Below are 72,089 nucleotides of genomic sequence, written 5' to 3' on the forward strand. Positions count from 1 at the left end.
TGGCCAAAAACAAAACGAATGCCCTCAAATGTCACCCCATGCAAAACACGCCTATCCGGGAGCCCAGGCCAGATTAATCGAATCCCCTCAATGCCGCTGCGCATTCTGTCACAGACGCAATAATGACACAGATACAAAGATGAGTCCTCTATCTATCTCTATGGCTGCGCACCATTGTTCAGAATCTGTGCTGTGAAGACGATGCGTTTTGTCTCCGCTTCTATTCATTACTATAGGTAGGTAATAGCACGTTTAAACTATCTAAAATCGACAGAACATGTCATAACATGATAGATTACAAATCCGTCAAGGGATTGCCAGGTTTCTTATGTTACATTTGTGTCGTGATGAAAACGATTTTACAAGTCATATAGCTTGATATTTTGGGGTTGTCTGACTCAAGGTACACCATTTCGTCAAGGTAATTTAAAAATATTCAATTTATTTGAGATTTGAGTTCGTTTTATGTTATTGGTTTTGTGTATTTAAAAAAAGTATGACGAGCTGGTAAAATGGCGGCGCCCGCTGTCTGCGTTTTAAAGTCCAAATAGAAGACAATGGACCGATCATATATTTATGTAGTTGGTGCAGTATATTAACTAATATACATGGATTCTAACTTGAACCATTATTTATTAATTTAGAATTGTACAATTTTTGCTCCCCGCACATATAAACCACTAACACAAGCTCGTAATTTTGATGACACCTGGTTAGTTTACTGCCTACTGTACATAGTAAAATGGTGCGCACCAAATTGTAGTTCACATTTTGCTGTGGAAAACGGCTGTGAGGATTTTTCTTCAATATTCATCAGATATGAACACAATTACAATCTTTAGAGAATACAAATCTAATTTAATCAATTGCATGTGGAAAAACGTTATCAAGCCAGCAGCAGATGAAACAGAACAAAACAAAGTCTAGCTCACTAATTTTGCCAGCTAGAAAGAAATGGACACACATTTATTGAGAATCGGAGCAAGCTGCCCACCCAGCAAACTGTCTTTAAAAAGACGTTGAAAAGACGACTATGCCCGTTCGGTTTTGGTTGAAAGTGAAGGTTGAAAGTTGAAAATATGTATTTTTCATGTCGTTGAAAAGACGTCCATCTAGGCCCGTTTTGGTTGAAAGTTGAAAATAAGTGTTTTTCAGGTCGTTGTTTTAACGACTTGCAAAGAACATAATTTAAATGTACTTGTAGCTTATACACATGGACGCAGTAACCAAAAAAATGGTCAATCACACTACTCATTACATTACTCCAGTATTTGCACAAAACATTCAGTCAAAGAATGCTATCTAGTACAGTGATAAGACAAAATACAGTTACGTTCAAATGAATATAATTAATTATATCCATCAAAATTATAGATATATTTCGGAAGCTAAACTGTTACACGAGGGAATGGCGCAAGTTGTCTCTTTCACTCCTCCCTAATAGACTATTATAATCACATTCATTGGTAAACTGAACACTGTAGCTTAATATATTTGTCAGTATGCGGAGATCGCAAGTCAAATGTTTTTACTTGAAATGGGGGAATGTTTAGCCGACTGGTTGCTCAGGAGATAAAGGCAATGTCTGATGTATGGAAGACATTTGACTTGCGCTCATAGAAAGAGGAAGGAGCCAGCGCTGCATTCTGCTATCTTTCTTATTGCTTGGTACAGTGTAAACAACACAAAATAAAATTATAGCTGTACCAGAGAGTTGATCTGTACTAATGAAAAAAAATAAAGCCTTTAATAATAATAATAATAATAATAATAAAGGCCATTGTATACTGTAGGCTAATTATTCAAGAGAATGCTTGACTGCATTTAAATGCAGGACTAGTAGGCTGTGGCCAGAAAGCAGAACAAAACCAGCATAATGACATACTAGAGAGTCTAATGAAGAAAAATACATGGTAAAGCATTTATTAGGGCTAAAGCATAGCAAAATAAATAAAAACAAAATTTGATAAAATGTCACATTGAGCAGACCTTTATACATTTTTAGAACTTGCGAGTCAATAGGTTAAAAGGCCATTGAGGTCACATGATCACCTCATTCAAAATGGCCAAGCTCCTAAACCCATTCTTCTCAAAAAGGGACCACACAAATTACCACCATTCAAATGAATAATTGGTTTACAAGACAAAATAAGAATCTAGCCTATTAAAACAGACAGAGCAGGTCATTTTGATTGTGTGACCTTAGTGACCCTTTAAGCAATGGGAGGGTGTAGTAAAGGCCTTTCTTATGCACAACGCAACTCAGCGTGCCTGGATACAGACTGTAACCATGTATTGTGTGGTTACAGTACCACAAAAACCAGAGGACTTTGGTTTTACGGCTATGACACTCACAGCCATGATAAAATTGTCATAACACATGGGCTCATGTATTATTGCTTAAATATACCATGGCTGTTAGCCAATCAGCTTTCAGGGCTCAAACCACCCAGTTATTAATACAAAATATACTACAGAATAATGACATGTTTGTAGGTACCGTTGACAACAGAGTACACAGTTGTGTTTCTTAATCCCTGCTTTGCGTGATGGCCGTTGAAGTTGAACAAGGACATCCGGCCGTTGGTAAAGAGCCTGAAAGTCAAGCACACATAGGATGTTCTTTGTAAATTGAACACTTTCAAACAGCTGAGGAGATTAGGCTCTTGGATTTACTGTCTTTGTTGCAGACAGTTTGTATCACTAACGATACCGTTAAAATTACTTTCTTATTGGATCCATTCTAAAGATATGACATACCTGTCCATGACCTTGTGGGCACAGTCCTTTGTGTCCTTACCACCAATTTTGCTTAACCTTCCAATCTGTGTCAAGAGACTGTTTGAAACCCTGGAAGTTATGCAGTAACCTCTGTCTCAGTAGGACTAATTAAAAAAATAATAATCAATTCTACAGGCATTGCTTGTAAGAGTGGAATTAACTAATTGTATCGCTTTAGGTAGTGTGAAAACTGCTGACTAAATCTAGTGTAAATGAAATGTCAAAATAAATGTCAATTTCACCATCAGATTCTGTGCATCCACACTTTGGAGCTGCTTCTCTTGTTGCTCAAAGTCTTGCTCCGTCTCGATCCTCTTGACATGGAACTCAAAGAGTCTTGGGGCTCTGATCTCCCAACATGTTTCACTTCCTCCAATATCTCCACCAATTTAGTTTGGACACACTTCTGAAATGAGAACATTTTGTTGACACTGTGGAAATATGGGGTTGTCACATGCAAGAGGATTCTGACAGACAAGTTGTTGCAAATAAAAGTGAAATTTTACTTGCAATAATACATGTAGTTCAACATTTCAATAATATTCTATATTCTAATAGATTCAGTGTAACTTTAACACAAGTTTCAATTTTGTAGTACATTTTGAGTTGTTCCACAAAATAGGTACCTTTTGAATTAGTGCATCACTTATACATAAAATATCAAAGAATCAAAAGGCACATTTCGTGGAACAATCCACTTACTGGCATTATTCATGGGAAACAGCTCTGGTCTAGCGGAGGGAATGGGAGGGTGAGAGCTGCGATGCTCTTGGCTCCGTTGGGACTGGCAAATAGAAGTCCTGGATGAATCTGCAGAATTCAAAGCCAACTCAGTGTCAACCCAGAGGTAAACAGCAAAAAGAAATAGTAATTGATTTTTGTAAACCTACACACTACAATACATATTTTAAGGATAGTTTTAATCTTCAGTTATCAAGACTGAACATGATGTGTATAATTTCTGCTCATTGTAAAGAAACTAGCACTGATGAGCAAACACATGTCTGTCGTTTGCATATTGTCTGTGTGTGCTCTTTAGTTACTACATAACTGCTCTCACCTTGTCTGGTAGAGTAACAGGATGGATATGGAAACCGTCTGTGCTCTCTGCTCTGGAGGTGGGACTGACTAGTAGAAGCCCTGGATAATTCTGCAACATTCAAAACCAATGAATAAACCTTCCTTAGTAGTTGACCGGTTAGCTGATTAAGATTTCTGGACTTGTCTGGCAAGCTGTACTCTTGACCCACTGTGTGTGAAGTGAGATGGGGAAGGAGAGCATCTAGAACGGCCAGCTGAATCCTTGGATTGCCCTGAAACACAAATAAAAACCCAATTTGGGTGTGATCAGGACAACTTAAAAGCAAGGATTTGGATAGGAAAATGTACATGTACTGTATATCATGTGTGAATAATGGTCCTGGTAGGCAGTGATGCCTGATACAATAAGGAAAATCGCATCTATGCTACTATGTGAAAGGTTTGACATTTCCCACTGACTCTTCAGTTTCTCTTACCCTGTCTAGGCGTGTCCCCATTAAATTCATCCTGGGCTGGGGTAGAGGGAGAACAAGACCGGCTTTTCTACCTTTTTTGGGACTGCCCAAGTGAACTTCTGGATAGTCCTGCAACAAACATTAAGCACATGACATACAGTAAATCATGCATGCAATGTCATTAGATGCACATCAAAACCCATAATTTATACATAAAATATCAGAGAGAATCAAAAGGCACACATTTTGTGGAACAATCCACTTACTGGCATTATTCATGGGGAAACAGCTCTGTTCTTAATCAGTTGTGGATGTATAATTATAATCTTCACTCTTCATTTTCTGAAAAAAAGTTCATAGAGGTAAATAGTAAACAAACTGTAGTAATGAATACACTGAGAGCAAGTTTGAACTACAGTTTGACAGTCTGCTTAGCTAGTTAATTTTGGTCAATGCATTTTGCACTCATTCTCCTGTCTTATTTGTAACATATTAACGCCCTCTCTCCTGTGAGCTAACGTTCTTAGCTAGCTAGTTAGTTAACCCATACTACAGTTAGTTAGCAAACCAACCAGCTTCACGATAGGTACCCAGAGAGTAACGTTGATGTTGGACTCTAGCTAGTTAATTTAAAAAAAAAATGTCTGTCAAAAAACCATCACTCCACACCGGTTACCAGAAAACATAGCTAACCGTAGTCAGCTAAACCGATACAGTAAGCTAGCTAACAGTACAACTATCAAATATGTTATCCCTGCTTTCCCATCTAGCTAGCAACTAAGTTGGTGTTAACGTTAGCTAGCTAGCATGCAAGTATCCAGGCAGAGTTTCTTATGTTAGCATAGAGAAAATAATAGTTTGCGACATTAACAGAAACTGATAAATAATATAACAACCTTATAAAATTACAAACGTTTTCAGAAATGTTGAGCTTACAATTATCCTCGTGTCGTTGTTACCCGTCTTGAGGAACAAATGTCGGGTGAATGACTTGCTCTTTCTGCTTCTCCCAGTTTTGAGACATGACGGTTATAAATTGTAATAAATTCCATTGTGATATTGTAAACTAATGATTTGAAATTACAGGTAATTTTCAGTCATTCTGTCTATCAGAATATCTAACAAGCTATTTGATTTTATTTTAAATCAATATATTTCATTACATTGTGTATATCAAAAAAGAATCAATCTTATACTATATGCAATATTGTATTCGTGTATCTCATGCATTTCAATGAGTACAAGCTGATCAGGCTGACCTTCGGCTATATTTGGATCAAAACAGACGGACAATTTTGGGCGAAATAAAGTCTATGATGAACGTCGCCACTGATGCCAAGGCAAAGCCAGCGTGAAATTCCCCTTTAACCTGTAGTTGTTGGTTTTATTCAATGCAGGATTCTACATGCAGGAGTTAGTCCGTAGCGGGGTGTGTCTGGTTTTGGGTAGGAAATATGGCGACGCGGAAGTGCTGTTCGAGTCTGATATCTCCCAGTTCAGTAAAGTTGGTAAGAAGGAATGGAAGACGGAGACAACGAAAAATGGAGCAAACAGACCAAAAATTGTAAATGAATATCGGCTTCTTTTGGAGCGCGATTCATCAACAATTATCTATTTTTGGGAGATCATTTGAGGTCAGGAAGATGGCAAAGGAGGCATGCGCAAAGGTTGAGTCAGTCAGAGTGACCAGTAGTGGTTTTGATTTCATGCGTCGCAGAAGGAGAGAGCATTGTGTTTTTCGGAGCAGGGCACCGATAAAATGTGTTATATCTGGAGTTTCGTTGGAAGAGTGTCTGCCTACTCATGTGATGCTGTACGATATGCATTGTCAGCTATTGTGAATAAAAAACTGCAGTTATGAAATTGATAAAATAATGGCCATGTTTCAAGTGTGGTATTTATTAGGATCCCCATTAGCCGCTGCAAAAGTATCAGAATTGTCCTCTTCTCTCATTGACTTCTCAAACCACGGCTTGGTCCGCTTCACAGGCGTTCTCTGAAGTCTCGCGTTGTTACGTCTCTGGGTTTAGAAACTGGTAGTGGGGAGAAGGCAGTCCCGCGCAGGCGCGCATCATTCTTCAGAATAAAGGATACGTCAGAATTGTGCAGTCGAGACGACAATTTCTGTGTTGGTTTCAAATGTATTACTACTTGTATGTAATAGCACGTTCTAATATCGAAAGAACATGTCATAACATGCTAGGTAACAAATACGTGAAAATATTATCACGTTTGATAAAGGTTTTATGTGCTATTTTTATGTCAAACCGCATGAGTGAACGTGATCACTTTTTTACAAGTTACATAGAGACTTTTGGTGAGTCTGAGTGGATGTATATCATTTCATTAAGGATCAATTTATTTTCGATTTCTGGGTTCGTTTTACATGTCGTTTTTGGTTTTGTGTAAAATTCACGAGATGGTAAAATGGCGGTGCCCCCTCGGTCTGCATCAACGTACTTCAGTGCAGGCAGTGAGGGTGCAGCAGAGAGAATTTCATGGTTGCACTACTGTTTTGGAGCTAAACGTAATGATTATCAGTTTTCTACATGTGTACTAATATTCAGAGACATTCAGTTTCTGTCTATCAGTAAATGTTACTATGGTGTGAACGGAAATACTATTGGTTTTTGATTGGAATAATACAGTGAAGACGAGGTTATTCAGGAAAATAGTACAAAGTGCTGCCTAAAACATACTGCAACCTTGTACTAAATGTTTTTTGAGGCATTTATGTTAATTCAGGAGATCTACTATAGATTAAGTTAATTTAGAGTTGTGTAGCCTAATTTCAAGTGTATACTTGGTACTCTGCTCCAGTGAGCTCCTGTCCAAGTCAAGCACAGATCTCATTTTAGTAGATCTGGTAGCTAAGCATTGACAAAACATTAATTAATTCACATTAGACAGTCACCTCAAGTTTCTACTGTTTGAGCTTATGTTCATCGTATAGAATATTATCTCAACAGTATTGTGGAGCTCCTGCACCTAAAAATAAACCATATTTTTAGAAAATAAAGTATTGACAGTTCTGACACTAACTTTTGAGTCTGTTTCTCTTTATTACTACTGGCTGACTCAGATTAAGTCTGAGGCCGATAACATCAACAGTGAGGACAAACCCAGCCTGCCTCTCTCCTTCCACACTGTCCAAACCTACAGTCACTGGCTCCTGATTGTGACAGTGGAGCCCAGTTTGCTCTGCAGGATCCAGAGATGACATCAGTGAAGCTGGAAGACTGCAGTCAAACACTGGAGCTGAATGTCAACATTAAAGATGAAGAAGAGGAGGAGAAGATTGGGACATCTGTTTCTCATGGTAAGAGCAGGTTCTATCTAACTAAGTTTGTGTTTTTCATTCCAACTTCCCACTGTGCATGAAAAGTTACTGTAAAACTGTTTTATTTATTTTATTTAACCTTTATTTAACCAGGTAGGCCAGTTGAGAACAAATTCTCATTTACAACTGCAACCTGGCCAAGATAAAGCAAAGCAGTGTGACAAAAACAACAGAGTTACACATGGAATAAACAAACGTACAGTCAATAACACAATAGAAAAATCTATATGCAGTGTGTGCAAATGTAGTAAGATTAGGGAGGTAAGGCAATAAATAGGCCGTAGTGGCAAAATAATTACAATTTAGCATTAACACTGGAGTGATAGATGTGCAAGTCGAGATACTGGGTTGCAAAAATAAATAACAATATGGGGATGAGGAAGTTGGGTGGGCTATTTACAGATGGGCTGTGTACAGGAGCAGTAAGCTGCTCTGACAGCTGATGCTTAAAGTTAGTGAGGGAGATATGTCTCCAGCTTCAGTGATTTTTGCAATTCGTTCCAGTCATTGGCAGCAGAGAACTGGAAGGACAGGTGGCCAAAGGAGGAGTTGGCTTTGGGGATGACCAGTGAAATATACCTGCTGGAGCGCTTGCTACGGGTGGGTGTTGCTATGGTGACCAGTGAGCTGAGATAACGTGGGGCTTTACCTAGCAAAGACTTATAGATGACCTGGAGCCAGTGGGTTTGGTGACCAATATGAAGCGAGGGTCAGCCAATGAGAGCATACAGGTCGCAGTGGTGGGTAGTATATGGGGCTTTGGTGACAAAACAGATGGCACTGTGATAGACTACATCCAATTTGCAGAGTAGAGTGTTGGAGGCTATTTTGTAAATGACATCGCCGAAGTTGAGGATCGATAGGATAGTCCGTTTTACAAGGGTATGTTCGACAGCATGAGTGAAGGAGGCTTTGTTGCGAAATAGGAAGCCGATTCTAGATTTAATTTTGGTTTGGAGATGCTTAATGTGAGTCTAGAAGAAGTGTTTACAGTCTAACCAGACACTTAGAATATGTGGACAACTACAAATACCTAAGTCAGAACTGTCCAGTTGCACTACTGTTTAAATGCTGAATGTAATGATTATCGGTTTTCTACGTGTGTAATGATATTGACACATTCAGTTTGTCTTTATCTATAAACGTTACTATGGTGTGAACAGGAAATACAATATGTTTTTTGAAGTAAAACAGTGAATACAAGGATATTAACGAAAATAGCACATAGTGATGCCTAAAACAAACTGTAACCTTGTACTAAATGGTTTTTGAGTAATTTATGCATTTTTCTTCTATAGGTTAAATATTAGCTCAAAAGTATCATGGAGCTCCTGCACCTAAATATAAACAGTACCGGCACCTATTTCAGTCCAAGTCAAGCACTGAATTAGATAATTGAACAATAAAAGAAATATAATATATTTTTAGAGAATAAAGTGCCAGAACTGTCAAGACCATAACTTTTGTGTCTGTTTCTCAATGTTACTACAGGACAACTAGAATTAAGTCTGAGGCCGGTAACATCAACAATGAGGACAAACCCAACCTGCCTCTCTCCTTCCACACTGAGTCCAAACCTACAGTCACTGGGTCCTGATTGTGACAGTGGAGCCCAGTTTGCACTGCAGGATCCAGAGATGGCATCAGTGAAGCTGGAAGACTGCAGTCAAACACTGGAGCTGAATGTCAACATTAAAGATGAAGAAGAGGAGGAGAAGATTGGGACAACTGTTTCTCATGGTAAGAGCAGGTTCTATCTAAGTTTGTTGTTCATTCCAACTTCCCACTGTGCGTGAAAAGTTGCAGTAGAACTGTTTCATGATGAACTGTTTCAATGAGAAGGTAGATGTTATTTCATGCTACTGACACTTCCATGGTTTGACACCAGTATTGCCAGCATTTGTTTTATTCACTGGGCTATCTGGAGTGTTCAGAGAGTAGACTAAAGAAGTGAAGTAAAACAGCCAGTGTTTTAAAGTTCTATGAAATGAGTCTGTGTAGTTACTAACCCTTGTGATAGTGAGTGGAGGATGATATGAAATGAGTCTGTGTAGTTACTAACCCTTGTGATAGTGAGTGGAGGATGATATGAAATGAGTCTGTGTAGTTACTAACCCTTGTGATAGTGAGAGGAGGATGATATGAAATGAGTCTGTGTAGTTACTAACCCTTGTGATAGTGAGAGGAGGATGATATGAAATGAGTCTGTGTAGTTACTAACCCTTGTGATAGTGAGAGGAGGATGATATGAAATGAGTCTGTGTAGTTACTAACCCTTGTGATAGTGAGTGGAGGATGATATGAAATGAGTCTGTGTAGTTACTAACCCTTGTGATAGTGAGTGGAGGATGATATGAAATGAGTCTGTGTAGTTACTAACCCTTGTGATAGTGAGAGGATGATGATATGAAATGAGTCTGTGTAGTTACTAACCCTTGTGATAGTGAGTGGAGGATGATATGAAATGAGTCTGTGTAGTTACTAACCCTTGTGATAGTGAGAGGAGGATGATATGAAATGAGTCTGTGTAGTTACTAACCCTTGTGATAGTGAATGGAGGATGATATGAAATGAGTCTGTGTAGTTACTAACCCTTGTGATAGTGAGTGGAGGATGATATGAAATGAGTCTGTGTAGTTACTAACCCTTGTGATAGTGAGAGGAGGATGATATGAAATGAGTCTGTGTAGTTACTAACCCTTGTGATAGTGAGTGGAGGATGATATGAAATGAGTCTGTGTAGTTACTAACCCTTGTGATAGTGAGTGGAGGATGATATGAAATGAGTCTGTGTAGTTACTAACCCTTGTGATAGTGAGAGGAGGATGATATGAACTGAGTCTGTGTAGTTACTAACCCTTGTGATAGTGAATGGAGGATGATATGAAATGAGTCTGTGTAGTTACTAACCCTTGTGATGGTGAGTGGAGGATGATATGAAATGAGTCTGTGTAGTTACTAACCCTTGTGATAGTGAATGGAGGATGATATGAAATGAGTCTGTGTAGTTACTAACCCTTGTGATAGTGAATGGAGGATGATATGAAATGAGTCTGTGTAGTTACTAACCCTTGTGATAGTGAGTGGAGGATGATATAGGTCATAATTTTTTACTTATGAGTTACTTTTAGAATAGTTTTATTCTCCATTTTGTATTGCACAGCCTACTCATATGAATACGTACAGGTAGCCTAGTGGTTAGAGCGTTGAGCCAGTAAACGAAAGGTTGCTGGATCGAATCCCTGAGCTGACAAGGTAAAAATAAACTTGGCAAAGAAAGAGAGGACCTCTTACTGTCAACTGCGTTTATTTTCAGCAAACTTAACGTGTAAATATTTGTATGTAAATAACAAGATTCAACAACTGAGACATAAACTGAACAAGTTCCACAGACATGTGACTAACAGAAATGTAATGTGTCCCTGAACAGGGGGGGGGGGGGGGGGGGGGGGTCAAAATCAAAAGTAACAGTCAGTATCTGGTGTGGCCACCAGCTGCATTAAGTACTGCAGTGCATCTCCTCATGGACTGCACCATATTTGCCAGTTCTTGCTGTGAGATGTTACCCCACTCTTCCACCAATGCACCTGCAAGATCCCAGCCATTTCCTGGGGGACTAGCCCTTACCCTCCATTCCAACACGTCCCTGACGTGCTCAAAGGGATTGAGATCCGGGCTCTTCGCTGGCCATGGCAAAACACGGACATTCCTGTCTAGCAGGTGTGATGTTCGGATGTACCGATCCTGTTCAGGTGTTGTTACACGTGGTCTATTCCACAGGCCAAAATCAACATCCTCACCAATTCTATGTAAAGGAGATGTGTCCCGGAGGAGGCAGCAGCAGCTAGCCACTTCTCCAGTGCTTACTGTGTAAATTGGGAGGTGCTGGAACCAAAAGTGAGCCTGAGAGGGTTGACCTGGGGGTCTCTGAGGTACCAGAACACATTAAATAAAATACCTTTTATAATAAAGCATTGCATGCATTATCATGACTTTTGCATACTGGCATAATATAATTGTTTTATTTTATTTAACTAGGCAAGTCAGTTTAAGAACAAATTCTTATTTACAATGACGGCCTATAGGACTCCCAATCGCGACCGGATGTGATACAGACTGGATTCGAACCAGAGACTGTTGTGATGCCTTTTGCACTGAGATGCAGTGCCTTAGACCGCTGTGCCACTCGGGAGCAGTGGAGTTGAGCCGCTTACAGAAGTTACACACATGGAGTACATTTTTTGTAGCCTGGAGTCCAGGAAAAATGTGGCCTTTTACAAACGGATTTCATGCAGTTCTACATCATTTTAGATGACTGGGACTGATGACCAAAATGACAGGCTACTTTGACACTGAGACTCTGAGGTCTCTAATCCATCAATAGCCTCGTCCAGGTATGAGGAGAAACACATTGTACAATATGAGGAGGAAGTTATAGTCCTTAACAAGCTTTCCAGTTTCCCTGACTCACCCAATGATGTGCAGCTCACTCACTGGCCAAAAGCTCATCTTTCTCTTGCTTTACTTTGTAAAACAGTGCTGTTCGCTCAATAAGCCTATTTGGAAGTTGAAAACTTGGTAACATACAGACAGAGTAGTATTTTATTTTCAGCAGGATCCATTTGCTTTACAACCTGTGTTTTCCAGTGACTGTATTAGAAATATTGCTAAAGGCCTGTTTTGGCTGCATGCTGTTCACTGACAGATTTGCAACACGTTCCTGACTGTAGACATGCCTTTTGATTTGGCTAGCCACAATCCACAGCTAGGCTATTTTATTTAAATGATCTATTGATCCTCTGTAGCTAAATACTCCTGGTGTAGTTTTGGGAATTATTTCATTTCTTTCTGAACAGACTGCAGAGTGCTGCAGCACCTCAACACACTTCCCACAGCTATTATTCTATTAGGAAATAAATGAAGTGCAATGCTGGAGAGATGAGTTGCTGGCTCATGTCTATAACAGCACAGAGAGGGAGAGAGATCATAGAAAGTGAATCTCATTTTAGTTCTGTGAGAGATACAGGCATGCTTCTCTCTCACCACAGCAATGGCCACGCCTTGGTCTAAATAGGCTACAATGTTGCACAAACCATAAACCTGGGGCGGCCCAACATTAATACATTCTTAGAATATCAGGCATTTCTTCACATGACGTTTTTTAGGAGGCATGACAATTAGAAAGTAATTAGGATTTTTACATTGCAAACAGTGGATATTATTTTTTATGCCACTAGAGGTACAGTTTACATGCACTTAGGTTGCACTCATTAAAACTTGTTTTTCAACCACTCCACAAATTTCTTGTTAACAAACTATACTTGGCCTCCCGGGTGGAGCAGTGGTCTCTGGTGGCACAGCCAGAGACCACTGGGTTCGAGCCCAGGCTCTGTCGCAGCCAGCCGCGACCGGGAGGTCCATGGGGCGGCGCACAATTGGCCTAGCGTCGTCCGGGTTAGGGAGGGTTTGGCCAGCAGGGATATCCTTGTCTCGTCGCGCACTAGCGACTCCTGTGTCGGGCCGGGCGCAGTGCACGTTGACCAGGTCGCCAGGTGTACGGTGTTTACTCCGACACATTGGTGCGGCTGGCTTCCGGGTTGGATGTGCATTGTGTCAAGAAGCAGTGCGGCTTGGTTGGGTTGTGTTTCGGAGGACGCATGGCTCTCGACCTTCGACCGTACGGGAGTTGCAGCGATGAGACAAGACTGTAACTACTACCAACTGGATACCACGAAATTGGGGAGAAAAAAAGGGTTCAAATAAATAAATAATATTTTTTTTATTTTTTTTACTTTCGTTTTGGCAAGTCGGTTAGGATATCTACTTTGTGCATGACACAAGTAATTTTTCCAGCAATTGTTTATAGACAGATTATTTCACTTATAATTCACTATCATAATTCCAGTGGGTCAGAAGTTTACATACACTAAATTGACTGTGCCTTTAAACAGCTTGGAGAATTCCAGAAAATGATGTCATGGCTTTAGAAGCTTCTGATAGTGTAATTGACATCATTTGAGTCAATTGGAGGTGTAGCTGTGGATGTATTTGAAGGCCTACCTTCAAACTCAGTGCCTCTTTGCTTGACATCATGGGAAAATCAAAAGAAATCAGCCAAGACCTCAGAAAAAAATTGTAGACCTGAAGTCTGGTTCATCCTTGGGAGCAATTTCCAAATGCCTGAAGGTACAACGTTCATCTGTACAAACAATAGTACGCAAGTATAAACACCATGGGACCACGCAGCCGTCATACCGCTCAGGAAGACGACACGTTCTGTCTCCTAGAGATGAACATTCCTCTGGTGCGAAAAGTGCAAATCAATCCCAGAACAACAGCAAAGGACCTTGTGAAGATGCTGGAGGAAACGGGTACAAAAGTATCTACATCCACAGTAAAACGAGTCCTATATCGACATTATCTGAAAGGCCGCTCGGCAAGAGGCGGCCTTTCAAAACCACCATAAAAAAGCCAGACTACGGTTTGCAACTGCACATGGGGACAAAGATCGTACTTTTTGGAGAAATGTCCTCTGGTCTGATGAAACAAAAATAGAACTCTTTTGCCATAATGACCATCGTTATGTTTGGAGGAAAAAGGGGGAGGCTTGCAAGCTGAAGAACATCATCCCAACCATGAAGCACGGGGGTGGGAGCATCATGCTGTAGGAGGGACTGGTGCACATCACAAAATAGATGGTATCATGAGGATGGAAAATTATGTGGATATATTTAAGCAAATAGGTCTTCCAAATGGACAATGACCCCGAGCATATTTCCAAAGTTGTGGCAAAATGGCTTAACCTCTCAAGTGTGCGTGGGACAGTAGCGTCCCACCTGGCCAACATCCGGTGAAATTGCAGAGCGCGAAATTCAAAAATCCTAAATTCAAATCTTTGACATTCTTGAAAATATGTTATACATCAAAATAAAGCTTAACTTCTTGTTAATCCAGCCGCTGTGTCAGATTTGAAAAAGGCTTTACGGCGAAAGCAAACCATGCGATTATCTGAGGACAGCGCCCCGCATACAAAACCATGAAAAAGATATTTCAACCAGGCAGGTGCGCCACAAAAGTCAGAAATAGCGATATAATTAATGCCTTTTGAAGATCATCTTCTGTTGGCACTCCAAAATGTCCCAGAAACATCACAAATTGTCATTTTGTTCGATAATGTCCTTTTATGTCCCAAAAATGGCAATTTATTTGGCGCGTTTGACGAAGAAATACACCGGTTTAAACTCGCACAACATGCCTACAAAGTATTCAATAAGTTACCTGTAAACTTGGTCCAAACATTTCAAACAATGTTCCTAATCCAACCTCGGGTACCCTAAAACGTAAATAATCAATACAATTTAAGACGGAATAAACTGTTTCTAATACCGGATAAAAACAACATGGAGCATGCTCCTGTTCACGCTCACCAAAACAGTAGAGTCCACCTGGAGTGACACTGACAATGAATAGGACTCCTTCTTCATTTCTCAAAAGAAAAACATCATACAATTTCTAAAGACTGTTGACATCTAGTGGAAGCCATAGGAACTGCAACCAGGTTCCTAATAATAAGGCTATCCTATAGAAAACCATTGGAAAATCCTATGACCTCAATTTTGTTTTTCTTTGATGTTTTGTCCTCGGGGTTTCGCCTGACAAATCAGTTCTGTTATACTCACATTATTTTAACAGTTTTAGAAGCTTTAGAGTGTTTTCTATCCACTTATTGTGGGACTAACTTATTGTGGGAAGCTTGTGTAAGGCTACCCAAAATGTTTGACCCAAGTTAAACAATTTAAAGGCAATGCTACCAAATACTAATTGAGTGTATGTAAGCTTCTGACCCACTAGGAATGTGATGAAAGAAATAAAAGCTTAAATAAATTATTCTCTCTGCTATTATTCTGACGTTTCACATTTTTAAAATAAAGTGGTGATCCTAACTGAACTAAGACAGGGAATTTTTACTAGGATTAAATGTCAGAAATTGTGAATAACTGAGTTTAATTGTATTTGGCCAAGGTGTATGTAAAACTTCCAACTTCATCTGTAGTCTACCTGACCCTGGCAAATGGGTTCCAGAACGAAAGACTCCAAAACTGAGAGGTGCTGGAGGATCCGGCTCAAATTAAGCACCGCCCTTCTCATATAATGAGGTAGGGCCATCCCAAGGATCCCTGAATGCATGGACGATTGCACCAAAGATAGGCCACAACCAGTCGTTTCCGATGGGGAACAGATGAGTCATAGCGGGCAGAGCCAAGCACCAGCTACCGAGATCCAATTGCCGCGTTCTAGCACACATCTGCATATTTCTGTTAGCCACCGCCTCCTCTGTGAAGCACTTGTGTGCAATAACTCATTTCGCCTTTACATTCCTTCTGAACAACGCAATTTAAAAAAATACCCTTTCCAAAAGTTAAAGTCTACAAAACTTAGTCCACTCTGTTCATAACAGATTTTAGTTTTGGGAACAGAACTATATTAAGATCAGATGTTTCATTGATTAGAACATTTGCAGAATGTCGGCAAAAATCCATCTCGTTCCATCTTCTCCCACTGCCGGCCAGCGGGCTTCCTCTCACTACCATATTTGGTAGTGAGTGGAAACGCAAAGCGGATGCTTCACATTTATTCTTCTGGTGAAATATCTGTCTCATTGTTCAATCTGTGGCTGCACTGTGGTAGTGGGGGAACAGGAAGTTCCAGGCTGGCACACACTATTCTTCAGAATAAAGATAGCGCAAGAACTGTGATGTTAAGAAGATAACCTTTGTGTCCGTTTCTATTCATTAATACAGGTATGGAATAGCAGGTTTAAACTTCCTAATATCAAAAGAACATGTCATTCCATGCTAGGTAACATCCGTGAAGGTATTATCACGTTTGGTAAAGGGTTGATTTGTTATTTTTGGGTCAAACCAAGTGAAGAACGTGATAACTATTTTATGAGCCACATAGCTAGAGACTTTGGGTTTGTCTGAATGGATGTACATAATTTTCTCAATGTCATTTCATAAATAATCCATTTATTTGAGATTTCTGAGTTCGTTTTGCATGTTTTTGGTTTTGTGTAAAATTCACAAGCTGGGAAAACTGCGGCGCCCACTCTGTCTGCGTCAAAGAGAGACAATTTTATGTAGTAATATTCAGACTCATTCAGTTTCTATCTTTGTCTATAAATGTTAATATGATGTGAACGGGAAATACAATTGGTTTTTGATTGACATAATACAGTGAAGACAAGGTTATTCAGGAAAATGGTACATAGTGCTGCCTAAAACATACTACAACCTTGTACTAAATGGTTTTTGAGTAATTTATTAATTTATGTAAATCCAAGAAATCTACTATAGGTTAAGATTAGTTACGTTGTGTAGCGTGTACTTTGTCTAATTTGAATAAATTCATGTTTTGTTGTCAATGCTTACCTACCTGATCTATTGACATGAGATGGACAGGAGCTTACTGGAGCTGAGAACCGACACCTCAATTTTCTACTGCTTGAGCTCATGTTCTTATAGAATATTACCTCAACAGTATTGTGGTACTCCTGCACCTAAATATAAACAGTACCGCCCCCAAAATGAGTATCGACAACTATTTCAGTCCAAGTCAAGCACTGATTTAGATAATTGAACAAGAAAAAATATAATATATTGTAATAGAGAATAAAGTGCCAGAACTGTCAAGACAATAACTTTTTGTGTCTGTTATTCATTGTTACTACAGGACGACTAGAAGTAAATCTGAGGCCGGTAACATCAATAGTGAGGACAAACCCAACCTGCCTCTCTCCTTCCACACTGAGTATAAACCTACAGTCACTGGGTCCTGATTGTGACAGTGGAGCCCAGTTTACACTGCAGGATCCAGAGATGGCATCAGTGAAGCTGGAAGACTGCAGTCAAACACTGGAGCTGAATGTCAACATTAAAGATGAAGAAGAGGAGGAGAAGATTGGGACATCTGATTCTCATGGTATGAGCAGGTTGTATCTGACGAAGTTTGCTGTTTATTCCAACTTACCACTGTGTATGAACAGTTGCAGTAGAACTGTTTCATGATGAACTGTTTCAATGAGAAGGTAGATGTTATTTTATGCTACTCAGACTTGCATACCAGTATTGCCAGCATTTTGTTTTATTCACTGGGTTATCTGGAGTGATCAGAGAGTAGACTAAAGAAGTGAAGTAGACAAACTGCCAGTGTTTTACAGTTCTATGAAATTACTCTTCTTTTTATAACCTTTTTTTTATCTAGGCAAGTCAGTTAAGAACAAATTATTATTTACATTGACGGCCTACCCCCGGCCAAACCCGGACGATGCTGGGCCAATTGTGTGCCGCCCTATGGGACTCCCAATCATGGCCGGATGTGATACAGCCTGGTTACAAACCCTTGTCATAGTGAGTGGAGGATGATATGGCTCATAATGTTCACGACTTTTACCCACTTTTAGAATAGTTTTATTCCCTTCTGTATTGTACAGCCTACTGATATGAATACGTATGTCACCCGGTACAGCCAGAAGAGGACTGGCCACCCCTTTGAGCCTGGTTCCTCTCTACGTTTCTTCCAAGGTTCCTGCTTGCTAGGGAGTTTTTCGTGGCCACTTTGCTTCTACACCTGCATTGCTTGCTCTTTGGGGGTTGAGGCTGGGTTTCTGTAAAGCACTTTGTGACAACTTCTAATGTAATAATGGCTACATAAAATACATGTGATTGACATGTATATCACACCAACTGTATGTTTCTTCTGATGTTGTTCACACAGGAGACTATGTTGAGACATCCTCTACATCCAGAGTGCAACAGCAGGAAGATCACAGAGCTAAGAGGTCTCACCACTGCCCACATTGTGAGGAGATTTTCCCATTTCTATCAAAGCTAAAAATACACCTCAAAATACACCCAGGAGAGAATCGGTATTCCTATACTGACGGTGGGAAGAATTTCACAACATCCAAGGCTCTGACAGTTCATCAGAGAGTGCACACAAGAGAGAAGACTTACTCCTGCTCTGACTGTGTAAAATGCTTCACAACGTCAACTTGGCTAAAAGTTCATCAGAGAACACACACAGGAGAGAAGCCTTACTCCTGCGCTGATTGTATAAAATGCTTCACAACATCAGCTAAGCTAAAAGTTCATCAGAGAACACACACAGGAGAGAAGCCTTACTTCTGCTCTGCCTGTGGGGCGAGTTTCTCTCTAATGTGCAACTTAAAACGACATGAACGTATACACACAGAGAAGCTTTACTCCTGCTCTGACTGTGCGGCGAGTTTCTCTCTACTGTGCAAATTAAAACGACATGAATGCATACACACAGGAGAGAAGCCTTACTCCTGCTCTGACTGTGGAAAGAGTTTCTCTCGACTGGGCCACTTAAAAACACATGAACAAAAACATACAGGAGAGAAGCCTTACTCCTGCTCTGACTGTGGAAAGAGTTTCTCTCTACTGGGCCACTTAAAAATACACCAACATATACATACTGGAGAGAAGCCTTACTCCTGCTCTGACTGTGGAAAGAGCTTCTCTCGACCGGGCCACTTAAAAACACATGAACAAAAACATACAGGAGAGAAGCCTTACTCCTGCTCTGACTGTGGAAAATGCTTCACAACATCAACTGAGCTAAAAATTCATCAAAGAACACACACAGGAGAGAAGCCGTACTCCTGCTCTGAGTGTGTAAAATGCTTCCCAACATCAACCAGGCTAAAAGTTCATCAGAGAACACACACAGGAGAGAAGCCTTACATCTGCTCTGACTGTGCGGCGAGTTTCTCTCTACTGTGTAACTTAAAACGACATGAAAGTATACACACAGGAGAGAAGCCTTACTCTTGTTCTGACTGTGCGGCGAGTTTCTCTCTACTGTGTAACTTAAAACGACATGAACGTATACACACAGGTGAGAAGCCTTATCACTGCACTGACTGTGAGAAGAGGTTCTACAGATTGGGCCATTTAAAAAGACACCAATGTATACATAAAGGAGAGAAGCCTCATTTCTCTAAGACCAGCTAAGATTAGACACTCCACTTAAGTATCATGTCATTAAATAATTGGCAGTGAAGAAAGTGTAAAACACTATTGTAACCCTATAGTTTCTCACTGTGAGAGAACTGTGCCGAGGAAAGGGAGCGTTATAGCATGTTAGCCTCTCTTTACTTTACTGATCAGTGTGCACCTTGTCAGTTTTGTTAATCTCAATAACTTTACATTAGAAACTAACTTAGGGTTGAATATCCTCTGTGAGACGTCTCACAATGGAGTCTGATGGTTGACTGGGTGGTACTGCTTCCCTCTGCAGTTTTCTGTGGGAATGAGCTGGTAAACACAACATACTCTGAGTGTACAAAACATTAAGGACACCATGACATAGACTGACCAGGTGAATCCAGGTGAAAAGCTATGATCCTTAATGATGTATTTGTGGTGTATTTATTATGGATCCCCATTTGCTTTCATCAAAAAACAAGAAACTGCGGTTGCAGTGGGCTAAGGAATGAAAAGACTGGACACTGGAAAATTGGAAATATATTGCCTGGTCTGATGAATCCTGGTTCCTGCTGTTTCACGCTGATGGGAGGACTAGGGTATGGAGGAAACCACGAGTACATGCATCCAGTGGTGGGAAAATTACCTGTCATATTTAAGTAAAAGTAATGATACCTTAATAGAATTACTCATGTGAAAGTCGCACATTAAAATACTACTTGAGTAAAAGTATTTGGTTGTAAATATACTTAAGTATCAAAAGTAAAAGTATGAATAATTTAAAATTCTTTAAATTAAGCAGACCAGATTGCACAATTGTCTTTTTTAAATTTTATATTACGGATACCCAGGGGCACATTCCAACACATAATTTACAAACGGAGCATTTGTGTTTAGTGAGTCCGCCAGATCAGAGGCAGTAGGGATGACCAGGGATGTTATCTTGAGAAGTGTGTGAATTGGACCACTTTCTGTCACGCTAATCATAAAAAATGTACGGAGTACTTTTGGGTGTCAGGGAAAATGTATGAAGTAAAAAATATTTTCTTTTCTTTAGGAATGTAGTGAAATAAAAGTAGAAGTTGTCAACAATATAAATAGTAAAGTACAGATACCCCCAAAAACGACTTAAGTAGTTCTTCAAAAAAAATTACTTCATTACTTTACACCACTGTATGCATCCATGCCGTGTGTAGGCATTGCAGGCTGGTGGTGTGATGGCGTGGGGTGTTTTCAGGGCCCACATTGGGCCCCTTGATAAAAGATGAACAATGTTTGAATGCTACAGGATGTCTAAACATCATTGCCAATCAGGAGCATCCCTTCATGGCAGCAGTGTATCCATCTGCAAATAGATTTTTTCAGCAGGATTATGCCCCATGCCACAAGGCTTGTCCAGGAATGGTTCCATGGAAACCGTGACAGTGAATTCAGCTTACTGCAGTGGCCTGCCGAGTCACCAGATCTCAATCCAATTGTGCATCTGTGGGAAGAGATGGAACAAGCTATTCGGAGTAGATCCACTCCCAGCCAACTTGACACAATTGTAGGAAGCATTGGAGTCAACATGGACCAGCATCCCTGTGGAACGCTCTCAACACCTTGGACAGTCCATGTCGTGATGAATTGAGGATGTTCTGAGGATAAAGGGGGGTGCAACTCAATATTAGGAAGGTGTTCCTAGTGTTTTGTACACAGTGTATATCAGATAAAGATGGTGTGATGATCAGTTTTTAGCATTAGTTTGGGTGGATTATTTTATATTACTAAACTTTTGTTTAATGATAAATGTAGAGCTTGTATGTATATCATGCACTTTTTGAAATCTGTCATTGTGCCCTTGAGCAATTAACCCTTATTTGTCCAGTAAGTCGCTCTTATCCAGAGATCTGCTAAATTACACAAATGTAATGAAAAATGTTTGTACATGAATTCATGCTCGGCAACCTCTCTTGTGTATAATTAAATGAAATAAACAGTTTGAAGTGAAATACTGTATATACAATACACAACATTACTGCTTTGTTGACCCTGTCCCTCTGGCCAGGGTAATAGTAAGCTGGATTTTGCAGCTGCTGTTGTTAGTAGCCTACAGTTTCCATACAATACAGCATGTCAGATCACAAATGATTAGGTGTATAGGCTTCTACATTTTTGAAAGAGTTTTTGCTTGTGTCTCTTAACTTTTCCTTGTGGTAAAAATGTGGGTAAAACAAAGTGTGAATTAAAAGTGTGAATCTCGGAGCTTCGTAGCACCATTAGGTTCAGGAAATCCACTTTTTGGAAGCGAACCACTCGATTTCGTCCCTACGTTATATCGGCATCGAACATGTCACCCTCCCTAGGAGAGGGGGTGACACTGACAATTTATTAAAACGAGAGGCTGCCTGGATCTTTCATTTAAAGACCCTTGCTCCCTTCGGTCTCAACGTAGACTTTGATCTGAAGCCATTCTTGTGATTGTGCTATTCATTGTAAATGTTTGTAGGCCTATGTAGCAAAATTGTATCTATGATCGTATGCTCTCATTCATGTTTTTAGCATGTTATTTTTATATCTGAGAATTAACCAATGATATCGGCACACCCGGGCATGATTACAGACACCTGTGTGTGTCCTTTGACACTATATAAACTAGTGACCCAGAGTGTTTGTCATTATACCCTGATGAAGACAGCTTGTCTGTGGAAACGTTGTATATTAGGTAATTAAATGATTGCATCTGAGCTTCTAAAGTGTGGGTCTCTCCTTTCCTTTTTCGAGTGTTCTACTCTGCTAGCCAGCACCTCGCCTAAACAGGTGTGTGCTTCTATCGCCTCCAGGTCTCTGTAAGTCATGGATATAATATGTCTCTCTCTGTAAGTCATAGATATAATATGTCTCTCTCTGTTTATAAGTCATGGATATAATATGTCTCTGTTTGTAAGTCATGCATATAATATGTCTCTGTCTGTTTGTAAGTCATGGATATAATATGTCTCTCTCTGTAAGTCATGGATATAATATGTCTCTGTAAGTCATGGATATAATATGTCTCTCTCTGTAAGTCATGGATATAATATGTCTCTCTGTTTGTAAGTCATGGATAATATGTCTCTCTCTGTTTATAAGTCATGGATATAATATGTCTCTCTCTGTAAGTCATGGATATAATATGTCTCTGTTTGTAAGTCATGGATATAATATATCTCTCTGTTTATAAGTCATGGATATAATATATCTCTCTCTGTTTATAAGTCATGGATATAATATGTCTCTCTCTGTAAGTCATGGATACAATATGTCTCTGTTTGTAAGTCATGGATATAATATATCTCTCTGTTTATAAGTCATGGATATAATATGTCTCTCTGTAAGTCATGGATATAATATGTCTCTCTCTCTCTCTGTAAGTCATGGATATAATATGTCTCTGTTTGTAAGTCATTGATATAAATTGTCTCTCTCTGTTTAAGTCATAGATATAATATGTCTCTCTCTGTTTGTAAGTCATGGATATAATATGTCTCTCTCTGTTTGTAAGTCATGGATATAATATGTCTCTCTCTGTTTATAAGTCATGAATACATGTCTGTCTCTGTTTGTAAGTCATGGATATAATATGTCTCTCTCTGTAAGTCATGGATATAATATGTCTCTCTGTTTGTAAGTCATAGATATAATATGTCTCTCTCTGTTTGTAAGTCATGGATATAACATGTCTCTCTCTGTTTGTAAGTCATGGATATAATATGTCTCTCTCTGTAAGTCATGGATCTAATATGTCTCTCTCTGTTTATAAGTCATGGATATAATATGTTTCTGTTTGTAACAACAATTCTTCTCTATCACCTCTCTTAAGTGGCTGTCCAACTTCTAAGCCCTGGAACATTTTTACATTTTAGTCATTTAGCAGATGCTCTTATCCAGAGCGACTTACAGTAGTGAATACATACATTTAGTTTTCATTTCATGCATTTTTTTTGTTGTACTGGCCCCCCGTGCTAATCGAACCCACAATCCTGGTGTTGCACACACCATGCTGGCGTTGCAAACACCATGCTCTACCAACTGAGCCACAGGGAAACCTCAGTTGTCTTACATCATGTCCGACCACAAAGTTTCTGGCAACGGGATTTCTCGTCACCGGTTCTGAATGTTGCTCTTGTGCTCTGTAAGACAAACCTACAATTATCTTTTAAACTTTCCAACATCATAATAGCCACATGGGCACATCAGGAAATATACCACAAATGTTGTTTAGCAGGAAATTCTACCCGAAATACATTTTCTTCCCGGTATGAGGATGAAGAAATCCCCCTTGGTCATTATATTACAGTTCTCACAATGATCTGAGGGGAGGGTGGATAGGAAATGCTGAGGGGGAACATATTAACCTGTTCCTACCAGACTGTCCCTCAGGTTTCTAGCATGTTTATCTGCTCCTACCAGGCTGTCCCTCAGGTTTCTAGCATGTTTATCTGCTCCTACCAGGCTGTCCCTCAGGTTTCTAGCATGTTTAAAAGAGAATCAAGTGATATTCTGAAAATCCTGGCCCACAGAGGGATCCCAGTCCTAAATAGAAGTCAGAGATAAACCTGCTGGTCCTCCCCTGTGGATGCCACACCCCCTCCCATTGTTACGGAGTGTATGAACACATTTTGAACAATGGCTTCCTAAAATGCTGTGGTGCTTACTAACACAATAGGAATGGTTGTGGTAGATGTGGACCATCACAGGTGAGTTCACAGGTCTTACACTCTGAGCATTCATATTAATGACTCACCCTCAAATGGACCATCAATTCCAGAGTTCTACAAGACTATTTACATAATCAACTGGGCATTACAACAGGTTGACCCTCAATATAGTCCTGGGTATATGTTGTGTTTCTGGCTACTGTTTAAAATGCCAACTTTGATGCATTTGTGGCACAAATCCATTGCAAGTCAATGGTATGTATACAGTCCCAGTGAAAGCCTACACACCCCTTTAAATGTTGTTTAAATCTTAATAGGGATTAAATATTGTTGTTGTCCTGCCGACCTACAAAACCTACTCCACATTTTCTAAGTGTAAGAAACTTGTAGAACAGTTTTCCTTATAAAGATATCCAGTAGTTTTGATGACATATATTTCCCCATGAAACAGTTCTACAGCAACTTGACATGTGTGTTGTGGCTTGTAACTAACTAGCTAGCGGTTTAAGAGATGGTTTGAATCCTAATCAACCCATCCAATGTGAGAACATGTTGGCTGAAGTACAGTAGATGAATAAAGCTACAGTACTGTACACGGTGACAAAGCTGCGTATATTGAAAAAGCTTGTTAGTGCATAAGGTCAAATGTATCTCTGTGATGCTCATTTCAGGTATTTTTCTGCTTCACTGTTGTGGGAATTCTTACACAGGACAAAGTCAATATTAAATGAATCACTCTTTGTCAGCAAGCTGGGGAGGTCACAGTCAAACGTAGATGCATAAGTACCGGTCTGAAGTGAGCTGTAGAAGGGCCTTCCTTACATAGTCTTGTATACTGCTATCTAAACCTACATCAACATGATTCATAGGATCGGTTCACACATGTGACTGGCTCCGTCTCTATCTTAACTTAAAGAACATATTCTGGGCGTTCTGCTAGATGTTCCTCCGGAGGGGGCCCTACCCCTCTCTTGACCAGACACAGGCTTGTTTATTACACCAAAGATAAGATGCACAAAGTACATTTCATTCATTCCATTCCATCCTTTTGTCACTTGTGTGATAACAATAATTAAATGTTAAAGTAAGCATTTGGATTTGAGCTATCAAAAGGAGGTTCTATAAAATTATTTCATAATAAATCATAATAAAGCTAAAATCTACAATCAAAAAGTTATAACCAACTGGAGTGTGTGTGTGTGTGTGTGTGTATATAAAAAGAATACAGACATACATACATACATACATACCAAGGGATCTGTAGATTCAGAAGTGAATAAATCTCTGTGTTATCCATTGTTTCCATACCTTTTAGCAACAGTGGCACTGTATTCAGTCACATTAGAAGAGTGATCTGAGACAAAAGTACAACATTCATCACCAATGATTGCTCTGTTTCGCAGAGCTAACTTATGCAATGCTTTCATTTCCCAATGTAATTCTTCCAGGGCATTTCGAGTAGCATTGCCAATTTTCTCTCTGTGTCTAGAGATGTCTCCTGGAGGCAGGCGCCTGAGTGTGAGTGATGCCAGCTAGAGATCTCTTATCTCTCCTCATTCCAGGAGGTCTGTAGTCTGTGAACGAAGCCTTCAGATCCCTCTCATTATTCTGAACGGTTCTTACAGCTGTCACCACAAACCCTACAGTACATGTCCCTCCCCAGTTCCATGGAATGCTATAGGAAGCCAATAGGTTCCACAACCAATAGGTTCCATTCGGAGCTCCTCTGAAAGGGATAATAACATTATAGACTGAAATACCATAACTAACATTATAAGGTTCCCCAGTGTCGGCTTTGTACAATTACATTCCAGTTCACCCAAATGATTTCTTCGGTTCTCCTCAAATACACCAAGGGGCTGTCATCACTCCTGCTACTGAAATGAGTGGGAATAAAGTATTATCTGGCCTAGCAAACGACGGTGGGCCTGTATGCTTGTACAATGCAGAGAATGTCATGGGGTCAGGGTTAAGTGGCATTGCCACTAAGAATGGTAAGGCCATTTGCATAGACAGATTTACCCCTATGAGAACTCCCATCAGTGGTAAACCTGCTCCTATCTTAACTGGCCCTAAACCCCAAACTCAACACCCTTTTGTCCAGATGTAAGATTAGCAACTTTTTCTGCTCTAGATGAAACAAATTGCCCTCATTGTTGTGATCATCTCTTTCCACGATGACCATCTGCTTCTGGGTCACTGCTCCGGACCAGCGTCGGTTCTTTTCGTTCAGGGCTCCTTCTACCCTCTGTCAGGTTCCCACAAGGGGACAACCTACTGTTCTCATTAGCACTCCTGTGCTAATGCAGAGGAGGGCCACACTGCACCACTGGAACTGGCGAGGGCCCATCGTCTTCTGGATCAGGAACTCGTCTGAAGTGCAACACGTGGATCCAGGTATCTCTCTCAGCAACCTTCACTGTTGTGGGGGTGGTCAGAAGAACTTGGTACGGGCCTCTCCAACGGGGGTCCTTTCAACTCTTTCTCCTGAAGTCCTTCACCACCACAAAATCACCTGGGTTAAAACAGTGTTCAGTTCCACCTGCTAGATCTGGCAAAGAAGCCTTCACCCGGGGGAAAAGAGTCTTAAGAATACTGTTAAGGGTGACACAATACTCAACCATGTCTTCCTCCATCCCTTGCAGGGACAACCTGTTCTGGGCGAAATCTGCATTTGTCATTCGCATATGATGGCCAGTCAGCTAATTTAGTTTTCAGAGATTGGTTCACCCTTTCGACTGCACCAGCAGATTGGGGATGATAGACACAATGAGTTCTCAAATCAATCTGCAAAGTCTCTGACAAGGCTTGAACAATCTTATTTACGAAATGCCGACCGTTGCCAGAATACATTTTTGACGGCAGACCCCATCTCCTAAGATGGCGCCGACAGAGATGGTCGCCTCGCTTCAAATCCTTAGGAAACTATACAGTATTTTGTTTTTTTATGTATTATTTCTTACATCGTTAGCCCAGAAAATCTTAAGTGTTATTACAGGTGCATCAACGCTGGGACCAAGAGACTGAAAAACAGCTTCTGTCTCAAGGCCATCACTGTTAAACAGCCATCCCTAACACAGAGAGGCTGCTGCCTACATACAAACTCAAATCATTGGCCACTTTAATAAATGGATCACTAGTCACTTTAAACAATGGCACTTTAATAATGTTTACATATCCTACATTACTCTCATATGTATATAGTGTATTTTATACCATCTATTGCATCTTGCCTATGCCGCTCGGCCATCGCTCATCCATATATTTATATGGACATATTCTTATTCCATCTATTTACATTTGTGTGTACAAGGTAGTTGTTGTGGAATTGATAGATTACTTGTTGCTGTCGGAACTAGAAACACAAGCATTTCGCTACACTTGCATTAACATCTGCTAACCATGTGTATGTGACCAATAAAATGTTATTTGATTTGATCTCTCTCATGAGTGCATTCGCCACAACGGCCGCTGTGGCTCTCCTGCAAGGGAAAGCTTCAATCCATTTAGAAAATATGTCAACAACCACCAAACAATAATTATTCCTCCACAAGGATCAACTCAATTAAGTGCTCGAAGGGTCCTTCAGGTCTTGGATGGGACGCGGGGGATATTGAAAGGCCGCGTCCATCATTGTTAGTCAAACAAATCAAACATTTCTTGCAGAAATGTTCTGCAAAAACAGTAAAACCTACTGTACACCAATATTTATTTACAAGATCCACCATTCCTCCTTTAGACACATGATCCTGACCATGTGACAATTTTGTGAGGAAGTGGAATGTACAACGGGGCATGGCAGGTCTGCTCCACTCATCCAGCCATACACCCGAGGCGTCCTTATGACAGCACCCAGCCCACTTGCGTTTCTCTGAAGCATCAGCCGTAGCCTGTAAAGCAACGATATCATTAACAGAGAAAAAGTTGGTGGGAGCTGGAACTATTACCATCTGATACTTTATCACTGAGGTTAATGAGGGGAGTTGAACAACCTCCAACAGACAGCACACAAGCTTACTGTGAACAATTTGTTTTCCAGAGAAAGTCAAAAACCCTCTATTCTTCCACAATGTTCCAAAATCATGCACTATCACGCATATCTACTGTCGGTGTATATGTTAACAGAGCTATCTTTAGCCAAAATACAAACTTTAGTCAAACCAAATAATTATGCTGCTTGAGCAGACAAGTGCGATGGGAGCCTTGCAAACTCCATCGTCTCTAAACTTGTCACAACAGCGTTACCAACTAATAGGGTCTTATTTACCATTACACTGAGCAGACCCTTCTACAAAAAACTCAAAATCCAGATTTTCTAAGGGGGTGTCTCATGTCCAACCTAGGCCTACAGTCAATCTCAATAGCCAATCACAGCCCTCATAAAACAAAAACATGTCAAACCAGTTATAATTATAAAACAAATAGCACTATTAATATCAGTTTAAAAAGCTTCTACGAAAATCTATATCAATCAGAATGAAATAACAGTTGGACGGATCTACAGCTTTCTTAGACTCAACTATCAGCAAAAAAAGAATCAAAGAAATCCCCTAAAAGTAAATATTAGACACTGTTAAACATTCGCGTGAAAAAAAGCACCAGGTATGGAAAGCACCAGCTTTCCCATAGAATTTTATTTGACATTCTGGGACAAAGTAGCGGCCCAATTTACTCCAATGACAACACGTTATGTATCAAACAATTTCAGTTCTATTAAATTCAGGAAAATCTGGAGAGTCCTCTACTGATTATAGACCCACAAGTTTAATAAACTGTGACGGTCAAATAATAAAGCTTATAAGAATGGCAAAAGTATTACCAGACTTAACATATCTATCAAACAGAGTTTATTAAAAATAGACAAGCAAAAACACATTTCAGTTTAATACAATATGCAAAAAAACTATATAGATTTATCAAAAATGGTGGTTGATGCTGAAAAGGTTTTTGACTGTCTTGAAGGGCCTTTCCTATTCAAAACTTTGGAAACTTAAAATTTGAGCAGAAAAAATAAATGTTCTAAAAAGATTGTATAAATGTCAGAAAGCTAAAATATACACAAATATATTATCTGATGAAATAGTTTTATAAAGGAGCACAAGACAGGGATGTCCCCTCTCCCTCCTGTTTGCGCAGGCAGTTGAACCGCTTGCAGACAGAATTAGACAGGACCCAAACGTAACAGGTATCAGTATTGGTAAACATGAATATAAAATAAACTTATTTACAGATGATCTCCTGATATACCTGACCAATATTGGACCACAAAATGGGAAATACTTTGGATGCTTAATAGGTAACAACAAATAACAAAACACTATAGATAACTTTATTCCATTACTTAACAATATGACAGCAGATGTGATTAAATGGAATAATCTTCCCAATCTGACAGGTAGAATAAACCTCTAAAGAATGGCATGGCTCCCAAAGTTTTAGTATTTATTCTCCATAATACCAATTACCCCACAATCTTTAAAAAGTATACTCTGTCATAAGACTGTATATGGACAAATAAAATTCATAGAATAAAAAGGAAAGTTTCACATCTTCCTAAATCTGAGGGTAGTTTTAACCTTCCAGATTTGGAATTGTATCAACTCACTACTCAGGGCTTTTACTTGCGACATATAGTTAAATGCACTAAAGAGGAACAATGGGTGTCTGGTTCATATTGAAGATGTGCATGTTCATCCCCAGAATATTTTACATGTTTATATTCAAAAGCTAAAGCTAAGAACATGAATAACTTCGTAGTTAAGAACACTATAACAATATGGAAGAAGATGAAACGTATTCTACAAGAACCAATATCACTCCCGAGAAACCACAAGAATTAGTGGACACTGTTAATTAGTGGAATGTTACAAATACATGAAACATGGTTTCCAGGTGTTTGATGCCATTCCATTTGCTCCGTTCCGGACAATATTATGAGCGGTTCTGTCCTCAGCAGCCTCCTGTGCTAGAAACACAACCCCCTGTATATAGCCTTGTTATTGTTATTTTATTGTGTTACTTTATTTTATTTTATACTTTTATTTTATTTAGTCAATATTTTCTTAACTCTATTTCTTGAACTGCATTGTTGGCTAAGGGCTTGTAAGTAAGCTTTTCACGGTAAGGTACCTGTTGTATTCGGCACATGTGTCACGGGCTGGCTCGAAAAAACAGGAGAGGTAGAGTCAGGCGCAGGAGACAGAGAGTTCTTGACCACACTTCTTTATTCAAGAAAACTGGATGTGGTCGCCAAAAATATAGGGACGCAGCCCATAAATTATTCTGCGGTGGTGTACACAATGAAACCAACCACAGGCAGAGAAAAACCAACACACGTTCCTATAGCACATAAACCGGACAAGAAACACAATCACGCACAAACACAGACATCCTACGCTAAACTAAATAACCCCCCCCTACTAATGACTAACCCAAAACAGGTGCGTGCCTACCTACCTAGACCTAACCAACAGAAAGTGAAACAAAAAGGGATCGATGGTAGCTAGTAGGCCGGCGACGACGACCGCCGAGCTCCGCCCGGCCGAGGAGGGGCGCCACCATCCGTCGGTGTCGTGACAACATGTGACGAATCAAATTTGATTTGATTTATGGAACAATCCCTGGATAGCGTCTCAGAATTCATCGATAAATTGGTCCACATGGAAAACTAAAGGCATAGAAACTGTAAAATACTTGGTAATAGGAAATACATGTATCTTGGTGACAGCTCTAAAAAGCAATTTTGGAATGACCAATGTAGATATTTTCAAATACACTCAACTTAAAGGTTTTATATCACAATGTTGATTTGAAATCTTTTCGACATCACAGCAATCTTGAGGGAGTTCTATTTGAGTCAGAAAAGGATATTAATATGATAGCTAAGCTATACAAAACCTTGCAGAAAACGTATACAACTGACAATCTCTTAGAAAAAACTACTGGAACCAAGATTTAACAATAACTGATATTGAAGTTGGAAAAAAACAGAAAATCCCATCAACGGGATGAGTCACTATTATGTAGGTGGATGGAAATGATCCAGACATTATGTTAAATATAATAATAATAAACTACATTCATCAATCTGACTCCATTACTATGTGAATGCTATAGACCTATAATCATATCCAGTGGGTATAGCCAAGGTTGCGAACCTTTCGTCACCACTCAGAATAAGATGCAAGTGTCTAGGTTTAGCGTTATGCAATTATTAAGAGGCTGAGGAACAAGGAGCTAATATCTTACAATCTATGTCTTAGCATTAAATTAAGTTAACCTTAGAGCAGAGATGCACAGTTAGACCGAGCATATATGCTATTTGCAGTGCATTCTGAAAGCAATCTAACCGCACGTATTTCCTGACTCCCCGTGCCTATGTTACAATAATCTTGGCAAAGGAGAAATGCTCACTAACAGGGATGTTGCACAACATTTGAGAGAAATAAGCTTTTTGTGAATGTGGAAAATTTGACAGAGCGGCAAAGATTACTGTTTGATTTGAAATGGGAGCTCCTCCCTCCCTGCTTTTTCCCATTGACGTGACGTGGGCATTTCCCGATTCAACCTCGGCCAGTGTAATAAAACTCCCTCAATGAAAGTGCACTCAGTGAGAGCACACAATTGAAAACAAAATGATGAATACACTTGGTTTGACTGCACAATGTTATTTCAATATGGTTCAATAAGGATAGAGGATAGATTAGTGAAACAGGGAGCAACCAAAATGGAGGTCTAGTGAGGTGACCAAACAATCGTGCCACTACACGGGGCATTCATTCTTGTATTGAGGTGGCCTTCCAACTTGCAAACCCTTTCAACACCCCATTGTTAAAGCTTAATATCAAATCCAATCAAATTTTATTTGTCACGTACACATGGTTAGCAGATGTCAATGCGAGTGTAGCGAAATGCTTGTGCTTCTAGTTCCGACCATGCAGTAATGTCTAACAAGTAATCTAACCTAACAATTTCACAACAACTACCTTATACACACAAGTGTAAAGGAATGAATAAGAATATGTACATAAAAATATATGAATGAGCGATGGCTGAACGGCATAGGCGAGATGCAGTAGATGGTTTAGAGTACAGTATATACATATGAGATGAGTAATGTAGGGTATGTAAACATTATATAAAGTGGCATTGTTTAAAGTGACTAGTGATACATTTATTACATCAATTATTTCATTATTAAAGTGGCTAGAGATGAGTCAGTATGTTGGCAGCAGCCACTCAATGTTAGTTATGGCTGTTTAACAGTCTGATGGCCTTGAGATAGAAGCTATTTTTCAGTCTCTCGGTCCCCGCTTTGATGCACCTGGACTGACCTCGCCTTCTGGATGATAACGGGGTGAACAGGCAGTGGCTCGGGTGGTTGTTGTCCTTGATGATCTTTTTGGCCTTCCTGTGACATCGGGTGGTGTAGGTGTCCTGGAGGGCAGGTAGTTTGCCCCGGGTGATGCGTTGTGCAGACCTCAATACCCTCTGGAGAGCCTTACGGTTGTGGGCGGAGCAGTTGCCGTACCAGACGGTGATACAGCCCGACAGGATGCTCTCGATTGTGCATCCGTAAAAGTTTGTGAATGTATTTGGTGACAAACCAAATTTCTTCAGCCGCCTGAGGTAGAAGAGGCGCAGCTGCGCCTTCTTCACCACGCTGTCTGTGTGGGTGGACCATTTCAGTTTGTCCGTGATGTGTACGCCGAGGAACTTAAAACTTTCCACCTTCTCCACTACTGTCCCGTCGATGTGGATAGGGGGCTGCTCCCTCTACTGTTTCCTGAAGTCCACGATCATCTCCTTTGTTTTGTTGACATTGAGTGTGAGGTTATTTTCCTGACACCACACTCCGAGGGCCCTCACCTCCTCCCTGTAGGCCGTCTCATGGTTGTTGGTAATCAAGCCTACCACTGTAGGGTCGTCTGCAAACTTGATGATTGAGTTGGAGGCGTGCATGGCCACGCAGTCATGGGTGAACAGGGAGTACATGAGAGGGTTGAGAACGTACTCTTGTGGGGCCCCAGTGTTGAGGATCAGCGGGGTGGAGATGTTGTTAACTACCCTCACCACCTGGGGGCGGCCCGTCAGGAAGTCCAGGAGCCAGTTGCACAGGGTGGGGTCGAGACCCAGGGTCTCGAGCTTAATGACAAGTTTGGAGGGTACTATGGTGTTAAATGCTGAGCTGTAGTCGATGAACAGCATTCTTACATAGGTATTTCTCTTGTCCAGATGGGTTAGGGCAGTGTGCAGTTTGATTGCGATTGTGTTGTCTGTGGACCTATTGGGGCGGTAAGCAAATTGGAGTGGGTCTAGGGTGTCAGGTACGGTGGAGGTGATATGATCCTTGACTAGTCTCTCAAAGCACTTCATGATGACAGAAGTGAGTGCTACGGGGCGATAGTCATTTAGCTCAGTTACCTTCGCTTTCTTGGGAACAGGAACAATGGTGGCCCTCTTGAAGCATGTGGAAACAGCAGACTGGTATAAGGATTGATGGAATATGTCCGTAAACACACCAGCCAGCTGGTCTGCGCATGTTCTGAGGACGCGGCTGGGGATGCCGTCTGGGCCGGCAGCCTTGCGAGGGTTAACACGTTTAAATGTTTTACTCACGTTGGCTGCAGTGAAGGAGAGCCCGCAGGTTTTGGTAGCGGGCCGTGTCAGTGGCACTGTATTGTCCTCAAAGCGAGCAAAGGCTGGATGGTTGTACAGTCGTCTCAAATAAAACTGTGAAGGACCTCGGCATTACTCTGAACCCTGATCTCTCTTTTGAAGAACATATCAAGACTGTTTCAAGGACAGGTTTTTTCCGTCTACGTAACATTGCAAAAATCAGAAACTTTCTGTCCAAAAATGATGCAGAAAAATTAATCCATGCTTTTGTTACTTCTAGGCTGGACTACTGCAATGCTCTATTTTCCGGCTACCCGGATAAAGCACTAAACAAACTTCAGTTAGTGCTAAATACAGCTGCTAGAATCCTGACTAGAACCAAAAAATGTGATCATATTACTCCAGTGCTAGCCTCCCTACACTGGCTTCCTGTTAAGGCAAGGGCTGATTTCAAGGTTTTACTGCTAACCTACAAAGCATTACATGGGCTTGCTCCTACCTATCTTTCCGATTTGGTCCTGCCGTACATACCTACACGTACGCTACGGTCACAAGACGCAGGCCTCCTAATTGTCCCTAGAATTTCTAAGCAAATGGCTGGAGGTAGGGCTTTCTCCTATAGAGCTCCATTTTTATGGAATGGTCTGCCTACCCATGTGAGAGACGCAGACTCAGTCTCAACCTTTAAGTCTTTACTGAAGACTTATCTCTTCAGTAGGTCCTATGATTAAGTATAGTCTAGCCAAGGAGTGTGAAGGTGAACGGAAAGGCTGGAGCAACGAACCGCCCTTGCTGTCTCTGCCTTGCCGGTTCCCCTCTCTCCACTGGGATTCTCTGCCTCTAACCCTATTACAGGGGCTGAGTCACTGGCTTACTGGTGTTCTTCCATGCCGTCCATGGGAGGGGTGCGTCACTTGAGTGGGTTGAGTCACTGACGTGGTCTTCCTGTCTGGGTTGGCGCCCCCCCCCCTTGGGTTGTGCCGTGGCGGAGATCTTTGTGGGCTATACTCGGCCTTGTCTTAGGACGGTAAGTTGGTGGTTGGAGACATCCCTCTAGTGGTGTGGGGGCTGTGCTTTGGCAAAGTGGGTGGGGTTATATCCTGCCTGTTTGGCCCTGTCCGGGGGTATCATCGGATGGGGCCACAGTGTCTTCTGATCCCTCCTGTCTCAGCCTCCAGTATTTATGCTGCAGTAGTCTATGTGTCGGGGGGCTAGGGTGGGTCTGTTACATCTGGAGTATTTCTCTTGTCTTATCCGGTGTCCTGTATGAATTTAAATATGCTCTCTCTAATTCTCTCTTTCTTTCTTTCTCTCGGAGGACCTGAGCCCTAGGACCATGCCTCAGGTCTACCTGGCATGATGACTCCTTGCTGTTCCCAGTCCACCTGGCCGTGCTGCTGCTCCAGTTTCAACTGTTCTGCCTGCGGCTATGGAACCCTGACCTGTTCACCGGACGTGCTTGTTGCACCCTCGACAACTACTATGATTATTATTATTTGACCATGCTGGTCATTTATGAACATTTTAACATCTTGACCATGTTCTGTTATAATATCCACCCGGCACAGCCAGAAGAGGACTGGCCACCCCTCATAGCCTGGTTCCTCTCTAGGTTTCTTCCTAGGTTTTTGGCCTTTCTAGGGAGTTTTTCCTAGGGAGTTTTTCCTAGCCACCGTGCTTCTTTCACATGCATTGCTTGCTGTTTGGGGTTTTAGGCTGGGTTTCTGTACAGCACTTTGAGATATCAGCTGATGTACGAAGGGCTATATAAATAAATTTGATTTGATTTTGATTTAGTTTGTCTGGGAGCAAGACATCGTGTTCCGCGACGGGGCTGGATTTCCTTTTGTAGTCCGTGATTGACTGTAGACCCTGCCACATACCTCTCGTGTCTGAGCCGTTGAATTGCAACTCTACTTTGTCTCTGTATTGACGCTTAGCTTGTTTGATTGCCTTGCGGAGGAATAGCTACACTGTTTGTATTCGGTAATGTTTCCGGTCACCTTGCCTAGTGGTTAGAGCGTTGGACTAGTAACCGAAAGGTTGCAAGTTCAAATCCCCGAGCTGCCAAGATACAAATCTGTCGTTCTGCCCCTGAACAGGCAGTTAACCCACTGTTCCTAGGCCGTCATTGAAAATAAGAATTTGTTCTTAACTGACTTGCCTAGTTAAATAAAGGTAAAATAAAAAAATTAATAAAAAAGCAGTGGTTCGCGCTTTCAGTTTTGCGCGAATGCTGCCATCAATTCATGGTTTCTGGTTGGGGAATGTTTTAATAGACGCTGTGGGTACAACATCACCAATGCACTTGCTAATAAACTCACTCACCGAATTAGCGTATTCATCAATGTTCATGTCCGACGCTATGCGGAACATATCCCAGTCCACGTGATCGAAGCAATCTTGAAGCGTTGAACAGACCTGAGCACGACGCTTCCTGTTTTAGTTTCTGTCTATAGGCTGGGAGCAACAAAATGGAGTCGTGGTCAAATTTTCCGAAAGGATGGCGGGGGAGGGCTTTATATGCGTCGCAGAAGTTAGAATAACAATGATCCAGGGTTTTGCCAGCCGGGTCGCGCATTCGATATGCTGATAAAATTTAGGGAGCCTTGTTTTCAGATTAGCCTTGTTAAAATCCCCAGCTACAATAAATGCAGCCTCAGGATGTGTTGTTTCCAGTTTACATAGAGTCAAATTAAGTTCTTTTAAGGCCGTCGATGTGTCTGCTTGTGGGGGAATATACACGACTGTGATTATAATCGAAGAGAATTCTCTTGGTAGATAATGCGGTTAGCATTTGATTGTAAGGAATTCTAGGTCAGGTGAACAAAAGGACTTGAGTTCCTGTATGTTGTTATGATCACACCACGTCTCGTTAATAATAAGGCATACACCCCATCTCTTCTTCTTACCAGAGAGATGTTTGTTTCTGTCGGTGCGATGCGTGAAGAAGCCAGGTGGCTGTACTGACTCTGATGACGTATTCCGAGTTAGCCATGTTTCCGTGAAACAAAGAACGTTACAATCTCTGATGTCTCTCTGGGAGGCAACCCTTGCTCGGATTTCGTCTACCTTGTTGTCAAGAGACTGGACATTAGCGAGTAGTATGCTCGGGATCGGTGTGCGATGTGCCCGTCTACGGAGCCTGACCAGAAGACCGCTCCGTCTGCCCCTTCTATACTGTACTACTGGGACTATATTGAGGGTCAGGCTGTTGAAATGCAGCTGATTATGTAAATAGTATTGTAGAACTGTGGTACTTATGGTCCATTCGAGGGTGAGTCATTGAAATGAATGCTCAGAGTGAATGAGCTGTGAACTCACCTGTGATGGTCCACATCTACCACAACATTTCCTATTGTGTTAGTAAGCACCACAGCATTTTAGGCAGCCATTGTTCAAAATGTGTTCATACATACAGTAACAATGAGAGGGGGTGTTGCATGCACAGGGGAGGACCAGGAAGTTGATCTCAGATTCTATTCAGAATTGACAGATTGACAGTGAGCACAAACCCAGCCTGCCTCTCTCTTTCCACACTCTACATCTACAGTCACTGGGTCCTGATTGTGACAGTGGAGCCTAGTTTGCACTGCAGGATCCAGAGATGGCATCAGTAGACAGGCTTCCATTGACCCAGGTTTATTAGACAAAATAACCTACAGAAAAAAAATCAGGAAACATTGAAGAACCACAGTGACAATACGTGGAGTTGTAAGAATGGCGCTGCTAAGATCAGAGATTCATCTCCTGAGTACATACTGTACCTAGTCCCCTGAATACCAATCAAGTAATCTCACATACAGGACTTCAAGTTGTAAAATAGTAAACTACTCCTTTAATGGAGTGGTGGGCTCTATGAAAGGATGTTTCACACAAAAAAACTTTATTGTAGTATTTTGTTCATTAGTACACTGCAATCACGTTTTCAAGAACTTTCGGTACAAAGCAAAAAGTGTGATGATGATGATGATATGAAAATGACAAATTATTATTGCATGTAATTTGCATCATCACACTTTTTTGCTATGTGCTGCAGTGTACCCTAATCCTGTGTACATTTGTAATTTGATTGAACTATCCCTTATATTGCCGTTCCTTTGGAGTTACATTTAGTTGTGCTATAAATAAATAGTCATTTATTTTTTAAAGAAAACTGCTTTTGTCATCTCTTAAAGAATTTTTTACTTAAGTACTTTAGTTTACACCACTGAGGAGGCGACGGCAGCAGCATCTATCCCCTTCTCATGTAATGGGGTAAGGGCCATCCCAAGGATCCCAGGATGCACGGAAGGTTGCACTGTGGTAGTGGAGAACAGGAAGTTCCCGGCAGGCGGGCACCATTCTTCAGAATAAAGAAAGCGCCAGAACGGTGCAGTCAAGAAAATAACCGTTGTGTGTGTCCGTTTCAATTTACTACTACAGGTATGTAATAGCGCGTTTAAATTTTACAATATCGAACGAACATGTAATTCCATGCTAGGTAACAAATCCATTAAGGTATTATCACGTTTGATGTGTAATTATTGTATCAAACCGAGTGAAGAACGTGGTAAACTATTTTACAAGTCACATAGCTAGAGACTTTGGGTTTGTCTGAGTGGATGTACATATTTTTCTCAAGGTAATTTCATAAAGAACCCATTTATTTGAGATTTTTTGTTGCATGTTATTGGTTTTGTGTAAAATTAACGAGCTGGTAAAATGGCGGCGCCCACTCGGTCTGTTACTACAGTGTGAACGGGAAACACAATTGTTTTTTGATTGAAATGATACAATAAAGACGCGGTTGTTCAGGAAAATAGTAACAATGCTGCCGAAAACAAACAGTGACCTTGTAATGTACAACATGTTTGTTTTTTTGTCAATTTTATGTGAATTTATCAAATCTACTATAAAGTGCTCTTACGTTGTGTTTAATGTGAATGAATTAATGTTTTCAAATCACATTTTGTCACATGCGCCGAATACAACAGGTGTAGACCTTAAAGTGAAATGCTTACTTACAAGCCCTTAACCAACAATGCATTTTTAAGAAAATACCTTAGAAAAAGTAAGAGAAGAATAATTAAAGAGCAGCACTAAATAACAATAGCGGAGCAATATACAGAGTCAATATGTGGGGGAACCGGTGTCGAGGTAATTATGTACATGTAGGTAGAGTTATTAAAGTGGCTATGCATAGATAAGAGAGTAGTAGTAGTAGCAGCAGCGTGTGTGGGGGCAATTCAAATAGTCTGGGTAGCATTTGATTAGCTGTTCAAGAGTCTTATGGCTTGGGGGTAGAAGTTGTTTAGAAGCCTCTTGGTCCTAGACTTGGTGCTCTGGTACTGCTTGCTGTCCGGTAGCAGAGAGAACAGTCTATGACTAGGGTGGCTGGAGTCTTTGACAATTTTAGGGCCTTCCTCCATCACTGCCTGGAATGCAGGAAGCTTGCCCCTGGTGATGTACTGGGCTGTACATACTACCCTCTGTAGTGCCTTGCAGTCAGAGGCCAAGCAGTTGCCATACCAGGCAGTGATGCAACCAGTCAGGATGCTCTCGATGGTGCAGCTGTAGAACTTTTTGAGGATCTGAGGACCCATGCCAAATCTTTTCAGTCTCCTGAGGGGGAATAGGTTTTGTCGTGCCCTCTTCACAACTGTCTTGGTGTGCTTGGACCATGTAGGTTTGTTGGTGATGTGGTCTCCAAGGAACTTGAAGCTATCAACCTGCTCCAATACAGCCCTGGTGTAGTACAATTCGATCTTAGTCCAGATGTTAGTCCTGTATTTGTTGTCAATGCTTAGCTACCTGATCTACTGACATGAGATCAGTGCTTGATTTGGACAGGAGCTCACCGGAGCAGAGTACTTACATTTCTACTGCTTGAGATCATGTTCCTCTTATAGAATATTAGCTCAACAGTATTGTGGAGCTCCTGCACCTAAATATAAACAGTACCGGCACCTATTTCAGTCCAAGTCAAGCACTGAATTAGATAATTGAACAAGAAGAAATATAATATATTTAATAGAGAATAAAGAAAGTGCCTGAACTGTCAAGACTAACTTCTGTGTCTTTTTTTCTTTATTACTACTGGCCGACTAGAATTAAGTCTGAGGCCGGTAACATCAACAGTGAGGACAGACCCAGCCTACCTCTGTCCTTCTACACTGAGTCCAAACCTACAGTCACGGGGTCCTGATTGTGACAGTGGAGCCCAGTTTGCACTGCAGGATCCAGAGATGGCATCAGTGAAGCTGGAAGACTGCAGTCAAATACTGGAGCTGAATGTTAACATTAAAGATGAAGACGAGGAGAAGATTGGGACATCTGTTTCTCATGGTAAGAGCAGGTTCTAACTAAGTTTGTTATTCATTCCAACTTCCCACTGTGCATGAGAAGTTGCTGTAGAACTGTTTCATTATTAACTGTTTCAATGAGAAGGTAGATATTATTTTATGGTACTGAGGCTTGCATGGTTTGACACCAGTATTGTCAGCATTTGTTTTATTCACTGGGCTATCTGGAGTGCTCAGAGTCTTTTTTTTAATAATTTTTTGATTTCACCTTTATTTAACCAGATAAGCCAGCTGAGAACAAGTTCTCATTTACAACTGCGACCTGGCCAAGATAAAGCAAAGCAGTCCGACACAAACAACAGAGTTACACGTGGGATAAACAAATGTACAGTCCAATAACACAATAGAAAAGTCTATATACAGTGTGTGCAAATGAGGTACGATTAGGGAGGTAAGGCAATAAATAGGCCGCAGAGGTGAAGTAATTACAATTTAGCAATTAACCTCTCTGGGGTATGTGGGACACACTATTCAACAGCCAGTGAAATAGCAGGGCGGCAAATTCAAAACAACAACAAATCTCATAATTCAAATTTCTCAAACATACAACTATTATATCCCATTTTAAAGATACACTTCTCGTTAATCCAACCACATTGTCCGATTTCAAAAAGGCTTTACGGCGAAAGCAAATTTTGCAATAATCTGAGTACAGCGCTCAGATGTCAAAACAAGCCATACAGATACCCGCCATTTTGGAGTCAACAGAAATGACAAAAATTACATTATAAATATTCACTTACCTTTGATCTTCATCAGAATGCACTCCCAGGAATCCCAGTTCCAGAATAAATGTTTGTTGTGTTCGATAAAGTTCATCTTTGTCCAAATACCTCCATTTTGTTCGCATGTTCAGTGGAGTAATCCAAATCCACTGTGCTCGCGCAGTGAATTCAGACAAAGTCCAAAAAGTTATATTACAGTTCGTAGAAACATGTCAAACGATGTATAGAATCAATCTTTAGGATGAGCATACAACGAGAGCATACAGGTCGCAGTGGTGGGTGGTATATGGGGCTTTGGTGACAAAATGGATGGCACTGTGATAGACTGCATCCAATTTGCTGAGTAGAGTATTGGAGGCTATTTTGTAAATGACATCGCTGAAGTCAAGGATCGGTACCATAGTCAGTTTTACGAGGGTATGTTTGGCAGCATGAGTGAAGGATGCTTTGTTGCGAAATAGGAAGCCGATTCTAGATTTAATTTTGGGTTGGAGATGCTTAATGTGAGTCTGGAAGGAGAGTTTACAGTCTAACCAGACACCTAGGTATTTGTAGTTGTCCACATATACTAAGTCAGAACTGTCCAGAGTAGTGATACGGGCAGGTTCAGTTGAAGAGCAGTAGAGTAGAGGTGGATCAGAGAATCACCAGCAGCAAGAGCGACATCATTGATGTATACAGAGAAAAGAGTCGGCCCGAGAATTGAACCCTGTGGCACCCCCATAGAGACTGCCAGAGGTCCGGACAACAGGCCCTCCGATTTGACACACGGAACTCTATCAGAGAAGTAGTTGGTGAACCAGGCGAGGCAGTCATTAGAGAAACCAAGGCTGTTGAGTCTGCCGATAAGAATGTGGTGATTGACAGTTGAAAGCCTTGGCCAGTTAGATGAATACGGCTGCACAGTATTGTCTCTTATCGATGGCGGTTATGATATCGTTTTCGGACCTTGAGCGTGGCTGAGGTGCACCCATGACCAGCTCGGAAACCAGATTGCATAGCGGAGAAGGTACGGTGGGATTCGTAATGGTCAGTGATCTGTTTGTTAACCTCTCTTGGGCAGGTGGGACGCTACCGCCCCACCCACGTTCACACTATTCAACAGCCAGTGAAAAATCAGAGCGCCAAATTCAAAACCACAAAATGTCATAATTCAAAGTTCTCAAACATACGACTATTTTACACCATTTTAAAGATACACGTCTCCTTAATGTAACCACATTGTCCGATTTCAAAAAGGCTTTACGGCGAAAGCATAAAGTTAGATTATGTTAGGACAGTTCCAACACAAGAAAAACCACACAGACGTTTTCCTAGCAAGTACAGGCATCACAAACACCAGAAATTCAGCTAAAATTATGCACTAACCTTTGACGATCTTCATCAGATGACACTCCTATTACATCATGTTACACAATACATGCATTTTTTGTTCGATCAAGTTGATATTTATATCCAAAAACAGCCTTTTACATTGGCGCGTGATGTTCAGAAAATATTTTGCCTCCAATACTGCCGGTGAATCAACACAACAATTTACAGAAATACTCATCATAAACGTTGATAAAATATTAAACTGTTATTCAAAGAATTATAGATGAACATCTCCTTTATGCAACCGCTGTGACAGATTTCAAAAAAGCTTCACGGGGAAAGCACACTTTGCAATAATCTGAGTACCGTGCTCAAAAAATACACTAGGCAATACAGATACCCGCCATTTTGGAGTCATCTAAAATCATAAATAGCATTAGAAATATTCACTTACCTTTGATCTTCATCAGAAGGCAGTTCCAGGACTCCCAGGTCCACAATAAATGTTGTTTTGTTCGATAAACTCCATAATTTATGTCCAAATACCTCCTTGTTGTTAACGCGTTCCGTAAGCTACTCCAAGTGTAGGAAGCGCGCCCAAAATGTCACGACGAAAAGTAAAAAAAGTTGTATTTATGTTCGTTCAAACATGTCAGACGTTTTATAGCATCAATCTTTAGGGCCTTTTTAACTTAGAACTTCAATAATATTCCAACCGGACGATTCCAGTGTCTTGAAAAACGTTTTGGAACACAGCTAACTCTCACGTGAATGCGCGCCAATGAACTCATGTGCTTTCCTGAGTCAACAACTTCCAACTTCCTCTGTTCGCTCTCTGTTCATCATAGACGCCTCAAACAACTTTCTAAAGACTGTTGACATCTAGTGGAAGCCTTAGGAAGTGCAAAATGAACCCTAAGTCACTGTGTGTTCGATAGGCAATGACTTCTCAGGTTCTGGCCTGCCATATCAGTTCTGTTATACTCACAGACATCATTCAAACAGTTTTAGGAACTTCAGAGTGTTTTCTATCCAAATCTACTAATAATATGCATATTCTAGTTCCTGGGCCCGAGTAGTAGGCCGTTTTTAATTTGGGTACGTTTTTCATCCGGCCGTGAAAATACTGCCCCCTACCCTAGAGAAGTTAACCTGTTATGGCTTGATCCCGTTAGCGGGATTGATATGACGACAGCCAGTGAAAGTGCACGACGGCAAGTTCAAAACAACAAAAGTCTCATAATTAAAATTTCTCAAACATACAAGTACTTTTCACCATTTTAAAGATAAGATTCCCCTAACCCTTGTTTCTCTTTCCCCTTATCCTCATTTTTCTCCCCCAAATCCTGAACTACTGAGCTATTTGATCAGTTCAGTTATTGCCTTAATTCAACACACCTGGTCTACCAGGTTGGTTAACTTCTATGGGCTTCTATGCGGGACACACTATTCAACAGCCAGTGAAATAGCATGGCGCGAAATACAAAACAGCAAAAATCTCATAATTTAATTTTCTCAAACAATCAACTATTTTACACCATTTTTAAAGATAAACTTCTCGTTAATCTAACCACATTGTCCGATTTCAAAAAGGCTTTACGGCGAAAGCATAAAATTAGATTATGTTAGGACATAAACTTCACAAGAAAAACCACAGACATTTTCCAAGCAAGGACATGCATCACAAAAACCAAAAATGCAGCTAAAATATTCACTAACCTTTGACGATCTTCATCAGATGACACTCCTAGGACATCATGTTATACAATACATGTATGTTTTTCTCGATAAAGTTCATATTTATATCCAAAAACATCATTTTACATTGACACGTGATGTTCAGAAAATGTATTCCCACCAAAACATCCGGTGAATGTGCACATCAATTTACAAAAATACTCATCATAAACATTGATTAAATTTACAACAGTTATTGAAAGAATTATAGATATGCTACCGCTGTGTCAGATTTTAAAATAGCTTTTCGGCGAAAGCACATTTGTCAATATTCTGAGTACAGAGCTCAACCATCAAAGCAAGCTATACAGATACCAGCAAAGTTCTGGAGTCAACTAAACTCAGAATTAGTATTATAAATATTCTCTTACCTTTGCTGGTCTTGGTCGGAATGCACTACCAGGACTCGTACTTCCACAATAAATGTTATTTTTGTTCGAAATACTCCATATTTATGTCCAAATACCTCCGTTTTGTTCGTGCGTACAGATCACTATCCAAAAGGCATAACGCGTGTGCGTAAAATAAGAGACAAAAAGTCAAATAGTTCCATTACTGTTCGTAGAAACATGTCAAATGATATTTACAATCAATCCTTAAGGTCTTTTTTAAAATAAAACGTCGATAATATTCCAACCGGACAATAGCGTATTCATTCCAGGAGGAAAAGAATGAGCGGCGCGCCAAACGTGAAAGCGCAGTAAACAACTCCCTGCTCCCAGGCAGTCCACTGATAAACTGAGCTCCTGTTCTTTGCCCAGTAACAGGAGACACATGAAAGACGTTTCTAAAGGCTGTTGACAGCCAATGGAAGCCTTAGGAAGTGCAAAATGACCCCACAGACACTGTAGTTTGAATAAGGATTAGATAGAACTACAAATCACTTCCTGGTTGGATTTTTTTTCTCAGGTTTTTGCCTGCCATATGAGTTCCGTTATACTCACAGACATCATTCAAACAGTTTTAGAAACTTCAGAGTGTTTCCTATCCGATATGCCAATAATATGCATATCTTAGTTTCTGGGAGTGAGTAGGAGGCAGTTTACTCTGGGCACGTCAGTCATCCAAGCAACTCAATACTGCCACCATCCATAAGAAGTTAACTTGTCTTTTGAAGACCGTAGAAAGGCAGGGTAGGATAGATATAACTCTGTAACAGTTTGGGTCTAGAGTGTCTCCCCCTTTGAAGAGTGGGATGACCGCGGCAACTTTCCAATCTTTGGGTATCTCAGACGATACGAAAGAGGTTGAACAGGCTAGTAATAGGGGTTGCAACAATTGCAGTGGATAATTTTAGAAAGAGAGTGTCCAGATTGTCTACCCCAGCTGATTTGTAGAGGTACAGATTTTGCGGCTCTTTCAGAACATCAGCTATCTGGATTTAGGTGAAGGAGAAATGGGGAGGCTTGAGGAAGTTGCTGTGGAGGGTGCAGGGCTGTTGACCGGGGTAGGGGTAGCCAGGTGGTAGTAGATTTAAAGAAGTGAAGTAGACAAACTGCCAGTGTTTTAAAAGTTCTATGAGTGAAGGAAAAGCAGCCAACAAGTGCTCAGCATATGTGGGAACTCCTTCAAGACTTTTGGAAAAGCATTCCTCATGAAGCTGGTTGAGAGAATGCAAAGCTGTCATCAAGGCAAAGGGTGACTATTTGAAGATTCTCAAATAAAAGTCTAAATATAATTTATTTAAAAACAAGTTATTACATGATCCCATATGTTATTTCATAGTTTTGATATATTCACTATTGTTATACAATGTAGAAAATAGTAAAAATAAAGAAAAACCCTTGAATGAGTAGGTTTTCTAAAATCTTGGACCAGTAGTGTAAGTATTCAGACCCTTTGCTATGAGACTTGACGTTGAGCTCAGGTGCATCCTGTTTCCACTGATCATCCTTGAGACGCTTCTACAACTTAATTGGAGTCCACCTGTGGTAAATTCAGTTGATTGAACATGATTTGGAAAGGCACACACCTGTCTATATAAGATCCTGCGTGTCAGAGCAAAATCCAAGCCATGAGGTCGAAGGAATTGCCTGTAGAGCTCTATGAAAAAGATTATGTCGAGGCACAGATCTGGGGAAGGGAACCAATAAATGTATGCAGCGTTGAAGGTCCCTGAGAACAGTGGCCTCCATCTTTCTTATTTATATATATTTTTTTACACATTTATTAGTTCCAAATAGAACAATCAACAATTACAGAAATGGCATTTTCTTGTTTTTTTTCTCCCCCCCACACACACCCCAACCCAAAGATGGATAAAAACATAACCAAACATTAACAAAAAAAGTCCTCACATCTCCAATAAAAATAAATAAAGCCAAAGTACGGACTAAAGGGTCTGAACTTATGTAGGTGAGATATTTCCGTTTTTTTTTGTATCATATGGTTCAAATTTAAGTTAATTTTAGAAGCACTTAAATAAGGGCTGTGTTTCGTGTAGGCTTACCCTGGCGTGACGTTTTTATAACCGTGTAAATTTCTCTTGCATAATGTGATTTATCAATATATTCGGCTGTATTTCTTCTCAGATTTGAAAATGCTAATTAGCGTCAAAGTAGACATCATGCAAAACTACAAATCCCTGCATGCTCCTGCACATCATCTCTAGCTGACACCTTTGCTAACAGGTATTGTGTCAATTTAAAGCTTGCACAAGACAGTTCACAGAATTGTCAATTTAAATAAATGTATCCCATTTATTCATTACTAAATTTAGCTAACATTACTTAACCCAGAGATCCTTACCTTTGTCTTGATTTGGCAATCTTGTCTAGACCATCAGAATTTGTAGTTGTTTATGATAGCCACATTATCAGCTAATTACATAACATTTTTGTGGGGGTAAATACAGGCAAATATATTGATAAGTTATCTTGTCCTAGAGAGATTTACACAGTTATCAAAACGCCAGCGTAAGCCTACATGAAACACAGCCCTAGTTTTAGGTGTTTCTAAAATCCCTTATGGGAAAAATTATTGGAACCATTTTCCTGTTTGACTGCTAGGTTTTATGCATATTAGGATTTATACTGTGGTACTCGATTGGTATGTAGCTACCCGAAGCTAGTGGGGTGTGGATGAGCTGAGACACGTGGTAAAATGGGGGGGGGGGGGGGGGAGTGGAGTGGGGGATTGCACAAGCCTTCTGGAAGATGTGATGGTGGACAGGGGGGGGGAAAAAAGGATTTGTTAATATGAAATGGAGCTCACACAGTACTTTTAGAAGAGCTACACGAGGAAAGTGAATGTGACGAGTGATAAATTAACTGGGGTGGCGGGTGCAGCGATGACCGCCGAGAAATGAGCTGAGTGTGGTGAGGAAATGAGCTGAGTGTGGTGAGGAAATGAGCTGAGTGTGGTGAGGAAATGAGCCGAGTGTGGTGAGGAAATGAGCCGAGTGTGGTGAGGAAATGAGCCGAGTGTGGTGAGGAAATGAGCCGAGTGTGGTGAGGAAATGAGCCGAGTGTGGTGAGGAAATGAGCCGAGTGTGGTGAGGAAATGAGCCGAGTGTGGTGAGGAAATGAGCCGAGTGTGGTGAGGAAATGAGCCGAGTGTGGTGAGGAAATGAGCCGAGTGTGGTGAGGAAATGAGCCGAGTGTGGTGAGGAAATGAGCCGAGTGTGGTGAGGAAATGAGCCGAGTGTGGTGAGGAAATGAGCCGAGTGTGGTGAGGAAATGAGCCGAGTGTGGTGAGGAAATGAGCCGAGTGTGGTGAGGAAATGAGCCGAGTGTGGTGAGGAAATGAGCCGAGTGTGGTGAGGAAATGAGCCGAGTGTGGTGAGGAAATGAGCCGAGTGTGGTGAGGAAATGAGCCGAGTGTGGTGAGGAAATGAGCCGAGTGTGGTGAGGAAATGAGCCGAGTGTGGTGAGGAAATGAGCCGAGTGTGGTGAAGGTAACTCGGAGGGGACTCGTGGTGATTTATTGTTTCTCTTCTGTCCAGAGGGAGTGGGTGTGACTAGGGACAAGAATTGACTTGAATTGCTCTGCGGAATTGAAAGGAGTTATAACGGGGTTAGGTTTAAGTGTTGAGGAGGAGCAGTTGAAATGGAAGATTCCAGATGTTTGGTGAGAGAAGATGTCGTCATGTGGAGTTTTGATGCAGAGTCTCTGCCAGAAGGGTAAAGGTAGGAAGTGTCAGTTATCCCGTGAGCGCTTTTGTTCTGTAAATACTACAGCGTTTTAGGTGTCAGGTTTATGGGCCTGTTGCAGCAGTGTGTAGGAGTGAGATACCTAGATGTGAGAAGTGTGCAGGAGGGCATGAGATGAAGAACGTTCTGTGTGTTAGTTGTGGGGGTGCAAATGGAGCTGGAGATCTGAGGTGTCAGGTGTGAGAAAGGCAGATTGAGGTTGCCAGGGTTACAGTATTACAGAAAGTGTTATTTGCCAAAGCAGTGAAGAGAGTGGTAGAGGAAGATTGGTACAGGGTGAGGGATCTTGAGAGGATTCCTGTGAGTAGGCATAGACCAAGAGAGAGTGATGGGAAGAATATGTGCTTCATTAAGGTGGGCTTTTTAGCATTTATAGCCATGGTTGTCAATTGTATTGCAGAAATTGACAATTTATTGCTCTCAAATTTTGTACACAAATTTGAGATTTTCTCCTTTGCAAAGATAATCCATCCACCTGACAGTTGTGGCATATCAAGACGCTGATTGAATGGCATGATCATCATTACACAGATGCATCTTGTGTTGGTGACAAGAGTAGCTGAGTAGGTCCTGCCTTGGCAGCAGCCAATGGGGATCCCTAATAAATACAAATACAGAAATGCCACAGTCTCAAGTTTTGAGGGAGCATGCTATTGGCAAGCTGACTGCAGGAATTTCCACCAGAGCTGTTGCCAGATAATTTAATGTTTATTTCTCTACCATAAACCGCCTTCAATGTTGTTTTAGAGAATTTGTCAGTAGGCTCAACCAGCCTCACATCTGCAGACTGCCGTGTATGGCATTGTGTGGTTTGCTGATGTCCATGTTGTGAACAGAGTGCCAAATGGTGGTATCAGGGTTATGGTATGGGCTGGCATAAGCTACAGACAACCAACACAATTGCATTTTATCGATGGCAATTTGAATGCACAGAGATCCCATGACAAGATCCTGAGACCCATTGTCCTGCCATTCATCCGCCGCCATCACCTCATGTTTCAGCATGACAACGCACAGCTCCATGTCGCAAGGATCTGTACACAATTAAAAATGCTGAAAATGACCCAATTCTTCCATGGCCTGCATACTCAGACATGTCACCCTTTGAGCATGTTTGGGATCGACATGTACGACAGCTTGTTCCAATTCCCGCCAATATCCTGGAATTTTGCACAGCCATTGAAGAGGAGTGGGACAACATTTCACAGGCCACAATCAACATCCTCACCAATTCTATGTAAAGGAGATGTGTCCCGGAATAGGCAGTGGCAGCTACCCACTTCTCCAGTGCTTACTGTGTACATTGGGAGGAGCTGGAACCAAAAGTGAGCCCAAGAGGTGGTGACCTGGGGGTCTCTGAGGTACCAGAACACATAAAATACCTTTATAATAAAGCATTGCATGCATTATCATGGCTTCAGCGTACTGGCATAGAGCAGTGGTGTGGAGCCACTTGCAGAAGTTGCACACATGGAGTACATTTATTGTAGCCTGGAGTCTAGGAAAAATGTTGCCTTTTCATTCAATTCTACATCATTTTAGATGACTGGAGACTTTCGCAGAATCTTTTTTAATACCTCACAAATGACCAAAATGACAGGCTACTTTGACACTGACAAACTGAGAATCTGAGATCAATAAAAACGACATTCTCTAATACATCAATAGCCTAGGCCAGGTGTGAGGAGAAACACAGTGGGCAATACCGAGCATGAGCTAGTGAGATCCTATTGGTGTGTTCTAGCACATATCTGCATATTTCTGTTAGGGAACGCCACTGTGAAGCGTTCATGTGCAAAAACTCAATTCGCGTTCCTTCTAAACAATGCACTTTTTATTATTTTGCAAAGGGTAAACTCTACAAAACTTAGTCCACTCTGTTCACAACTGATTTTAGTTTTGGGAACAGAACTGTATTAAGATCAGATTTTTCATCGATTAGAACATTTGCATAATGTCAGCCAAAATCCATCTCGTTCCATCTTCTCCCACTGCCGGCCAGTGGGCTTCCTCTCACTACCCTATTTGGTAGTGCGTGGAAACGCAAAGCGAATGCTTCACATTTATATATCCGGTGAAATATCTGTCTCATTGTTCTATCTGTGGCTGCGCTGTGGTAGTGGGGGACAGTAAGTTCCGGGCAGGCACACACCATTGTTCAGAATAAAGAAAGCGCCGGAACTGTGCAGTCTGTTTCTGTATGACTACAGGTATGTAATAGCAGGTGTTAAACTTTCTAAAGTTAGAAAGAACATGTCATACCATGATAGGTAACAAATCTGTTAAATTACATCAAACCTGATAATACCTTTTCTGTCAAACAGTGAACGTGATAACTATTTTACAAAGTCCCATAGCTAGAAACTTTGGGTTTGTCTGAATGGATGTACATTTCCTGAAGGTAATTTAATAATAAATTTAATTCGGAGTTAATTTAGCATGTTGGTTTTGTCAAATTCATGACCTGGTAAAATGGCGGCGCCCACCCTGTCTGCGTCAACGGACTTCAGTGCGGGTGCACCAGAGAGAGACAATTTCACGGTCTCACAAACAGTAACCTCGTACTATATGGTTTTGTGCATTTATGTGAATTTGTGAAATCTACTATAAGTTAAGCGCACTTATTTAAAGGGTCTAATTTGGATGAATTCATGTATTGTTGTCAATGCTTACCTACCAGATCTATTGAAATGAGAACAGTGCTTGACTTGGACAGGAGCTCATCGGAGCTGAGTACCGTCACCTCAAATGTCTACTGTTTGAGCTCATGTTCCTCTTCTAGAATATTAGTTCAACAGTATTGTGGGGCTCCTGCACCTAAATATAAACAGTACCGGCACCTATTTCAGTCCAAGTCATGTGGTGAATTAGATAATTGATCAAGAAGCAATATAATATATTTTTAGAGAATAAAGAATGTACCGGAACTGTCAAGACAATAACTTGTCTGTTTCTCATTGTTACTACAGGCCGACTCAGAGTAAGTCTGAGTCCGGTAACATCAACAGTGAGGACAAACCCAGCCTGCCTCTCTCCTTCCTCACTGAGTCCAAACCTACAGTCACTGGGTCCTGATTGTGACAGTGGAGCCCAGTTTACACTGCAGGATCCAGAGATGGCATCAGTGAAGCTGGAAGACTGCAGTCAAACACTGGAGCTGAATGTCAACATTAAAGATGAAGAAGAGGAGGAGAAGATTGGGACATCTGTTTCTCATGGTAAGCACAGGTTCTGTCTAAGTCTGTTGTTCGCTCCAACTTCCCACTGTGCATGAAAAGTTGCAGTAGAACTGTTTCAATGAGAAGCTAGATGTTTTTTCATGCTACTCAGACTTGCATGGTTTGACACCAGTATTGCCAGCATTTGTTTTATTCACTGGGCTATCTGGAGTGATCAGAGAGTAGACTAAAGAAGTGAAGTAGACACACTGCCAGTGTTTTTTAAATGTCTATGAAATGAGTCTGTGTAGGTACTGTCGTGGAAATATTGAATCAAGTATTTCTAAGATACCGGAGCTTGTGAATTGAAATAGACTTATTACTAAAGTAACAACGCCGAGCAATTCCATGGAAGAACTGATTCTCAGTACTCAGCTTTTATACAGTTTTACCCATACATAACATTGTCACTCCACTTTATGTAAATTATTAATACCTTCTAGCCTTGGCCACCCTAATCTTGCTGCCTTTCTTATTGGCTCAGACATTAGGTCATAGATTCTATTGGTGGCGTGACACACAGACATGCACACTCCTACTGCAGGTCTAATGGTGCCTATAACTGATTAGCTAATGTTCCTGTCCAGAGGCCTTCACAAGTTCAGGCTGATGTTGTCTATGTATGATTAACCCATGTCCAGTAGCCTTCACAAGATCAGATATGGCCCAGACCAGTCACGTCTGTGTTGGTCTACCTTGCCTCATCCACACGGATTCTGCTTACTGTTTTTTATATGTCTAATGGTTAACTCGATATTGATCCAGCTCTGTACATTCAAATGGGCTCAGCCTTCATTCTGCTTACACATGTCTAATATTTAACCTTATATCGATTCTACTTCAAAGAGAACAGTATCGGTACTGAAAATCACCAGATGACTAAATTCTCTAACATTACTAACCCTTGTGATAGTGAGTGGAGAATGACACGCCCCTTTTTAGCTTTCAACTCTTACCCACTTAGAGTGGTTTTATTCCCCTTTTGTGTTGTACAGCCTACTGATATGAATACATACACTACCGTTCAAAAGTTTGGGGTCACTTAGAAATGTCCTTGTTTTGAAAGAAAAGCACTTTTTTTGGCCAATGAAAAATAAAATTGATCAGAAAAACAGTAGACATTGTTTTGTAATGTTGCAAATGACTATCGTGGCTGGAAACGGCAGATTTTTTATGGAATATCTACATGGGCGTACAGAGGCCCATTATCAGCAACCACCACTCCTGTGTTCCAATGTAATGTTGTGTTAGCTAATCCAAGTGTATCATTTAAAAAACGTTTTCTAATGATCAATTAGCCTTTTTAAAATGATAAACTTGGATTAGCTAACACAACGTGCCATTGGAACACAGGAGTGATGGTTGCTGATAATGGGCCTCTGTACGCCTATGTACATATTCCATAAAAAATCTGCCGTTTCCAGCCACGATAGTCATTTACAACATTAACAATGTCTACGCTATTTCTGATCAATTTGATAAGCAATTTTTTGTAAAATAAAATTTCTTTCAAAACAAGGACATTTAAAAGTGACCCAAAACGTTTTTTTTAAATGTAGTGTATGTCACCCGGTACAGCCAGAAGAGGACCGGCCACCCCTTTGAGCCTGGTTCCTCTCTGTTTCTTCCTAGGTTCCTGCTTTCTAGGAAGTTTGTCATAACCATTGTGCTTCTGCATTGTATGCTCTTTCGTGATTTTATGCTGGATTTCTGTAAAGCACTTTGACAACTGCTGATGTAAAAAGGGCTTCGTAAAATAAATTTGAATGACATGTACAGTACCAGTCAAAAGTTTGGACACCTACTCATTCAAGGGTTTTTCTTTCTGAATTGTAGAATAATTGTGAAGACATCAAAACTATGAAACATTATATATGGAATAGTGTAGTAACCAAAAAAGTGTTAAACAAATCAATATATTTGAGATTCTTCAAAGTAGCCACCCTTTGCCTTGACAGCTTTGCAAACGCTTGGCATTCTCTCATCCAGCTTCATAAGGTAGTCACCCGGTACGCATTTCAATTAACAGGTGTGCCTTCGTAAAAGTTCATTTGTGGAATATTTTTCCTTAATGCGTTTGAGCCAATCAGTTGTGTTGTGACAAGGTAGGGTTGGTATACAGAAGATGGCCCTATTTGGTAAAAAAAACAGGTTGATATTATGGCAAGAACAGCTCAAATAAGCAAAGTGAAACGAAATTCCATCATTACTTTAAGACCTGAAGCTCAGTCAATCTGGAACATTTCAAGAACTTTGACAGTTTCTTCAAGTGCAGTCGCAAAAACCATCAAGCGCTATGATGAAACTGGCTTTCGTGAGGATCGCCACAGGAATGGAAGACCCAGAGTTACCTCTGCTGCAAGGGATAAGTCAATTAGAGTTACCAGCCTCAGAAATTGCAGCCCAAATAAATGCTTCAGAGTTCAAGTAACAGACGCATCAACTGTTCAGAGTAGACTGTGTGACTTAGGCCTTCATGGTCGGATTGATGCAAAGAAACCACTACTAAAGCACACCAATAAGAAGATACTTGCTTGGGCTAAGAAACACGAGCAATGGACATTAGACCTGTGGAAATCTGTCCTTTGGTCTGATGAGTCCAAGTTTCAGATTTTTGCTTCCAACCGCCGTGTCTTTGTGAGACGCAGAATAGGTGACCAGATGATCTCCGCATGTGTATTTCCTACCGTGAAGCATGGAGGAGGTGTGATGTTGTGGGGGTGCTTTGCTGGTGACTGTCTGATTTACTTAAAATTCAAGGCACATGTAACCAGCATGGCTACCACACCATTCTGCAGTGATACGCCATTCCAGCTGGTTTGGGCTTAGTGGGACTCATTTGATTTTCAACAAGATGACCCAACACACCTCCAGGCTGTGTAAGGGCTATTTGACCAAGAAGGAGAGTGATGGAGTGCTGCATCAGATGACCTGGCCTCCACAATCACCAGACCATAACCCAATTGAGATTGTTTAGGATGAGTTGGATTGCAGAGTGAAGGAAAAGCAGCCAACAATTGCTCAGCATGTGTGTGAACTTCAAGACACTTGGAAAAGCATTCCTCGTGAAGCTGGTTCAGAGAGTGCCAAGAGTGTGCCAAGCTGTCAAGGCAAGGGGTGACTACTTTCAAGAATCTAAACTACAAGCTATTTTGATTTAACACTTTTTTTGGGGGGGGGGTTACATGATTCCATATGTGTTATTCCATAGTTTTTATGTTTTCTCTATTATTATTCAATGTAGAAAATAGTAAAAATAAAGAGAACCCCTTGAATGAGTAGGTGTGTCCAAACTTTTGACTGGTACTGTATATTACGCCAACTGCCTGGTTCTTCTGATGTTCACACAGGAGATCATGTTGAGACATTCTCTACATCCAGAGAGCAACAGCAGGAAGATCACAGAGCTAAGAGGTCTCACCACTGCCCACACTGTGAGGAGATTTTCCCAATTCTATCAACGCTAAAAATCCACCTACAAATACATACAGGAGAGAATCTGTATTTCTGCACTGACTGTGGGAAGAGATTCAAAACATCAGGGGTTCTGACAGTTCACCAGAGAGTACACACAGGAGAGAAGCCTTACTCTTGCTCTGACTGTGGAAAATGCTTCATAACATCATCTGAGCTAAAAGTTCATCAAAGAACACACACAGGAGAGAAGCCTTACTCCTGCTCTGACTGTGGAAAATGCTTCATAACATCATCTAACCTAAAAGTTCATCAAAGAACACACACTGGAGAAAAGCCTTACTCCTGCTCTGACTGTGGAAAGAGTTTCTCTCAACCGGGCCACCTAAAACAACATGAACGTATACACACAGGAGAGAAGCCTTACTCCTGCTCTGACTGTGGGGCGAATTTCTCTCAACTGGTCCACTTAAAAAGTCACCAAGGTATACATAAAGAAGGTATACATAAAGGAGATAAGCCTTACTCCTGCTCTGACTGTAGGAAGAGCTTCTCTCAACTGGGCTACTTAAAACGTCACCAAGGTATACATAAAGGAGATAAGCCGTACTCCTGCTCTGACTGTGGAAAGAGTTTCTCTCACTCGAGCTACCTAAAACAACATGAACGTATACACAGAGGAGAGAAGCCTTACTCCTGCTCTGACTGTGGAAAATGCTTCATAACATCATCTGAGCTAAAAGTTCACCAGAGAACACACACAGGAGAAAAGCCTTATTTCTGCTCTGACTGTAGGGCGAGTTTCTCTCAATCGAGCCACCTAAAACATCATGAACGTATACACACAGGAGAGAAGCCTTACTCCTGCTCTGACTGTGGAAAATGCTTCATAACATCATCTAAGCTAAACGTTCATCATAGAACACACACAGGAGAGAAGCCTTACTCCTGCTCTGACTGTGGAAAATGCTTCATAACATCATCTGAGCTAAAAGTTCATCATAGAACACACACAGGAGAGAAGCCTTACTCCTGCTCTGACTGTGGAAAATGCTTCACACAATCATCTGAGCTAAAAGTTCACCAGAGAACACACACAGGAGAGAAGCCTTACTCCTGCTCTGACTGTGGAAAGAGTTTCTCTCAACCGAGCCTCCTAAAACAACATGAACGTATACACACAGGAGAGAAGCCTTACTCCTGCTCTGACTGTGGAAGGAGTTTCTCTCGACTGAGCAACTTTAAAACACATGAACGTATACATAAAGGAGAGAAGCCGTACTCCTGCTCTGACTGTGGAAAGAGTTTCTCTCACTCGAGCTACCTAAAACAACATGAACGTATACACAGAGGAGAGAAGCCTTACTCCTGCTCTGACTGTGGAAAATGCTTCATAACATCATCTGAGCTAAAAGTTCACCAGAGAACACACACAGGAGAAAGGCCTTACTTCTGCTCTGACTGTAGCGCGAGTTTCTCTCAATCGAGCCACCTAAAACAACATGAACGTATACACACAGGAGAGAAGCCTTACTCCTGCTCTGACTGTGGAAAATGCTTCATAACATCATCTGAGCTAAAAGTTCACCAGAGAACACACACAGGAGAGAAGCCTTACTCCTGCTCTGACTGTGGAAAATGCTTCATAACATCATCTGAGCTAAAAGTTCACCAGAGAACACACACAGGAGAGAAGCCTTACTCCTGCTCTGACTGTGGAAAATGCTTCACACAATCATCTGAGCTAAAAGTTCACCAGAGAACACACAGGAGAGAAGCCTTACTCCTGTTCTGACTGTAGGGTGGTGAGTTTCTCTCAAATGGGCCAGTTAAAAAGACACCAAGGTGAACATAATAGTAGCCTCATCAGTTCTCTCAGACCAGCTACGATTAGTCACTCCACTTAATTCTCATCTCATAAAATAATTGGCAACATTGAGTTGGATCAAATGAAGAAAGTGTAGAACACTATTGTAATCCTATTGTTTCTCACTGTGAGAACAAGGCAGAGGAAAGGGAGCATCATAGAATGTTAGCCTCTTTTTACTGATCAGTGTACATCTTGTCAGTTTTGCTGTGTTTTTTTTAGCCCACGTCCGTAGACACATCCCAGCTCTACTAGTACTGCACCTGTCGACGACACAAGTTGTTCTGTTTCCACGAGCACATCCAATGCTAGCATCAGTAATTCTACATTTGTTGTTTGCCCAGCTAGCATGGACACTGCGGCTGCATCAGAATCACAACTGTCAGAGCTACTGCCTGCTTACTCGGGAAAGCACCAAACAACAGACAGGGATGTTGGACCATCGAAGAGGTGCAAATATGATGAGACCTACATTGATTTGGGATTTACTTATATTGGGAATAGTGCCTTTCCTCAGCCACAGTGTGTTATCTCACAACTCGATGAAACCTTCACTTTTGTGAATGCAGACATTTAGAAACAAAACATGCCAATTTGAAAAATAAGCCACAGGAGTTTTTTGAGCGAGAGTTGAGACGACTTTCCAGTAGTAAGACATGTATAAACCAACAGATGCCATTAATAAGAAGGGGCTAGAAGCATCTTATATTGTGAGCTACTGAGTGGCCAGGACAGGCAAGCACCATACTATTGTGGAGGACTTAATTCTTCCTGCTTCTGCGGATATGACTGCGACAATGCTGGGGAAAAAGCCTAAAAAGCTGTACTGTTTCATGATGCATCAGTGACATGGCAGATGTTTTGAAACAATTACTGCTTTGCGTACAAGCCAGTGAATTCTATGCGTTACAGCTGGATGAGTCAACAGACATGGCGGGCCTGGCACAGCTCCTGGTATATGTCCGTTACGTTTTTTGGGGGTCAATTAAGGAAGACATCCTCTTCTGCAAACCACTTGAAACCGGGACAACAGGGTATCTTTTTAAAGTACTGGACAGCTTTGTGACATCAAATGGACTTTGGTGGTCAAGATGTTGGTATCTGTACTGATGGCGCAAAAGCCATGACAGGGTGACAGTGAAGCGGTAACACGCGTGCAAGCAGTTGTTCCCAACGTTACTTGGGTACACTGCAGCATCCACCGAGAGGCTCCTGCTGCCAAGGGAATGCTTGAAAGACGTTTTGGACACTACAGTGAAAATGGTTAACTTTGTTAACAAGGACAACACACAGGTCTTTCCATCATTGTATGATTTTGTTTGTCTGAAAATGAACTCAAGCTTACGGACAAGGTCAAATGTGATCTAGCGAAGCACCTGAGTGAGTTTGGTGTGTAATTACGCAGATACTTTCCTGAAACGGATGACAAACTGGATTCGTTACCTCTTTCATGCCCTTCCTCCAGTAAACTTACCGATATCTGAACAAGAGCCTCATCAAAATTGCAACAAGCAGTTCTGTGAAAATATAATTTAATCAGAAGCTGCTGCCAGATTTCTAGATTGGGCTGCACTCAGAGTATCCTGCCTTGGCAAATCGCTCTGTTAAGACACTGATGCCCTTTGCAACCACGTACCTATGTGAGAGTGGATTCTTGGCCCTCACTAGCATAAAAACTAAATACAGGCACAGACTGTGTGGAAAAGGATTTAAGACCGACTCTCTCCAATACAACCCAACATTGCAGAGTTATGTGCATCCTTCCTTTCAAGCACACCAATCTCATTAACCTGTGGTGAGTTATTCACAATTTTCAATGAGCAAGTAAGGTTTTATATGTAAAATGGCTAAATAAAGAGCAAAATTTATTATTATTTGTGCCCTGGTCCTATACCAGCTCTTTGTCACTTCCAACGAGCCTGGTTTTGACAAACTGAATCCTGTGTGACAGGCTAACAATATTTGAGTGTGCTGACCCTGGTACGCAGCTGGAGGTTGAATGTTTGAAGAGGTACGGGACTATAAACATTTTGGGAAACGCTGGTCTAGATAATCCCAGTTCCTGCTGTGTCATGCTGATGGGATACTAGGGTATGGAGAAACCCATAAGTACATGCATCCATGCCTTGTGTCAGCATTGCAGGCTGGTGGTGTGTTTTCATGGCACACATTGGGCTCCTTGATAAATTGGAGCAACGTTTTAATGCCACAGGATGTCTAAACATCATTGCCAATCAGGTGCATCCCTTTATGCCAGCAATGTATCCAGCTGCAAATTGATTTTTTCATCAGGATTATGCCCCATGCCACAAGGCTTGTCCAGGAATGGTTCCATGGAAACCGTGACAGTGAATTCAGCTTACTGCAGTGGCCTGCCGAGTCACCAGATCTCAATCCAATTGTGCATCTGTGGGAGAATATGGAACGAGCTATTCGGAGTAGAGATCCACTCCCAGCCAACCCGACACAACTGTGGGAAGCATTGGAGTCATCGTGGCCCAGCATCCCTGTGGGTTTCTTTCCACACCAGGTGGAGTCCATGGCCTGACGAATTGAGGCTGTTCTGAGGACAAAGGGGATTGCAACTCAATATTAGGAAGGTGTTCCTAATGTTTGTATACTCAGTGCCAAAGGAAAGTATTCAGACACCTGGACTTTTTCTACATTTTGTTACGTTACAGCCTTATAATAAAATTGATTAAATAAAAAAAGTCCTCAATCTACACACAGTAGCCCATAATGACAACTTGAAAAGTTTTTTAGGGGGCAAATAAGTATTCATACCGTTTGCTATGAGACTCAATTGTTCTCAGGTGCATCCTGTTTCCTTGATTGGAGTCCACTTTGTAAATTCAATTCAAACAGGCACACACCTGCCTATATAAGGTCCCACAGTTGACAGTGCATGTCAGAGCATGGTGAAACATGGTGGTGGCAGCATCATGCTGTGGGTTTGTTTTTCAACGGCAGGGACTGGGAGACTAGTCAGGATCGAGGGGAAATTTGAACGGAGCAAAGTACAGAGATCCTTGATGAAAACCTGCTCCAGAGTGCTCAGGACCTCACTGGTCCACCTTCCAACAGGACAACGACCCTAAGCACACAGCTAAGACGATGCTTACAAATAGTTTTGAAAAACCTGTTTTTTGCATTGTAATTTTGGGATGTTGTGTGTAGATTTGAGGAAATAAACAATTTAATAAATTTTATAATAATGCTGTAATGTAACAGAAGGTGGAAAAAGTCAAGGGGTTTGAATACTTTTTGAATGCACTGTATCAGATAAAGATGATGTGATGATCAGTTTTCAGCATTAGTTTCGGTGGATTATTTTTATATTACCAAACACGTTTTGTTTAATGATAAACAGGCTATGAATTGACTAGTTATTATTAAATTGTCTTTTATTGCTAGATTCCCATTCTCACAAACAAATGGCGTACACTGTGTATATACAATTGTTGACATCCGATGGTCATTCTTATGGTGGGTTGCAAAATGCAGGATCCTTCCAAGTTGAACCCACCAGAGGGGGACTGTCATAACTGGCCTGTGAGGATCAGGTTACAGTGGATCACGGTTCTACAGAGATATCTCTCCCTCCCGAAGAGGGGGAGAAGTATAGAGGGATTGATGAGGGGGGTTTATGACCTCACGCCCATCGTAATTCATAAGGCAACAGCCCAACTCCATTCTGTTCTCTAATGTGAGAGACTGGAATGTCTGTGTGCCTTAGGAAGAGTTTACAGCTCAAAACTACACAACATCAAATAAATGGATTTTGGGACATGTATTTGATCAGCCAAATGGTGGAAACAATGATGGCTGGAATATGAAAATGAATGTCTATTTTATGATGTTCTTAAAACCTGTTGAGGCCACGGGTTAGCAATGAACCCTGAGACGGGATTGCTAGCAAGGCTGGAAATTGAAAACATCAAAAATCTAATAATTTCAATTTCTCAAACAATCAACTATTTTACACCATTTAAAAGATAAACATCTCCTTAATCTAACCACATTGTCCGATTTTCAAAGAGGCTTTACGGCAAAAGCATAAAGTTAGATTATGTTAGGACAGTACATAGCCACAAGTACAAACATCCATTTTCAATTCAACGTCAGGCGTCACCAAAAGCAGAAACCAGCTAAAATTATGCACCAACCTTTGACAATCTCCATCAGATGACACTCCTAGGACATTATGTTATACAATACATGCATTTTTTGTTCCATCAAGTTCATATTTATATCCAAAAACCGCATTTTACAGTAGCTGTGAAATTCTGATTCTTTTTCTTCTCTGAAATGCTTCAGGTGAACAACGTTACAATTTTCAAAATTACTATTCGAAAACATTGGTAAATTATAATATTGTCATTCAAATAATTATAGTTTAACATTTCGTAAATGATACTGTCTTGCCAGATTTCAAAATAACTTTACTGGGAAATCACAAGTTGCAATAAACCAGGTGCTGTGCTAAGAACAATAAGCTAGCCTAATTAGCTTAGCATCATCTTGTAACCATGTAATATCAATAATACTATTGTCAATAATCCATTACCTTTGATTATCTTCATCCATTGGCAGTTCCAGGAATTCCAGGTCCACAACAAATGTGGTTTCTTTTGACAAAGTTCATAATTGATGTCCAAAGAACTCCAAGTTGTTCCATGTTGTTAGCGCTTCGGTGGCTACTAAAAAGTAGCGCGGGGGGGGTGTGTGAAGTCACGGCAAAAAGTTACAAAAGTTACAAAAATAATCTATTTATGTTTGTTCAAACATGTCAAACGTTGTTTAGCATCAATCTTTAGAGCCATTTTTAACGTGAAACATCAGTAATGTTTCAACCCGACCTCACCTGTGTCTAGAAAAACGTTTTTGAAAAATGTCCCGTGTCTCATGATTGCGCAGGTGCAGGCCATAATGGAAGTGACGACATCCCACGGACGTCAACTTCAATGCATTCTTATTTGCTCCCTGTTAATCATGGAAGCTTCAAACAACTTTATAAAGATCGCTGACATCTAGTGGAATCCGTAGGAGTTGCGAACTGAATCCTTTCTCACTATGGTATCTAATAAACAATGACACTAAATAGTACAGCCACAAAATTCTCATTTTTTTAAATCTATTTTTCTCAGGTTTTTGCCTGCAATATGAGTTTTGTTATACTTACAGACACCATTCAAACTGTTTTAGAAAATTCAGTGTGTTTTCTATCCGAATGTGTTAATAATATGCATATCCTAGCTTCTGAGTTGGTGTAGGAGGCAGTTAAAAATGGGCACGTATTTTTTTCAAAATTCTCAATACTGCCACCGTGGCCCGTAGAGGTTAAAAGTTAGTTGAGGATGTTATAACGAAAACATTAACTTGAAGAGTTTTCATAATGTATATGTGATGTTTACATACTTTGTGTAGAAAATATGCAGATGAAAGAGAATGTTTTGGTGATGATAAGACTGATTTTAGTTGTCTAAACGAGATCATAGTAAATTCTAATACCTTGCCTTGTAACTAGCTACACCTAGGGAACCCAGAGAGTGTGTCATAAAGAGGGAAACGCCCCTTTACTCTACGGTATAAAACATGAGTTAAGAATTTACATATCAGACTAAGTTGACCATGCGCTGCAGCCGAGGTCTACAACTAGTCGTGACCCTGAAACGCAACACGAGGTTGAAGACAAAGTAAATCTCTGAACAATCAAGTTTATGGTGGAGCTATTCTAAGTTCTGTATCTAGGAAGTTGAATTTAAGCAGAACCATCCGGCTATTCTTTTCAAGTCACCGGTTGTCTACACGGCCCTCTTACCCACGCCGGGAGCATCGACACGGCTGATTAGCCTCCTCATAAGCCCACTCTCACAGAACAAGTGCAAGGAAACTGACAACTAAATGAAAGGACATTGTGACATCGTTTGGAAAATCAGAGACTTACACCTGAAGACGAATGACCAATGCGTTGGCCAAACCTTTCCCACTAAGCGGAAGTAGACCCACAAAGAGATACCTAACAGAGACCGTAAATACATGCATTACACTTTTTGCCCATAACCGGGGCAGTTCAGGGCAAGGTGTTAGTGCTGAAACTAAGCATAATTTACAAATGTATCCAAGTGTTGAATTTCTCTTGCGCTCTCTCTCTCAATCTCTCTGTAAATCTCCATCTTGTGTTGGTCCACTAGGGACCTGTTGCCATTGTATGAAGTTTTAACCAATAACCTGGACTGTTTGTGTATATTTATCTTATGTTATCATTTAACTGGTTAGTAAATAAATAATCAACTCAATTTGTGTGGTACGGAATAATTAGTGAGACCCGGGTTTGTGCAGATTTACTAATTATGCGACATTCAGAATGAGACTGAGGAAATGAATTAATTGGTGACTGCTATGAAATCTATGTTTTGAGTTAATTAGGGAAATGTTAACGCATTAAACTTTTCCCGTGGTGCTTCAGGTTACTGAGTTAATTGTTACATGATTCATTTAATCACGTAATAATAAACAGTTAATTATTCAATAAATAGCATGTCATCACATTAATGACAACGTCACGACATATTGATGCCCCTGTGCGAGGAATCTAAGATAAACTTGGCCTCACTGTTGAATTCAGTCCATAGGAATTGTGTAGCAAGTTACTCATACACCAATCAGGATTATTGTTGAGTGGCGTGTGTGTGGTTTTTCTTTTTCACTCAGATACTAGTGGAGCAAGATTGACTCGTGTTGTATATCTGACACAAATCAGTGTGTAGGGGATTTACTGAATGCTATGAGCTAGGGCGTATGTACCACCCGATGCAGGCATTCTGAGAAAAATACTAGTTGGGCCCAATGTAGTGTTATTTCTGTCTATCGCGTTCAGGAGCGAGTAGACTTGGTCGTAATTAATTTCTCGAGCGTGGACATAGAGCCAGCCGATTTAAAATTTAAGGAGATATTGGCTTGACCAAGTTAGTAATGGTCTCTGTCTCGCGTTTTCATTGGTGCGAGTAGACCAACGGCGTATTTGTGTTTTACGCACGTTCCGGTCAGGGGCGAAAATCTCATATCAACTTTGGAGGGGACAATTACATGAAATTTTCTCAAGAGCAATTCCTGAGGGGGACACCAAAAGTAGTGCTGTAACACACAGCCTACATTGTAATATGGTAAATGTATATTGAGGAACCAAAGAAATAAGGTGTTTGCTGTACTCCTAACTACCGGTACCCAAAACTACACAACTAATCACAACAGCAATACCATTGCCTTTAACAAATCTTTGTTCAGTCACCAGTTTAAGTTGAGAGTGGGGGTATCCATGGCATTTTCCAATTATGTTCCTATTTTACAAGTCAAAAAAATTGAGAACCTTTCATAATGTTGCCAAACAAAGACTCAACAAACTTACCTGAGACTCCCTGTCTCTGCCAGTCTGTCCCTGCATATCTGTCCCCAACTCTGCTGTCTGTGTGCCATCTGTTGTCTGCTCTGCCTAATGACATCATTGTGAAACATTTCCATTAGAATTTCATTTCTTTCTTATGAACATTTTATCAACTAGTCTTTGAGATATTAGGCTACTAGGGTTCTTACTATGCGTTTTGGTGTATTGAAAAATTCTCTGATGTCCGTCTTTTATTTTTCTGCCATTTTTCTACCTGGCTGGCTGGCTACACACACACACACACACACACACACACACACACACACACACACACACACACACACACAGTATGTAGGTTATTTACAGTAGGAGATGGGCTTCTATCATCTTCAATCATTCTATTTGGGCTTCGATCTAAAAGGTAGCTAGCAAATGTGAAACGGATTAAAATGACAAGAGTTGACAGCTGTATGAGTTCACCATTTACACAACATATGCTGCAACCTTTTGTAATTTTAATAGTTTGTTTCATATAGGCTGGCTTCCAACAATAGCTGAATTTGCAAAGCTAGCGAGCACCAATTCAGTTTCAGTGGTGTTTGCTATAATCTTTGCTACCCGGGTTAAATAAAGGTGAAATAAAATAAATAAATAAAAGTTCCCTTGCGACAATTTAGCTTTTGCAACGAGACCATTAAATATATTTAAGACAATGGTAGAAGAGAGTGTAGTTCTGTTCAGTTTGGATTTCAGTTTATCGCTAACCTTATCACAGGGACTTTGAAGCACTAACTTACATCATCATCTTCATGCTGATCTTGGAATACATTGACGATAGCAAAGATTCCATCTTTGACGACGCCACATAAATGGAACAGGTACTAGCTAGCTTAATAGTTAATATTTGCGCGCTAGCTCTGCATATTCAGCTCGTGTGTGTGTGCGCGATTGACTGGATGAACCTCACAGCGGTTATGTGCAAACTAAGGAACTGGCAGTGGATCAAACCATTGTGAGGCAAAGGGCGGGGGGGGTCGCAATCTTTTAAAACTTGAAAACGCGCTATTAAGTGTCTATAATCAGCACAATTGCTTTCATTGTGTATTATTAATATTATTTAAATTACATAGTTATGTTTCAGTGATATATTGGGGGGGACAAATCATATTTTTCCCAGGATGGGGGGGTCGTGTCCCCCCCGGGATTCCCGCCCCTGGTTCCGGTTAATCGCAAAAAATATTGCTGAAAGATTGAACGTGAGACGTCACTTAGTAAACCCGTTCTCTTGTTGGAGGGGACTTTTGTTGTGCGGAGTCTCACTTTCCAGCACAATGAAGCTAAGCATTGCACCAAATGCTAAGCTAACAAGGGGGAAAGCCATTTTTGTTTAACCATTTGTTCAAAGTGAAATCCCTTGCCGTGCGGGAATCCCATGTGATTTCAGCTTGTGCTATCAGTGACCTCTGTTGGTGAAGAATCGCCAGTAATTGTTTTAAAATATTTCAGGTTACACTGTATGATATGATTTTCAACTTTCTACATAAACTTAGATTAAGCAACGTTTTCAGGTTAATTTAAAGTTTAATATTCAAATAGCCTAGACAGGCGTGATTCATCAATAACATTATTTAAATTGAACAATTACATTTACGAGCTCATTAGAGCCAACTCCCACATTACTGATCTGGTATTGTTGGAAGTCCCGCCTTTGCTAGAATCCAGTGGGATTTCAGCTTTCAGGGATAAGTGGTGGTGATGAATAGCAAGTAATACATTTTTTAAACATTTTTATAGTTTCTTTCTTGTGACCGCAACCATATGCTCAAATCAAATTTTATTGGGTCACATACACATGGTTAGCAGATGTTAATGCAAGTGTAGCGACATGCTTGTGCTTCTAGTTCCGACAGTGCAGTAATATCTAACAAGTAATCTAACAATTCCACAACTACCTAATACAGACAAATCTAAAGGGATGGAATAAGAATATGTCCATATAAATATATGGAAGATGCAATTGATGGTATAAGATACAGTATAAACATATGAGATGAGTATTGTAAGATATGTAAACATTATTAAAGTGGCATTATTTAGAGTGTCTAGTGATCCATTTATTAAAGTGGCCAATGATTTGAGTCTATGTAGGCAGCAGCCTCTCTGTGTTAGTGATGGTTTTTCAGTCTCTCAGTCCCAGCTTTGATGCACCCGTACTGACCTTGCCTTCTGGATGGTAGCAGGGTTAACAGGCAGTGGCTTGGGTGGTTGTTGTCCTTGATCTTTTTGGTCGTCCTGTGACATCGGGTGCTGTAGGTGTCTTGGAGGGTAGGTAGTTTGCCCCCGGTGATGTGTTGTGCAGACCGCACCACCCGCTAGAGAGCCTTGCGGTTGAGGGTGGTGCAGTTGCCGTACCAGGCAGTGATACAGCCCAACAGGATGCTCTCAATTGTGCATCTGTAAAAGTTGGTCAGGGTTTTAGGTGACAAGCCAAATTTCTTCAACCTCCTGAGGTTGAAGAGGCGCTGTTGCAGAGGAATTTAAACTTTCCACTTTCTCCACTACTGTCCTGTCGATGTGGATAGGGGGGGTGCTCCCTCTGCTGTTTCCTGAAGTCCACGATCATCTCCTTTGTTTTGTTGACGTTGAGTGAGTTTGTTGCTCACGTTTGGTTGGATACAGTACAGCGTTGTAACAATCTCAACTGATTGGATATCACTGTCTCGTTGACGATTTAAAGCCGACAAAGACAAACTATTGGCAGCCGAGGAACTGTGTTTGAGAACAGATTAATTGAAAGATCTGGCTTAGACTTATGATAAAGAACGTGAACAAACTCTTGACCAAGTCCATATTCTACAGGAACAATTCGTTTTAGCCCAAAATATATACGATGAAGTCCACGCAAAACTAGATGAATCTGACGAGCTAGCTAAAAACAGGGGCGAGCAACTTGATGCCCTACACTCAAAGCAATAATGTTCTATTCCAAAAGCTGCAGACCAAAGACGATCAGTTAATGAACACATTTACCAAGTTGGATGACAAAACAGCGGAACTCCTTGAAGTCGCTGATTTAATGAACGATGAGAAAGCCCAGGTGAGAAAGTTGGAAAACGTGATCTCTAAGCAAAAGGAGGACATCACATCACTTAATCTCTTGCTTCGCACTCGAGACCTCTCCCTGAAAACCATGACAGATAAGTATGAGGCGGAGCAAGTGCGACACCTACGTGTTTAACCTGTCTGGGCTAGGGGGCAGTATTGAGAATTTTGGAAAAAATATGTTCCCATGTTTAACTGCCTCCTACACCAACTCAGAAGCTAGAATATGCATATTATTGTTCAGGTTTGGATAGAAAACACTCTGAATTTTCTAAAACTGTTTGAATGGTGTCTGTGAGTATAACAGAACTCCTATGGCAGGCAAAAACCTGACAAGGTTTCAAGCAGGAAGTACCCTGTCTGACGAGTCGTGCGTCTTGCATCTTTTTATTGAAAAGTAAGGATCTTAGCTGTAACGTGACAATTCCCAGGGCTCCAATAGGCTCTCAGAGCCCGCGAAAAACCTGAAGGTTTACGAGGGAGCCTCAGGTTGAAACAGATTATCGCCTTTTGTAAGTGGATGCTCAAAGGACCTTTGAATGAGGCGCGTGCATGAGTCGCTCCCGAGGAGAAATTTTATTCGGCTGTTTAGGCTCAATGCATACTCCCGGTCGGAATATTATCACTTCTCTACGACATAAATGGCATAAAAATTGGTTTTAAACAGCGGTTGACATGCTTCGAAGTACGATAATGGAATATTTAGACATTTTTGACACGCCAATGCGCCACGCGCGGGACCGTGAAGAAGCATTCTGATAGTGTCTAGAACTCACGAACAAAACGTCGCTGTTGGAACATAACGATGGATTATTTGGGACCAAACCAACATTTGTTATTGAAGTAGAAGTCCTGGCAGTGTATTCTGATGAAGAACAAGCAAGGTAAGAACATTTTTCTTATAGGAAATGTGATTTTGGTGGAGGCTGACCTGGGTGGGTATCTAAATAGCTAGCCCTGTAATGCCGGGCTATGTACTTAGATTATTTCAAAATGTGCTTCATCCGAAAAGCTATTTTAAAATCGGACATATCGAGTGCATAGAGGAGTAATGTATCTATAATTCTTAAAATAATTGTTATGCTTTTTGTGAACGTTTATCGTGAGTAATTTAGCAAACTGTTAGTAAATTCCACGGAAGTTTGCGGTGGTTATGCTTTTTCTGAACGTCACATGCTAATGTAAAAAGCTGGTTTTTGATATAAATATGAACTTGATTGAACAGACATGCATGTATTGTATAACACAATGTCCTAGGTGTGTCATCTGATGAAGATCATCAAAGGTTAGTGCTGCATTTAGCTGTGGTTTGGGTTTATGTGACATGATATGCTAGCTTGAAAAATGGGTGTCAGAATTTTTCTGGCTGGGCACTCTGCTGACATAATCTAATGTTTTGCTTTCGTTGTAAAGCCTTTTTGAAATCGGACAGTGGGGTTAGATTAACGAGATTATTGTCTTTAAATAGCTGTAAAGTAGTCATATGTTTGAGAAATTGAAGTTATAGTATTTCTAACGATTCAAAAATCGCGCCACTGGAATTTCAGTAGCTGTTACGTAGGTGGGACGAAATCGTCCCACATACCCCAGAGAGGTTAAGATAAACACCATCTCCCAGGTGGACTCTGCGATACAGCAGAATACCACCCTAGGTATCATCTGGAGGAACTCCAGAACAGTCACGCGCTATCTAACCGAGCAACCTAGCTCACAACCGGAGCTCAGGGAATGAAGGAATGTAGACGACAGGAGATTTCAGACTTCACCTCTCTTAGGGGTCCCTCAGTCTTTTCCTCTTGACCATTCGGCCCACAGTAACCTGGCGCCCCCTCGCCAACATAACCAAAGCTTGGCTTTTCGGCCCACAATTCCCCACAGGAGGGTGCAGATGCTCCCCGCGCACTTGGCACTTGACAAAATCGTCAAACTTCCGCATCTTTGACCCCGGTCCAGGAAAGCCAAACGACACTGAGACGTTCTTAGCAGACATAGAGGACACCTTGGATGGCTACCCTAATGCTACATATATCGACAGGCTTTACCTGTTGAAGCTAACGTCTAACAGACATGTGACAAGGTTCACCCGTCTACAACAGCAACACGTGCAAAACAACTACGCTAAACTTGCCACGGCTTTGAAAATAGAATTCAGCGGTTCTGAGACTCGCAAACATGATAGCTCGTTGGCTAACAATGTCAAACAAGCACGAAATAAACACTCACAAGCCTACTATCATTGTTCAGCTTACTTTGGCATGCTCACTGAAACAGGAATATTAGAGCCATTGCCTTTCAAACAACTGTTTCTGTCGAACATGTATCCCAACTTCATTGACTTCTTGGGCCCTACTGCCCACATTGCCAAAGGGCCCTTTGCCATTTTCGTCACTTCTAGAGCTTGCGAGCACAGCTAAGAGACCGGACAACTTGATTTTCGAGCTCGATCCAGATCGACTGGGTCGGCCTAGTTGCCAGGTCGGCCAGATGCGAGAATTATCTCCTCACAGTGACTTGCGCATTGACAAAGTAGATGGAGTGCCTGCCCGCAAACCAATGACACAGCGGAAAGCACGGCCATTCTTTTGCTCAACCACATTTTCAGTCGTTTCAGCCTGCCAGGAGAAACCGTTGACAGCAACAGAGGAACCCACTTTTCGGCAGCTGTAATGACCGAACTGTGGTGGCTCCTGGGAGTCAAAGCTAAACTACACACCGCGTACCACCCTAGGAGCTCTGGCAGGGTAGAAATGAGCAACCAGACAATCGTCAGAATCCTGAGGAAATATGTGGCAGCCAACCACAAAGATTGAGACCTCAAACTCCCACTGGTACTGATTGTGATCAGAGCCACACGCAACAGGTCTACGGGAATAACACCAATCGAGATGAAGGGCCGGCAAATGACACTTCCACTGCATCTCCTGTACCAACCGGGAGATGTCGCCGCAGCCACCGCCTACACGGCTCATCAACACGTGATGGATTTGCGAACTCACCTCCAAACTACCTTTGCGTACGCTCAAGGAAAGTTGGAAAGAAGTGCAGAAGGTGACAAGACCCATTTATGACAAAAAGGCCTCAGGTGTTCGAGGTCGGATTATATGTGGTACTACATATACACCAAACCCGCGGGCATTGCGGCAAAGTTCTTGCCCCACTGGACGGGGCCACACGAGATTGTGGTGTAACTGTGTCACCTGTAGCTTATCAAATCAGGAAAGGTCGACAATCCACCACGTTAGTGGGTCCACAGGAACCAAATTGTTTTATACTCCCCCATGTCAGCCAGCACCGAATAGACAGAAACCTAGCAAAGTTAGAGGTACTAAGACAATTCTTAAATGACCTCAGCTGATCCCTCCCAGGAGATCAGTATGTTGCAGGACAATATCAACAGTGACAACGAATGTACACTACCGTTCAACAGTTTGGGGTCACTTATAAATGTCCTTGTTTTTTTTAAAGAAAAGCAGTTTTTTTGTCCATTAAAATAACATCAAATTGATGATCAGAAATACAGTGTAAACATTGTTAATGTTGTCCATGACTATTGTAGCTGGAAACGGCAGATTTTTTATGGAATATCTACATAGGCTTACAGAGGCCCATCATTAGCAACCATCACTCCTGTGTTCCAATGGCACGCTGTGTTAGCTAATCCAAGTTTATCATTTTAAAAGGCGAATTGATCATTAGAAAACCCTTTTGCAATTATGTTAGCACAGCTGAAAACTGTTCTGATTAAAAAAGCATTAAAACTGGCCTTCTTTTAGACTAGTTGAGTATCTGGAGCATCAGCATTTGTGTGTTCGATTACAGGCTCAAAATGGCCAGAAACAAAGAACTTTCTTCTGAAACTCATCAGTCTATTCTTGTTCAGAGAAATGAAGGCTATTCCATGTGAGAAATTGCCAAGAAACTGAAGATCTCATACAACGCTATGTACTACTCCCTTTGACAGAACAGCATAAACTGGCTCTAACCAGAATAGAAAGAGGAGTGGGAGGTCCTGGTGCACAACTGGGCAAGAGGACAAGTACATTGGAGTGTCTCGTTTGAGAAACAGATGCCTCACAAGTCCTCAATTGGCAGCTTCATTAAATAGTACCCGCAAAACACCAGTCTCATTGTCAACAGTGAAGAGGCGACTCCAGGATGCTGGCCTTCTAGGCAGAGTTCCTCTGTCCAATGTCTGTTATTTTGCCCATCTTAATCTTTTTATTTTTATGGGCCAGTCTCAGATATGGCTCAGCATCCCGGAGTCGCCTCTTCACTGTTGACGTTGAGACTGGTCAAGTATTCATTAAATGTTTTTTTTTTTTTTTTACATGGCTAAAAGAGAAATAATATAATATATTGTTTACAGGAAACTCATTCTACAAATATAGAGTAGGTTGAGTGTAAAAAGGAATGGGAGGGAGAAGTATTTTTTTTTTTCATGGTCAAAGAAACTCAAAAGGGGTGATTATACTAATTAATACATATTTTTATCCGATTGTGCAAATAGATCCGTAAGGAAGATGGATTATTTTAAATATGCTATTGGACCAAAAACAGATCTGACTAATTAATCTATATGGGCCAAACAATGATGATCCACACTTTTTTCAAAAATATATGTAATAATCTATTGAGCTCACAAGCAACAAAATCTGTTATTATGGTGGGAGATTATAATATGGTTTTAAGTACCTCAATGGATCGTAAAGGAAATCATTCTGCAAACTATCACCCTCAAGCATTTAAGGAGATTACAAAGATCATGGATACATTAGAACTAGTGGATATATGGTGGTTGAAAAACCCTGACCTAGTGAGTTATACATGGAGGAGGCTTAATCAAGCTAGCCGTCTTGATTACTTCCTAGTCTTGTTCTTGCTGGCATCAAAAGTATCAATAGGAGACCA

At 41.0% G+C, this 72,089-nt stretch overlaps 3 protein-coding genes across 3 annotated transcripts in view; all 3 read left to right on the forward strand.

Annotated features, from left to right (window-relative positions):
- The first annotated feature begins 9,315 nt into the window (after positions 1 to 9,315).
- LOC115179520 (zinc finger protein OZF) lies at positions 9,316 to 21,624 on the forward strand. The gene is made up of 3 exons (XM_029741128.1): positions 9,316 to 9,357; positions 17,350 to 17,598; positions 18,394 to 21,624. The coding sequence occupies exons 2-3, from the start codon at positions 17,496 to 17,498 to the stop codon at positions 19,653 to 19,655; spliced, it is 1,365 nt and encodes a 454-aa protein (XP_029596988.1). The 5' UTR covers positions 9,316 to 9,357; positions 17,350 to 17,495; the 3' UTR covers positions 19,656 to 21,624.
- A 33,146-nt stretch (positions 21,625 to 54,770) lies between these two features.
- Positions 54,771 to 57,288, forward strand: LOC115179236 (gastrula zinc finger protein XlCGF17.1-like). Its single transcript, XM_029740627.1, has 2 exons — positions 54,771 to 54,848; positions 55,964 to 57,288. Exons 1-2 carry the CDS (start codon positions 54,771 to 54,773, stop codon positions 56,621 to 56,623), a joined length of 738 nt encoding a protein of 245 aa, XP_029596487.1. The 3' UTR covers positions 56,624 to 57,288.
- A 9,807-nt stretch (positions 57,289 to 67,095) lies between these two features.
- Positions 67,096 to 72,089, forward strand: part of LOC115179238 (zinc finger protein OZF-like) — a 19,538-nt gene continuing 14,544 nt past the window's right edge. Inside the window, exon 1 of the mRNA XM_029740628.1 lies at positions 67,096 to 67,296. Coding sequence (XP_029596488.1) covers positions 67,096 to 67,296 — 201 coding nt within the window. The remainder of the gene's footprint in view (positions 67,297 to 72,089) is intronic.

This window comes from Salmo trutta, chromosome 39, assembly GCF_901001165.1.
Source record: "Salmo trutta chromosome 39, fSalTru1.1, whole genome shotgun sequence".
NCBI lineage: Eukaryota > Metazoa > Chordata > Actinopteri > Salmoniformes > Salmonidae > Salmo > Salmo trutta.

What these genes read in the sequence shown, in the direction of transcription:
- LOC115179520 (XM_029741128.1), top strand. Translation starts at nt 17,496, where the DNA reads ATGGCATCAGTGAAGCTGGAAGACTGCAGTCAAACACTGGAGCTGAAT. An exon ending in TGGGACATCTGATTCTCATG is followed by an intron (nt 17,599 to 18,393) that starts GTATGAGCAGGT and finishes TTGTTCACACAG; the next exon opens with GAGACTATGTTGAGACATCC.
- LOC115179236 (XM_029740627.1), top strand. Translation starts at nt 54,771, where the DNA reads ATGTTGAGACATTCTCTACATCCAGAGAGCAACAGCAGGAAGATCACA. An exon ending in GTCTCACCACTGCCCACACT is followed by an intron (nt 54,849 to 55,963) that starts GTGAGGAGATTT and finishes GACTGTGGAAAG; the next exon opens with AGTTTCTCTCAACCGAGCCT.